The sequence below is a fragment of the Triticum aestivum genome, chromosome 2A (genome assembly GCF_018294505.1).
Source record: "Triticum aestivum cultivar Chinese Spring chromosome 2A, IWGSC CS RefSeq v2.1, whole genome shotgun sequence".
Taxonomy (NCBI): domain Eukaryota; kingdom Viridiplantae; phylum Streptophyta; class Magnoliopsida; order Poales; family Poaceae; genus Triticum; species Triticum aestivum.
The window spans coordinates 611692271-611756859 of record NC_057797.1 but is presented as its reverse complement, the minus strand read 5'-3'; the positions used below and the strand labels follow the sequence as shown (position 1 = coordinate 611756859).

Here is a 64589-nt window from a genome sequence, read left to right as displayed (position 1 = left end):
ATCCGGCCGGCCCTTGCTTCCCCGACCACTCCGACGCCATTTCCGGCGAACTGCTACAGTGCGACGCTGCCTCGGTTCGTGTGCCCGCCGAAACCCTAGATCTGGAGGGTAAAATTCCGTCTAAGTCCCTGATATTTTTAGTTCAAGTGCTCATGTTCGCGGCTCCGTAACTTTGCATCTGTAGCTCCGATTTATGCATATAGCATATCAAAATATTCATCTCAGAGAGTACATCATTTCGTTCCATTGCATCATTTTCGTTTGAGTTCATCTTGATGCCCGAAATGCTGTTAGAAGAGGGCTACTTGAGTTAATTGCCAGATCTGTTACTCCGTTTAGCACTTTTGTCTTTTTTGCCATGATTAATGTGTGCATGATATGCCCGTGAGTTCTACTTATGTTTTGTTAAGGGTTTTGTCATCTTTCCATAGGTGTAACCCATGTATTTTTAGGATGTGTGTGGTGACTTGTGCAAGCTTGCAAAGTGGTGCACTTGCTAATTCTGTTTTCAGGAACTTAGTAATATCACCAAGTCCTGGATCTATTTATCTCATGATGCCATATGTTCTTGTTGTTTCCTAGTGATCCGTGCCTCTTTTGAGGATGATCAGTAAGGAGTTTTGTTAATCTTGTAGTGCTCTACCATCCGTGTCTTTGTTTGCAATTATGGAGCACCCTAGCTTGAGTCAATCGAGCTCTACTTTTGCTACTTTGTGAATCTGAACAGATTGTCAACTTGTTTGCAATTTTGCCGGTGATGTTGTAGTTGATCCGTGCGTGCTATGCTATTGTTCTTGCCATGTCTAGCTTGCATTTTGTGCCTTCTTGATGAATGTATGCTTGTCTTGCCATGACTTGCACCGTAGTGAGTGCATCGAGCTTGTAAACATGCCTACTTGAGTTATATTTCAGCATGTGCCAGTTTTCACTAAGTATGAAAATTGATTATGTTTTTGTTATGTTCACGTGCTTGCAATTGTATTTTCTGATCCTTTTTGGCTCAAGGTTTCTAAGGGACTTTTGTTAAGCTCTTTGAGTATCTCCATGCCATGCTTTACGTTGCCATGTTCAGGTCTTGTAGCATGTAGTTTTGTTGCTCCGAAGAGGGCTACCTGATCTGAAATTCCAGACAAGTGTTAATTTCACTAAGTCTGAGATCTATTTGTCATTTGCATTTTTGCCATGCTTATTTGAACCTGTTAATGGATGAATTGGCCATAGCTCAGTGCTAGACTTTTGTTAAGCATCTTGTGTGCATCCCTGCCATGTATTTTGTTGTCATGTTTGGGTGCTGTAGCATGTTCATCTCATTGCATTTAGAGGCCTACTTGCTGTAAATCGCAGACCGGTGTCATTTTGAATCGCTTGCCATTTCCAAACCGTAACTCCGATTCCGGCGTTCTTTATATCGTTTTCAAGCGATTTCATCTCATCTTTCCAGTGGTACACTTGGAATTCCAAGTTGAGGCAAGGTTCATGCATTTCCTGTCATATCTTGCATTTTGCATCCCGCATCGCATCCCGCATACCATATCATCTTTGCATCATGTTGTTTGAGTTTGCACGTGGTTGATTGTATCCTTGTTGCTTGTTTGTCTTGTTTGGGTAGAGCTGGGAGACGAGTTCGCTAACGAGGAGCCCGTTGAGTTTGCTTTCGAGGATCCAGTCAACTCTGACAACTGTGCAGGCAAGATGATCATACCCTCGAAATCACTACTATCTTTGCTATGCTAGTTTGCTCGCTCTTTTGCTATGCCATTGCTATGATGCCTACCACTTGCTTGAAAGCCTCCCAAATTGCCATGTCAAACCTCTAACCCACCATTGTCCTAGCAAACCGTTGATTGGCTATGTTACCGCTTTGCTCAGCCCCCTCTTATAGCGTTGCTAGTTGCAGGTGAAGATTGGAGGCCGTTCCTTGTTGGAACATTTATTTATTTGTTGGGATATCATTATATTGCCTTGTTATCTTAATGCATCTATATACTTGGTAAAGGGTGGAAGGCTCAGCCTCTCGCCTAGTGTTTTGTTCCACTCTTGCCGCCCTAGTTTCCGTCATATCGGTGTTATGGTCCCGGATTTTGCGTTCCTTACGCGGTTGGGTTATAATGGGAACCCCTTGATAGTTCGCATTGATTAAAGCTTTTCCAGCAATGCCCAACCTTGGTTTTACCATTTGCCACCTAGCCTTTTCTTTCCCTTTGGTTCTGCAGACTCAAGGGTCATCTTTATTTTAACCCCCCCCCTCCCGGGCCAGTGCTCCTCTGAGTGTTGGTCCACCTGTCAGCTACCGGTGGCCACCAGGGGCAACTCTGGGCTGGCCTACCCCTACCTAGGACAATCTGAGTGTGCCCTGAGAAAGAGATATGTGCAGCTCCTATCGAGATTTGTCGGCACATTCGGGCGGTGTTGCTGGTCTTGTTTTAACCTGTCGAAGTGTCTTGAATTATCGAGATACCGAGTCTGATCGGAACGTCTTTGGAGGAGGTCTATTCCTTCGTTGACCGTGAGAGCTTGTCATGGGCTAAGTTGGGACTCCCCTACAGAGATTTGAACTTTCGAAAGCCGTGCCCATGGTTATGGGCAGATGGGAATTTGTTAATGTCCGGTTGTAGATAACTTGAACCTTAACTTAATTAAAATGAATCAACTGAGTGTGTTACCGTGATGGCCTCTTCTCGGCGGAGTCCGGGAAGTGGACACGGTGTTGGAGTAATGTTTGCGCAGGTTGCTCTCTAGTTTCTCGCTCGCGCTTTGCCTCCTCTTCTCGCTCTCTTTTGCGAATAAGTTAGCCACCATATTTGCTAGTCGCTTGCTGCAGCTCCACTCATATTTTACCTTGCCTTACATATAAGCTTAAATAGTCTTGATCGCGAGGGTGCGAGATTGCTGAGTCCCTGTGACTCACAGATTGCTATTACACCAGATGCAGGGCCTGATGATTTCGCTCCAGGAGACGCATATGAGCTCAAGTGGGAGTTCGACGAAGACTCTCAACGTTACTATGTTTCCTTTCCCGATGATCAGTAGTGGTGCCCAGTTGGGGGTGAACGGGACCGTTGTCGCATGTTGGGTTCTCTTTTATTTTGGCACCATAGTCGGGCCATGAGTGTTTGGATGATGTAATGTTATTTATGTACTTGATTGACGTGGCGAGTGTAAGTCAACTATGTTATCTCCCCTTTTATTATTATATTACATGGAATGTTTGTGAAGATTGCCTAACTTACGACATATGCCTTCAATGCGATTATGTCTCTAAGTCGTGTCTCGACACGTGGGAGCTATAGTCACACCGAGAGTGTTACACCGTCATGTCCCTAAGGCCATTGGAGACAAGGCGGACCGGCGGCGGAGCCAACGGGATACAGAGGAAACCTAGCCTTTTTTTTTCTCAGGGGACTAGGAGTAGATGTCTACCTTCTGTTGTTTGATCCTTTTGTATTTACACGAATCCAATGATCAAATCTGACAATTTTTCATGTTAAGTAATCAGACAACTATCGTTGTAGTGCATATCAACGGCATGCACTTTTTGTAATTATCTCAATATCTAATACTATACTGCATATCTCTTGGCTGAAAGAATTACAACCAGACATCACGGTATCCTTAGAACAGACTAAAATAAAATAAAAACCAATATTCTAAACTACTCCTAATGTCAAGAACAGTCTTATATTATCGGACGGAGAAGGTATCTTTTTTATACACCCGCAAAAACACTATCCCTTTGTCGTCGTGCCGCTGTTAGTTTCCGTGACAAAACACCGGGATGGACCCCCTCCGATCTTGGCCTTGCAGACAATCACCTTGTCCAAGCATCCGTTCACGAAACACCCGTCGCCCCTGGGACTCCTCACCGCCACGTCCACCACCACCTGGCCCCTCTCCAGCTCGCCGGCCAGCCGGTCCCGCAGGAAGCGGGGCAGGCGCACGTCCATGCCCCACGCCGTGGCGGCGACCTCGCACGCCCTAGTCTCTCGGCGCAGAACGACGGCACGCTGCCCCTGCCGAGCAGCACGTCCCCGTACGACGCGACCGCGAAGGAGTCCACGCCGACGCATGCCCGGAGGACCTTGTCGCGGGTGTTGTCGGCGCGCACGGTGATGCCGAACACCGGCCTGAGCGCCAGCCGGTCGCCATGGAGATCCCGGGCCGGGTCCAGGCCGTCGACGCTGGTGATGGCCACGGTGTACTCGGGGCTTCGTGACGACACAAATGGCCACAGAATAAGATATAGTATAGCTGCCGTGCAGCCGAGAAACAGCACCGCGACTCCGACAAACTTCATGAACGACGACCACGAGCAGATGCATTCGCCTTGGGCCATGGTGTCGAGGAACAATGGCGTGAATTTGGTCGATAATATGCGGTTTTGGTAATTCGTTGGGGAACTATAGTAGTACTGGAGAGGAGGGGCCTCTCTGTTTTGCGTTACCGACGGAAGGATCCGTGCTGTAGCCGGACACGGCTTCTGTGTGTCTGGATCGTGTCGCCGCGCGCCATCGCCCGGCGTTGGTCTCCAATTCGCGGGCGCTCCTCCACGAATCCTAATCGGAACGACCGAACGAACTGGTGGCACGTATTTTGTGCTACGGTCTCGGTTTCATCCATAGGCCATATGCTCCCTTGACTTCTGCACGTCTGAGTAACAACCACGTACGAATCCATGCAAACGTCGGAAAATGACCTGCAAAACAATTATGATGATGTGTCTATTAAATATAACGTTATTCCAGCAGTTATATATAGCCCAAAGTAATGTACATATTTTGACTTGAATATGTGCATCTGTCTTAGGCTCTACCCCGTTTAACCATGTCCCAAATAAACAAGATATGCTATTAGAAGGACATACATTAAACGACACATATATTGTGAGCCACAATAATTTGACTAGTGGGCGTTTGAGAAAAAGATGTTGGATTGATTCATCCTGATCATAAAAACAATTCCGTTTACTACCCTTCCATCTAAGCTTTGCCAAATTCTCCTTAGTGTAGATCAATTCCTTGTGCACAAATCACATAAAGATCTTTATCAAAGGTACCTTAATTTTCTAAATATAAAGCGATTTTGGGATTGAACCAGTGTTTATCAAATCTAGGTACATAGATTTAACTGAGGATACTCCTAACACCGATAGTTTCTAGTGCAGGGTATCTGCCACATAAGAAATGTCAATCTCCATCAACCTACGCACAAGATATAGCCGTCTATCCCACCTGTTCCCCCATTAGTACTCGTCCGAACTGAATATTTAAGGGAACAGAACCTGGTATTATACTTACGAAAGCGTCTTTATGTTGTACGATATTATAAAGAGTTGGATACTGGAGAGCTAACGACGTCTCCCCTAGCCCGGCATCTTCCCATAATCTAGTAATGTTTTCATTCCCTACTATGAATTTACTCATATTGATGAAGACACATTTGTCCTCATCGCCCCCTTCCAAAAAGGAGTCTTTAGTCTGCTCCGTGACTTGAGTTTATCAGCACATACATTATCAAAATGATTATTTGTTCAATGGCCATGTTCATGTAATGTATATTGTGGTAGAAAATCAGAAAATGCATTGGCATCTTCAAATCGATTACACAATCCGAACTCTTAAGCCCGCAACACAAGGTAATTGTTGGTACGGTGTGAATGAGAGAGGAGACCAAAGAGAGCAGAGCCATGATAGTATTTAATGCTATATATCTTTACGTAGAGTAACTCGAAACATATTATTTCTCAAAAAAAACTCGAAACATACTACCGTATCATATTTGTACATTATTAATTGTTGTGACCACCATGCAAAAAAAAAAAATTGTTGCGGACCGTAATGTGTAGACACCGGTATGACACTCGGACTAAAACTAAAACAAACACTTTTACTAAATTTCAGTCGTCTGTTTTGTAATTGGCTTCAGGTCGTTTTTGTGGCTGTCAGATATTGTACCTATCTCAGCGTTGCTTGCCTCTTCCTTCTATCTGTGTTTCTCATGCGTGCGTGCTGGCCTGTTGGGCTTCAGGTGTTTGGGGTTATGGGCTTTTATTGGGTTGCGGAGGAGTGCCGGCGGAGGAAGTCGCCGGCGGCGGCGTTCAACGGCGAGGGCTGGCGGCAGGTCATGGAGGGCGGCCAGCTGCCGGCGAGCAGCTCTGAGAAGAAGGAGGTAAGCTGCGGGGAGCACCGGGAGGAAGGAGAGAGTAGTAGGGAAAGGAGGACGGCGAAGCTTTTCCGTCGGGTCCGCCACCAGCAATTGCTCGTCGGAGAGGCCGGAATCAGTCGTCAACGTCGGTCGGGTGGAAGGTGCGGTGAGTTATTCCCCTCTCCCCCATGAGTTTTCTCGCTCAGCTTCACTTCATTTTCCTGCATCTGTCATCGCGCGCGTATCAGATGATTTTTGTATGGTGTCTGTTCTTAGCTCCCACACGAAATTCATGTGATAGCACAGCGGCCTTCCGATTGTTAGGTCACTGAGATTGCGGTGCTCGTGCCCTGGGTTGTGTGTTCAGCTTTTCTTAATTTCTCTTCAGATTTGTTGTAGATTGGGGGAACTCAAACTCAATAAATTTATGAGCCATTCTTGTATTTTCATTTCTCAGTCCTGTGTTTCAGTTCATCCAAGTGTACTTCCGTGTTTAGTTCATACAAGTGTAGTGTGTTTAGTTCATACTGCAGGAAATCAATCCATTCAAACCATGCATTTGATTGTGATCCAATAAAAATTTGTTGAGCTAGCTAGCTTAAAGAGCGAGTAATGAAAGGAACTAAGTACTGCTGTTCCCTAGCTATCTTCAGATAGCAATGAGCTTAATAGTTGCATAGACGTATATATGTAGTTTTGAGTCTGGATGTAGCGTGTGAAAACAACACATGCATCATTAGTAGCACTATGATTTCGAATGCAAGAACTTGGTAGGACATGCAGGAGGTATTAACTTTGTTGTCCTAAATCTTTAACCCCTTAGATAGTGCAGTATGTAGTTCCAGCCTGTGAATAATTGACAACAGAAAAATGTTCCAGTGGGAACTAGTAAGTAACCAAGCAGTATTCAATGTCTGTGGACTGAATGTGGTGCGTGAAGTTTGTGGGAGTTCAGGGGGGTTGTGTAGTTTATGTGTGAACTGGTAAGTAACCAAGAAGTAGCTTTACTTTTTTGTTGTTGTTTATGGAAGTACAGGGTGGTTGGGGACTGTATGAAGTTTTCATCAGCCATTTGTTTTTAGCAGTTTTCGCGTGCAGTGATAAGAATTTGAGTGTGTTCTTACTGCTGGGTAATTATTTTATTTCAGTTAGTGTGTCAGTTTTTCAGTTCCTTTTTGCTTTTTTGCAGTTTGTAGTATTTATTCTTCAGTAACTCAGAATCAGCACCTTAGTATTTATTTTAGTCTTTCAGTTATTAGTCTCAGCTTTTTAGTATGTTCAGTTTTAGTTGTTTTAGTAGATCACTTTCTCGGCTTTAACGCTGATTCACTTTTAGTCCTTTTAATAGTTCATTTTCTCAGTTTTAATGTATTTGTTTCAATCATTCATTCAGTTTTCAGTTTTTAGGCATCAATATTCCTAAGGATCAGTACCCTAAGTGTTTCAGTTGAGTTCTCTTCAGTTATTTGTTAAGTCTTCAGTTATTTGGTCTGTGTTTATTCTTTTTCAGTATTAATCTTCTTTATTTGAAGTTATTTCAGTCTCAGCCCTCACTATTAGTTATCGGTAATTAGTCTTTCAAATATGTTTTCAGATCAGTCATCAACCATTTTTTGTGTTAAGATCAGTCTCAGTCATTTATATTTTTATCAGTTGCTCATATTTCTTCATTTTCATCCTTCTATTCAGTCCTTCTTTCTTAGTCTCTTAGGCTCTTAGCTCCTTAAGTTTTTCAGATTGTCATTCATTTTCACTACAATAGGACCCCACCTATAGCAACGGATTTTTCCGTATCTAAAAGTCCATATATGCGTTGTTAGTGTCTTTACCAACGCTTTGGGATGCGTTGTCTTATCCAGTGTTGCTAGCGCATAATGCAACACTTACACTTCCGTTGGTAAAATGGACCGTTGCAAGAGTACAACACATAAAATCGACTATTACAACACTTTTATACATTGGTGGTTAATGTGCAAGAATCCAAATATCATTGCTTGAAAGAATTTGCAACGCTTCAGGTGTTCATGCATATATTTTTAATAATAATATGCAATTAATGCTCTAGATAATGGAAATAATTATCTATATCAGGTGAGGAAAAAAATAAAAGAATATACTCACAAGAGAAAGAAAACATACATATTGATAAAACGGTTGGATTACAATAGTGGATATGAAAGGGGTACATCATCCAAATGTGATGCATAATCTAAATATATTTTTGACAAAGAAACTTAAACCAAAAGCATTCATCAACATCCCTACAACTTAACAAAAACTTAACCTAGGAACAACATCCCTACAACTTAACTAAAACTGAAAGCATCCATCATCATCATCATGAACCAGAACATCATCATCATCATGAACCGGAACATCATCATCACATCATTGCAGTATACTTGTCACACCCATATAATCATCCATATATCTTTTGAATCTACAAGGAAAATAACAAAATGAACTGTTAACACACAATGCATTGACATGACGCGACTAATGATAGAGGCAGGATATTAGAGTGTAATCTTTGTTGTTTCTGCATTACCAAGAGTATTGTAGTAGAACAATAGGAAGAGTGAGAGAGTATACCTTCCATGGTATCATCTATGACTTGCTCCATAGCGCCCCCTTCCATCCAGTTGGTGCATGCAACTGCAAAACCAAGGGAAAAAGGTGCAACACAAGTGAAGCGTCATCAAGTTCCATCTATTATATTATTTAAACAAGAGACAAACAAGCAATCATGTTCATCCACACAAATTAAATTATCTTGATCATCAATTTTATATATTAACGATTAAGATTAAAAAGATGTAGTATTACGTACAAATAAAATGATGTAAAAACAGTTTAGCGTGTCACGTGCACATCTTTCATCCAAGTCTTATATGCCTTTTCTACTAAAAAAAGATATCTCCAAGACAATCACATGCAAACTCATACGTTGCTATTGCATAGTATGGGTGCCAACTATAAGGAATAAGGAAGAGTCCGACCACCACACAAAATATTAAAAAATCCATGTGGACTCATATATATTACTAAAATAAAATCAGCCGCATATGCCTTTTAAAAATATACGAGGTAATTGCCGTGCGTTGCAACAGGGGCATACGTATTTTGTATGCAATCTTCATGATTAACCTTTCATACCATCATGCACATGCTTTGCTATGGAACCACAATAAAGAAAGGTCGACAAAATAATTTGTCAAATGAGTACAAATTCAACTATCATTTCAGCTATCGCACATGTAATGTTTTCAAATTCAATATTTTTCAACTAACATTTGAACTACATTTGCAATAGCTATCCTTATATAAGAGCACTCCTTAAACAAACCAATTTTTTTTGAAATGTGCTTATCTGTTCAGGGCTAGCAAAGGCGAGCGTGCACTGAATCTTTCCCAGGAGAGACCATGCCCTGCAAGCTGCTGCCGTTCGGCACTTGCTACTGCAAATAATCCACACAGGCTCGATGGTACATGGAGCTACAAAGAGAAAGATAGGAGGTCAGAGGTGTTGCTAGCCTGCTCCGCACAAGCCTCCGCTCTACTCACATCCAGCAGCAGCCAATCTACTGCACAAGTGCAGATCCAGTGATGGCCATGCTCACCTCTACACGCTGCCGGTCTGTGATAGCTTGAACAATAGTAGCTTGAACAATAGTAAAATAAACTTATACAAGTTAACTCACCTCTTTATTCTAGTGTTGTCATTTTGATTCCGGTGAGTTTTGCAACCTTTGTCACTCCGTTAACATCCTTCTCCATGCACCTTTTTATCTTTGTAATTCAGAAACAAAACATGTATTTGCAAATTAGAATTCGAGCAAGGCAAAAAGTTAGCCAAATCATGTTTGAAGAAAACAAAGCCAATTGCATATGTTACCTTCCATAGTTGTTACTTTGACGACAATTCTGATTTCTCCTCCGAGTTCTACATACAGATACAAGACTGTTAGAGAAATGATAGAGAGCATCTTATCTCTGTTCTTGTTAGAATGGACATATTCAAGAAAAAAGACACAAAGAAGCCACTGAAACCAGGCTGCATGGGGCTCAACATACTTGCAAATCTAGCTCAATATCTATATTTTCTGGGTGGTCGTTCCTCTTTACTGAGCAATGAGGAACACTGGCCTGGCCCCTGGTGCGCATGCAACACTACTGGGAAAATCTTATTGTGATTACGCTAGCTAATATGCTCTGTCCTGGCCCCTGGTGCGCATGCAACACTGCTGGAGGGGAATCTAATGTGCATATGATGGATAAATTTCTGCCAAAATCCAACTTTAGAGGTAAATTATTGATTAACAGGAGTGGGCCAACTCACCTGAAGCCAGAGAAGAAGGAGAAAGCTACATGGTTGCTTCGTCCCGAGCAGCAGCAAGGTTGTCCAGTGGCCGTTACTCCCTGCACGTCTACAGGAGAAGAGAAGAGTAGAGGTTAAAAAAAGGGGGGAGAGATAGGACGGAGCAAGGGGAGAGGATGGGATGCACTCACCGGATGAAACGAGGACGACATGGCCAACGGCACCGGAGCCGACGCCCGAAACCCTAGGCATGGGGGGAGGGTTGCAGGTGGGCTTTGGTGGCCGCGAGCGCCGATCTAGGTGGATGGGAGGGCGCCACGGTGCGAGAGGACCTCGGGATGTGTTTCGCGGTGGCGGGATTGGCCGAACGTCGCCGGAAGCAGCCACCGCCGGTGGCGCAACGAGGAACCGTGTGAAGAGAGAAATTGGACGCGCGAGGGATGGGTGGGTGGGGGTGCGGCGGATCCGGTAGCCTCCGGGGTTGCGAGATGGAGATTGGAAGGAGAAGGGCCGGCGGCGAGGTTGGGCGGAGGAGGGTGACGAGACGGTTGGTGTCGGCTATTTGGGAGAGACCAGGGCAATCGGAGGCTCTGTTTCTCGCGTGTCTCTCTCTCCTTTCCTATGTTTATTTATTTCCATATATGTATATCAATCTGCAACGCATATGCTGCACCGTGTATATGCGTATCTATTATTAATTTTACAACAAATAGTCAAAATGTTGTACAATTTGTGTTGCTTTATAAGGGGTATCCTTGTAGTGTTTTCTGTCTTCTCTAGTTCTCTGTTTCATCAGTTGCTCTCATTTCTCTTTTTTCATCCTTTTATTCAGTCTCTCTTCCAGTCTCTTAAATTCTTAATTCCTTTGGTTTTTCAGTTTCTTTAATTTCGCAAGTTTCCCATTCATTTTTCTGTCTTCTCTGGTTCTCAGTATCATCGTTTGCTCTTATTTCTTCATTTTTCGCATCATTTTATTCGGTCTCACTTTCTTAGTCTCTTAGATTCTTAATTTCAATCTTTCTTCGTTTGTTCATATCCAGTCTCTCTTTACTTTTCTCAGTCTTATTCAGTCTGTCTTCAACTTCTTTTGCTAGTCTCTTATTTTGATCTTGCAGTCAGTACCCAAAGGCATAAATTATGTTCAAGTCCCTCCCCATTCACTTTGTTTTTGTTATTTTTCACTCTCTTCCTGCTTCGTCTTAGGCACATAGTATTTTCGCTGTCATGTGCAGCACCAAGTGACTCTTCATCTGTTTTATTTCTAAAATATGGGTAGAAATTTAATTAAGCTCTAGATGGGGAACATGGAGGTATGATTTATCTTCTAGTTGTGTTATTCAAGTATATTTTTTTTCGAGCATGGTGTTATATTTTCTTTTTTTGGCGAAGCAACCTGCACACACAAGCAAGAGGATGATCATAAAAATTCTTCTTCATCAAGAACCTTGTTATTATTGTGATCCTCGATAAAACCAAGCAATACACGGTGAAAAAACCAGATTTTTCTTCACTAATATGCATGAGTAACGTTGTGTATCATTCGCCCCGACGGGTCGCATTCTTTTCCGCTCTTGGATTGAGTTTTTCAGTAGTATATTATAACAAATCCTAAGGATCAGTACCCTGAGTGTTTCACTTGAGTTCTCTTTAGTTATTTGGTCAGTGTTCGTATGAGACATCAACGGATGGCCGCATCTACTTCAACCAGGGCTGGAAGGAGTTCCTCATTGGGACCGGTCTTGGGGTTGGCACAAATGTTCTAATCACCATGAAGACCAATGTGCTCAATGAACTAAGCATGATGGTTGCCCTTGACACCATCTAAGTACCAGTTGAGGTCAATAAGCGGAGTCATAGCAGTAATTGGGGTACTCAGCCTCTAAGTAGGTATCAACTATCGACCATATGTAATCGGCCTCGAGTCCTGAACTAGTTTGAACGTGTGTTGTTGATGTGTCGCAACTTTTATCATTCCCGCAAGTGAATATATGGGATAAGCATGTGTGGATGTGACGCCTATTATTCCTGGTGGAAGGAAAATCTTTGGTCAGAATACGATCGTAGTTTTTGTTAAAAATAGGTAGTATTGAGGATGGAATTTCTAGAAAAAATTTGTACAGAGTATATTACGACACACATATTATATTTTGTTGGGCTAGCTAACGTTGTGCATGCATGCATCAAGTTGAGTGGATACGTTGTAGTCACGTGCCTGCTCTTTCGAAAATCTCATGCGCGTTCACCACTTATATCTTGGAATCTGTATCTATGGATGAAATTATATCGTACCAAGGTGTATATAGTTCTGCTTGTGCCTTGGAATATGGATGTAGTTTTTATTTGGTATGTATGTTTACAAATAAGACTACGAGGAATTAACTAGAGTATATGTAGTGGATTGTATTTTGTAGCAGCAATACAATATGGAGTATATCATAAAAGAGAGTATTTTCTACAAAAAATAATAATAATAAAAGAGAGTATGATCATATATGCCGCCGGCGAGGATTAATTATTTGGTGACATTGTGAATCTTAATTTGTGTACACTCAAAGTGGGAGTATGTAGAATGACTAAATTTTAAAAAGAGTGATAGAATGGAGTAGTTTTACAACAAATTAATGCGTATGCAGTATGTTGTATTCTGTTTAGGAAATATGGAGTATCTCCACTTAAGAAAGTATGGAGTATGGAGTATGTTGTATTCTGTTAAGAAAGTATGGAGTATTTCCATTTTAGGAAGTATGGAGTATGCAGTATGTTGTATTCTCTTGAGCAAGTATGCAGTATGTAGTATGTTGTATTCAGTTAAGAAAGTATGGAGGATTTTCCTTCTAAGAAAGTATGAAGTATATGGTATTTGAAAAATCTACTCCCTCTGTTCCGAAATAGTTGTCGTTGAGGAACTTCTCCGACCAGGTGAAAACAGGAAAAAGTACCAAACTACCCTCAATTTAAAATTCTTGTCGCCGGGGATCTTCGTCTTCCTCCATCGCTCCTCCCCTCCGCCAGGCTCCATCCCACTGTTGCAGCTCAGGTGTCCGTCCGCGCCGGCCGCCTTCCTCCGCTCCAATCAAGAGACCAAACTCGTAGGCAGCTCCCTGGCCGTCCGCCACAGCCTCCGTCGCCAGATCCAGAGTAGGTGCATCAAAGCTTGACCTCGGATGTGGGGTGGGGTGCGAGTGGACGACGGGTGTGAGTGGAGGCGGAAGAAAGATGGCGGCGACGGGGAGAGATGGTGGCCTCCTGGCCGATGTGGTGGGTGGCCGGCGAGGTGGGTGAGGTAGTGGCCGGCGAGGTGGTCGAGGTGGTGGCAGAAGAGAGGCGAAGGGGAGAGAGGGCGACGAGAGCAAGAGTGAGTGGTCAGCGACGAGCGGCGCGAGGGTAAAATGGGAAAGTGCGTTAATTTCGTAACGTGGCTGAACTTGTACTGGAGTTGCCCAACGACAACTATTTCGAAACCGAGGGAGTAGTACATAATATAATTCATGGAGTGTATCATAAAATGGCTTCTAGTGAGAACAAAATAAATTGACAGCGGCTGCGTTACAAACTTGAGCCATTCTGGAAAAAAGAAATACATACATCCTTTATTTCAGAACGAGTATATTTATTATATACTTCTATAATTAATTTATCTGGTATAAAGTATACAAGATCTAGTACGTAGATTATGGATGCAAATGTGATGCCCGCCATCCATGCATGTGATCATGTATTGATTAAAACTGATCCAGCCGTGAGTTCTTGGCATCGCCATGTGCCGCCGTAAAACGTCGTCGTCCCGCCGTACTGGAGCAGCAACCCATCGATCGTTATGTACAGCCGTCCCATGCCGGTCCTTAACAACTTGGCCGTGCACCGCCGTACGTGGTAGTTTCCGATGAAATCAGTAGCATCTTCTACATCTTGGAACGCGGACGAGCACGATCATTCTGCCGTATAACATGTAATTAAAACACGTACGACTGGAGATTTAAAAATAATAATATCATAAAACAAGACACCAGTTAGCAATTAGTTACACATCTTGCCTGTCTAATCAATCAATACCTTCATTTGTAAAAAAATATAAATAAAAAATCAGTCAATACCTTAAACGTCCGCTTGCTCACATGCATTCTACCAATCCAACCGGCTGTGCTTGTGACCAAATATGGTAGTTTTCTCATTTTCTGCAACACCAAAGGGATAGAGAGAAAGGAAGATGTCAAGCTCATTAGTTGAACGAGCACCTTGCGGTACCGTGAGGCATTGTTGGCCGTAAAAAAGGGGAAATCAATTAGCAAGAAACATAGATGGAAAAGAATCGCCTAATTGAGTACCTCGCTCTCTAATTTCCGTCGATCCTAATCCAACTATTGCATCGGTAGTAGAGAAAGAGGGAGAGAGAGAAACAGAAGGAAGATTATTAATTTCTGTCCAGATCTGATTCGTTTGGAGGCACATCCTTATCCAATCGGTTATGTAAACAACGATGACCAAAAGAAGGGCCGGGAAAACCGGAAGAGAGGTAGGCTATCCAATGAAACAGGGCACCAACAATATGAGTTTTCCTCAGACCCGCAACCCATTAAGAAAATCAACGCCATCCCCTTGATGAGATCGGACGGGAGTAAACATGGAGGTAGTTACCCCATAGTAAGTAAACATGGAAAATTCAATTCATCCTACCACTTGATGGTAGTTACTCCACATATCTCATATACTACCATGTGGTAATATATATACTATTTTATTATTTTAAATATGTTTATATACAATATCTAAGATATTTCAAAGCAAGTTACATGAAAAAATTGCATATGAGTTCATAGTTTTTGTTATATTTATGAAATACGTACATATTTTGTACGTGAAAAAAAGCAAACTCAAAATATGATACATACTACCAAAAAATTAGTATATATACTACATAATTATTGATATATACTACATACTACACGTACATACTCTCCGTTTCGACAGATACTACATACAACATACACAACACAAGTGGTGGTAACTACCACTGCTTGTAGGAAACATTTGTCATATATATATATATATATATATATATATATATATATATATATATATATATATATATATATATATATATATATATATATATATATCTGTGTGTGTGTGTGTGTGTGTGCGCGCGCGCTTGTGCATAGTTTGTGGTTTTGTAGACCTACATAGTTTTTCATTTTATCTTTTTTGATTTATTGTTTTTTGTTTTTTGAGGGAAACAGTGGGACTCTGCTGCGCATTGTTGCTGATTTTTAGAATAATAATACAAATAGTATTTGTACAAAAAAGGGGAAAAACAAGCAGGTGGAACTAAAATACAACAATCTTCGTTTTTGTTAGTATCTTCTCACATATTTTTCTTCCTTTTTTGCTAAATGTTTGGTATGTCAATCTTTTTCTTTTTAGGTCAGTGCAGCAGGGAAGTGGATCTTTTGTTCATATTGATTCTTTTATTAACACATTTTTCGTTCCAATCTAAAGATATACATACATGTAGGTAGTACTATACAGATTATATCGGTGTTCATTTTCTTCAGATTTATGTTTTCATTCTGCAAACAATGGAGGCAACATGTATCTTCATTTTTGCACTATTTTTCCTTCCCTTTATAATTAAGTGTGTACTAGTGTATGTTGCTTCAGTTTTTTTGGAGGGTATGCTGCTTCAGTTTTACATGCAATTGTGCAGCATGAACATGTTCTATTTGGTTGGGTGTGGGGACAGAATTTTTCTTTTTTGAGGGAGGGTGTGGTGACAGCTAAGCCGATGAGAAGTAACGAACTGGGGGTGGTCAACTTTTATGTTGCTGGCTCAGGGAGGTGGGTAATTGTTTTCATTTCGGGCCATACAGGACGGGCTCAGAAGTCTGCAGTCTGCACTGAACCCAAGTGGAAATTCGACCTGAACAAGAACTAAAATCAAACGAATTTTCTCTCCATCATCTGAACGAACTGAAAACAAACAGGTACACGTGTTAACCAGACATTGGACAAAAATGTGACCTGAGCTAAAATGAAAATCAGACGTCTGATGATTAGGCACACCCAAAACAAATGTTTAAGTCAACATCAACGTGGTACATTGGGACCTCCTATGCGCCGCTCTTTGCGTCCGATTCGCACGCGCCGCACAGGTACAGCCCCAAGAATGGGCTGGCCCATCGTCGCGACGAAACAGCAAAATGATCACCTAAAATTATAACGCGGAGCGGGGGATCAATCCCTACATCTGGAGCTAGTATACTCTTGTCACTAACCAGACGAGCTAACTACCTCCTTCGGTCATATGTAACGCGGGTACTTTAAAAGATCATCTACTACATATCTAACACCCCCACCTAGAAACCTTAAACATTGGATATGTTCAAAAAATTTAAAAATTCAAAAATTGTTCGCGTTTGCTGAATGCTAGAAGAACAACTAAAAAACTTGAACAAAGTTTTGATAAAATGAACATTTTTTAAAATCCCGAACATTTTTTGAATTTAGAGAACAAAATTTTGTACACGAACGTTATGTTTGAGAGAAAAAGTTAAGTTCATATGAAATATGTGAACATTCTTTAAAACTCCCGAACAAAATTTGAAATATGTGAACAAATTTTTGAAATGGGAACATTTTACGAAACTCACGAACAAAAATTTCAAACACGAACATTTTCTGAAAAAATGCAAACAAAATTTGAAAAGGAACATTTACTGAAACTCACGAACAAAAATTGAAAAAACGAACATTTTTCTTAATTTGCGAACAAATTTTGCAAAGTTGTAAAATTGTGAAAAAAACATAAAAAAGAAAAAGAAAAGAGAAACAAAATTTGAAGATGAGAACATTTTTTAAAATTTGAATAATTTTTTGAAAGCATGAACATTTTTTCAAGTCAGGAACAAAAATTGAAAATGAGAACATTTTGTGAAGTTTTGAACATTTTTTTTGAAAGGATGAACAAAATTTGAAAATGAGAACATTTTGTGAAGTTTTGAACAATTTTTTGAAAGCATGAACAAAATTTGAAAAATGAGAACATTTTGTGAAGTTTTGAACAATTGTGAGCAACAAAAAAAAATTGAAAAAATAATAATATAACTTTGAAAAGAGAAAAACAAAAAACGAAAAAAAGAAAAAGAAACAGAAAACAGGAAAAAAAGAAACATAAAAAACGAAAAAAAGATAAAAAAGAAAACAGAAAAAGAAAAAAGAACATTAAAACGAAAAAGAAAAATAAGGGTAAAGGGGGAAATAGAAAAATCGGTTCGGAACCTTCTAGAAGGTTCCCAAAACCAGAAAAACCGGCTGGGAACTATCTAGAAGATTCCCAAAACCGAATTCGCTTTAACGTTTGAACGGGCCGGCCCATCCTAACGCGCTCGTCAATCTGCGTCCGATCGACTACTTGCCGCAAAGAGCGGCAAATAGGAAATTCCTGGTACATTTGCAACCGTCATCGAGCACGGAGAACCCCCTCGAATCTTGGCCTTCCATAAAAGCACCGTGTCGTAGCATGCCGCGATGTTGCATCCCGACGGCATCTTCACCGCCACGTCCACCGCCGCGTCGCCTCGCTTCAGCTCGCCGGCGAGCTGGTCCCGGAGGAAGCGCGGCACCGTCACGTTCTGCCCCCACGCCCTGGCCCGGCCCTCTCGCTCCCCCTTGGCCTCCACGCAGAACGAGGCCATAGAGCCCTTGCCGAGGAAGGCGTCCCCGTACGACACGGACGCCGCCGAGAGCAGCGGGACGCACGCCTGATCCGTGTCGCCGGAGTTGTTGACGTGCAGGGTGAGGTTGAAGACCGGGGAGAGGGTCGGCCGGTCGCCCGCGACGTCGGCGAGGTCCAGCCCGGCCACGCCGGTGATGGCCACCGAGTACCGGGGGTGCTGGCTGCAGCTGCGATCGTAATCATACCGTTCCCTGATGGTAAAGTAGGCCAACGTTACCACGCCGGCGATGAGCGCGAGGACCCACGCTGTAGAGAGCGCCAAGAGCACAGGGCGTGCGAGTGCGACGCGGCATCCTCCTCCGTCGCCGTTTTGCTCCGCCATGCTGGAAAAGAAGCGGATTTTCCTGATCGATCCTCGCGTGCTCTTTGATCAGGAAGGTAGTTCAGCGATATAGTCCCTCCTTTGAGACGCTTATTTTGGACGGAGGGAGTATAAAGGAGGGGATGAATCGATGCCGTTGCCCTGGCAAGTTCACCGACGGGGCGTGGTCGTCCGGGAATCCGAAAGCTGTTTTGCGGAGAGGATTCGTGGTCGTCCCGGATTCTTCTTCTTCTTCTTTTCCGAGGTTAGTCGTCCCGGATTCTGCAAGGCGTGCTAGCTCTGCCGCGTTAATCCGAGGAAGTATGTAGCGCCTCTTGGCTGACTGTCCCCTCGGCCAACAAGGGTGGCATGAGGTGCTCTCAACCATGACAAACCGTAAAGGGGTGACATCAGGCCCCGCCTGGCTATTCATTCTACTCGCATGTATATGCTATTAATATGATGTAGATGCGCATAATATATATGTACATGATCACACAACATCTACGTAGTGGAGAGGTAAAGCTTGCACATCGGCGAAGTGACGCTAGAGACATCTCGCTACTGATGAAAGATGGTCTCCCATTGAAAATTAATTTGCCAAATAATTGGTCTTAATAAGATATGGAGTGTTAAATCTAGGGTATGATCGTTAATGGGATGGAAGTACAACCACCGTCCTCTCTTTAAACCAATGGTTGATATTTAATGTAAGGATCTTGCTGATATGAGAAGCGACTTCCGACTACGGTTTCCCCTCCTCCCGTCCATGGCGCCGCTGGTTTGCCCGCCTCCGATGGCCTTTGGGTCGTTCTTGGTTGGTTCATCATCCCGGTTGGGGCTATGTGGCGGTGTTGGTGCCGTGTCAGCTGTGTTCTTAGACCCAACTACGCACGAGCCACGGTAGCTCCTCGGCCTAAACTCAAGCAGACAGAAGAACTACCTATCACTGGTTTTTCCCTTAGCTAGTGGTGGTATGCAGATCCTCGTCAGGAGCTACATCAACAAACTCTTCAAGATGGAGCCTAGGCTCGGTAGTGGCATGCAGATCTTTGTCAACGTGTGCATGGTCTTCAACCAAACTCGCCAAAGGCATAAGAAGCAAGACAGAACCATCTGACAACAAGCCCGGACGGCCAAGACCCGAGAACAGCTATGCCCGACAACAACAATTCAACCGCTGGCTCGCACTTTAGCAAGCGTCGACAGCAAGCTATCGCCCCCACGCGTGGCGTAGTTGTTCTGTGTACACAAAGCTTTAACGCCAGGCGATAGGAGGGCAAGCGTGCCAGTGGAGGGACAAGACGCGAGGGGTGAATCACCCCCACGCTCCGCCGCGTGGTGCACACCTGTATGGGGACGTGTCGCGTCCTACACAAGTGACACCATGGACGGTGGTGACAAGGCATGTATTTGTTCCCGGAAGCAAGGAGGCGAAGACACTTCATCAGGCATTTAATGCACATATCTACCTGGTTGGACCAGGGTAACTTCCTTAGTGGCGAAGCTATTGTGGTACCCCTTGAGCTATAAACCTAGCTACTACGGAAGGGATGAGGGAAAAAGGAAGAAGGGAGGAACAGTTAGGAACATAAGGTTGGACATTTGGTAGAACACTAGTAGGAGTATACTACTTTTCCCATTCTTGGAAAGACTTACAACTCGCCATCCACTAAAGAAATACACACACATAGCAGGAGCAGGGTATTACACAACCATGAGGCACGAACCTGGGTAAATCACCGTGTCATTTCGTGCATTTCTGTGGTGATAGATCCTCACCTTGCGCCCCACTCATGGATCAGCAAGGGACGTTCACAGTCCTTGGTGTCTTGCGTGTGTTCTGCACACGCGCGACGACACGCGGCGACGATGTCTCCTAGTAGGAACAATGTCTTAGACATCTGATCTCGTCCTGATGGTGTGTCTAGCGTCGTCAGAGAGCGTGTCATGGTGTGTCTCTATCTGAGCTCGTGAGATTCAGTTAGAGCAGGTCTTTGGTGGATTTGTTTGGATCCGGTCTTCGGTCATATGTCTATCAGGGTTGATCCTTCCTATCTGCGCTTCTCTTCATTGACGATGGTTGTTATTCTGTGTTGGTCCTGTGGGACCTTAGCACGACGAGTTTTCGACTATCTAATACAACATGGTTTGCCTGGTTGTTGTGAGGGAGTGATGATGGCGGTGCCGTACCTTCTGCTGGCTCGGGTGGTCCACAAGCACGATTTTCTCTCCTACTTCTGGTGTTACTGTATTGTCATGATAGATGATGAATATATTGGAATTTTCTTCGAAAAAAGACAACGAGTTCAATCTTAATAGTGCGCTATATTTCAAATAGTCATGCTTATTATCTAGAAGTGACTATTTTGCCAGTTGATTTAAAAATAGCTATTTCTCAACCAAAATTCATAACCGTCATAGGCATATCTTCTAATCATATTGTACTTGCATGGATCACAGTTTACCTTCAAAAAAGATCACAATTAGTAAATTAGATACTTCTTAGAGCCGATTATGAAAAGTGTTTTCCAGGGATGGAGAAATAGAAAATCATTATTTGTGAAGTATGATTGCATATATCACTATCAGGATTTGAGATTGCAAGAATGCTAACTCTTGGGCTATATGCCTATATCTATGGCTTTGGTTTAAGTAACTAGCTTGGGGGCGGTTGGTTAGTTATGTTGATCCAATTTGGTAGCAAAGCTTACTCCGTATCTGATTAGACTAATCTCGTTTTGAATAATTAAATATACTAGATGATGCTCGTGCGTTGCTGCGGGAGGGTGTTAAAACAATGTATAAATAAATGTAAAAGTTCTTTCAGTTTATACTATTTTTAAAATGTGACAAAATTATGTATAATCTTTGGAAGACTTGACTCCCAACTGCTCATGGATATTTTCATTAACCTTTGGGAGAGGATTCAGCTGGTCAACCTTTTCGAGGAACCGGACTCAATTTGATGGAAGTTGACCCCCAATAGCCAATACTCTACTGCGTCTGCCTATAATTTTCAGTTTTCGGCACGGGTCAAGGAGCCTTTGCTCAACTCAATCTGGCATATCAAAGCTGAGCCCAAAGTCAAGTTTTACCTGTGGCTTCTCTTCCGAAATAGAAACTAGACTGTTGGTCGCCTTGCAGCTACTAGGGGATGGCCCCATAATGAGAAGTGATTACAATGTGATCTTCGGAAAGAAACTGCGTACAACCAGTGGCGGAGACAGGTCCGCTCCCCCGCGTCGTCCGCTCCGGGCGACTCGGGGGCGAAAACCCTAGCCGCCCCAGGTCTCCCCCGCCTCCCCTCCTCCTCCCCCGCCGCCGCCGGCAGCCGCCCGCGCGGCAGTAGGCGGCGGCGGGGCTTCCCCGTGCACCCGCCTCGACGTGGAGACACCCCTTCCCCGCATCAGACGCCGCCGCACGCCCTGGATCGGCCCTGGATCGGGGCTGGCTCCTCTCTGGCGGCTGGTGGGCCGAGGATCGCCGGATCCGCCCGGATCTGGCCGGCGCGGCCCTGCTTCGTCGCCTGGCTTGGGTGCTCGCGGCGTGGTCTCCCTGGTGGCGGCGATGTGGGTCGTTCTCCGTGTCTTGATGGGATGTGCGCGGTGGGTGGATGCCGGGGCGGCGGCCTCGGACGGCGTGGACGGCGTGGCCTCTCGACGGGCGACGGCCGTGGGAGCTGGTGGTCCGTGACTTCGGCTGTGCGGGCGGCGAGGTCTCGGTGGACGACTACTACGGTGGGTCGGGGTGCCCCGTCACCCGGCGTGCCTGCTACGATGAAGTACGACGCCTTCTCCGGCTGCGGGCGCTCCCCTGGCCTGTCTTTGGCCGGGTGGTTGGGACGGGGGCGGGATCGGGGGAAACCCTTGGCCGTCGACGGAGGCCACGACAATGGCGGCGCCTTGTGGGCGTCGATTCCCTTCTTGGAGGCCTTGTCGAGGTCCTATCCCGTCTCTCACTGTGCTTTCCATTTGGGCGTAAGCTCTAGTTCCCCTTGCGGGCGACGGCGTCGTCCCTTCGTCGCGTTCCTTCTTGAAGGCGTCGCCTGGGGTCCCCGGAAGCACGGTGGGCGCTTCGTGGTGCGTGTGAGGTGTTTGGCGGCGGCAATGTGTGCGGAGATTTATCTATTCTACCGCTGATCTTCATCCTGTGGTAGCGCTCCATCTGCTTGGTGATGTTCTACCGTAGGTGGTGGTCGTCATTTGGCGTCATGGTGGCGTTGATGGCGGAGGGCCTGCCAAGGATGGCACCTCAATTTGCTTGGAGATGGTCCAGTGGAAGATGGTGGAGACGACACTTGTGAGTGCGTCAGACCGGTTTATACCCCAGACCCGGTATGTGGCTAGGCTGGGGATTCCGGCTTTCGATGTTAAGTTTAGGTGAGTGGTCTGGGTAGGGGCCCAGCTAGCACCCCTTCATCATATGGATAGGAGTAGCGGCATATGTTGCCTAGTTGGTGGATTCAGGCTTATTGTTGTAACACTTTGTAAGGTCCTCGGGAATAATCAATAAAGTGGCCGTATGCATCTTCCAGATGCAGAGGCCGGGGGTCATCCTCCTTTTCTAAAAAAAAAAAAAAAACCAGTGGCGGAGACAGGGGGTGCCAGCAGGGGCCTGGCCCCCCCTAACATCCAAAATTTGTTGATAATTTGCTTATGAACAGTGTAAAATTAGTCATTAGTTGTTGCTAAATGCCTCTCTTTCAATGGTTTGACCCTCCCCAATCTGATTCACCATCATTTGGCCCCCTCGATCGATTTTTTCTGGCTCCGCCACTGCGTACAACCCATCTCCATCTCACCTGCTCCTTCGCTTGATAGGTCTGGGACAAGTTCAAGGGCTTGGACGCCTGGGCGATTTAGGTTGCTGCCACCTGCCCGTCTGTTAAGGCTTGGTGGAAGAGGACTGTTTCATTGTCACAAGCTGCGGACTCAACCAGACATGTCACCCTCACCACTGTTGTCTACGTTTCTTGGAACTTATAGAAGGAACGGAATGAGCGCATTTTGAAGGAAAAAGGGCCTCACGGAAGACGGCAGCTGCACTGGCCAGAGACGAGAAGAGTTTTTGGGAGGCAAAACCTTACAGAGTTGTGTGTGGAGTTGTGTGTGTACATTTGGTCCTCTGTTACTCTCTTCAGAGTTGATGTACTGTGACAAGTGTTTCTAACTGAAATTAGTGTCAAGTTTAGTCAATTACCGCTTCCCAAAAAATATGTGTACTATATGGTCTCATATCAAAACAATGAACTTTTTAAATACGTTTAATCATAAATCTATAATGTAATTTTTATACTAGTAATAATTTCTTACTAGATGGTCAAACTTAGATAATTTTGAGTGGAAAAACTTTAAAATGAATTATGTTTCACATTAGGCCGCGCTTGGATGCGGTGTATTCTAATACGGATGTATATGTTCTACACGTGTATCTTACCGGCCATGAAAAGATTTTCAGCCCGAAACAAAATGACGAGCAGAGACATGTATTTTTTTATCGGTATCTTCGTGATATTAATATATTCTCTTTATCGAAAAAGAGACATGTATTCTTTACAATGGTATTTGAGACAGAAACGCCAAACAAGGCCTTAGTCTTTAAAATCAACCGTGGATTATCAAAACCATGATCCATCAATGTGTGTAGGGCATGATGTATTTGCTTGTCGTCAGAGGCGGAAGAGGACTGGGTTGTCAGAAAAGCATGGAAGGTAAAGCGCAGTCCATAGCCAAAGAACCTAACACCCTAGCAAACTCTCAGTCCTTTTAGATATGGTTTATGATTGATTTGATCCATTTGTATTCACATGGATGATGGATGATCAAACTGGATAACTTTCATGTCTAACAAGAAATAGTTATTTCCAAAATTGAAAAATAGTCAGACAGCTACCATTGTACAGTACGTATAGACGACATGCACTTACTGTGATCAACTCAATCCCTTCCCCTTTTATTCTAAAACTTGAACATAAAGGCGCGCGTTGCCGCGCCAGTTCATCCTAAGATGAAAAGGTAGAATCATCAAGATTAGCTGAGGAAAACTGCCATAACTCGATCAGTACATGAAAATTGTGAGAGCTGCAATATCTTCCTTCTTCTATGCCAAAGTAGGACGGCTTTGTATCATGCACATGGTATAAGATAAATAAACAATACGTAGCATCCTTGAGAAGGTCCAACTACACGTGGTCTTTTCACATCACTAGCAATAGTATAGAAGCAGTAATTCATGTGTAAATTACTAAGTAACAAAATTAATTAATGGCATATATCGGTGTCTGCGAGATGCAACAGAGCATCACCTTCACTGCCACATCGTCAAATTCCAGCATCCATGCAATGGTTGCTCCATCATGTATGATTGTATCATCTACACCAGCATCTGTAAGTCTGTATTGTGCATTCCAGTAAGGTTTTTCTTTCCAAAAAAATTGGGGTTTCAGAATCTGTCAAACATCATAATCCTGCTTATACCACAAAAAATGGCACTACAAGCAATGACATCTGGTTGCAAAATTAATCAGATTTTGCAGAAGTTTCACATGAAACCATTGGATTCTGGTATTAAATTAGTTGTGTATTATCTTCTGGATCTCTCGCATGATTTGTGAAGCTTGCACCAGGTTATCTGTAGTTTCTGAAAACAAAGTTATCATCAGTATGACAGACCATAAGACAACAATTAATCAAGAAAGTTTTGACGTTTGCTGATCTAATTGAGTAGTACGTTCTGAAGAATAAGTAGGTGACAGGAAACTTAGGTAGGGAGCTTGGACGTGTCATTGTTGATGGAGACAATGATGCGCCAGCCCATGATATCCTCCTCATCCTTGGAGTCCCCTGAACCGAACTCTTATATACTCTGTAGATGATACAAATGTTTTCCACATGTTAGTTTAGTGGAACAGGGTGATTGCCAAAAAAAAGGGGGGGGGGGGGGGGGGGAATCAGAACAGCGGTCCATGGCTTACTGTCGTTGGAGTCGTTGCAGAATTGCTGGTGCCTGAACCCGATGTTCTCAGTTCACACCAAGGAGCTCGGGCTGATCAGATTGACGTCACCGCCCGCGACAACTCCTTCACCGCTGCCACCACGGCATCACTCACTGGCTCGGACGACCCTGTAGACATTCAGTCATTCACTCACAATTCTTCACATTGCCAACATGTTTTACAAATTGGTAAAAAGGTCAAGCAACATAGTTTAAGAATTGGTAAGAAATCGGGAGAGGTAGAGGAATGTGTAGAGGTGATGTGTAATTTGGTGATCATGCTGGTCTCTCGGATTGGAAGCAGACTCCGCGAAGCCTCACTATGGACGGGGAGGGTGAGCTAGGAAAGCCAAATCCTTCAGCACCGTGAAGGTACGATTTTTGGCTCAGTTGTCAACGCTGCTTTCCACTATCACCAAGAAGTAACAAAACACCGGAGGTGGACAATGGAACTTTATAAGGATAATCACGCATCAGTTTCAGCCTTACTTGCGGAATTGACAGGAACGCACGCTACAACTGCAAGGGCATGGAGATGGAGGTGTATGCAGGAGGAGGACAGCCGGTGATGGACGCCGCCGTGGAGGTACGCAACAAGACCGGAGATTAAGAACAATAAAGAAGGGGCCTGCGGTGGAAGAATAAAGGCCAGTGAAGGGCACATACGCAGAGGCAGATGCGCAGAGGAAGCTCGCCGGCAGGACGGAGGAAGGCGGCGGCGCATCACGGGGAAGTAACGATGGCGCATCATGGACCGAGGACCCTAACGACGGTGGCATCATGGGGAGAAGGGATAGCGTACCTGGCCCATGCGAGTGTGCTTCGACTGCAAATGGGCCTTCCTGACCCGATTACGGACAGAAACGGGCGCTCGCTCTGCGGAGCAGCGGCCCGCGAAACGGCTTTCGCAGCGCGTGAACCACCCAAGGACGACTGAGCTGATCTACAACGTACGTTGGAAGGATCCGACAGCTGAGAGGCTCGAAACGCTGTGGAGGCTTGTAGGTGGCTACGTTATACTGTTTCTCAATTACGGACAGAAACGGGCACTCGCTCTGCGGAGCAGCGGCCCGCAAAACGGCTTTCGCGGCGCGTGAACCACCCAAGGACGACCGAGCTGATCTACAACGTACGTTGGAAGGACCCGATGGCTGAGAGGCTCGAAACGCTGTGGAGGCTCGTAGGTGGCTACGTTATACTGTTTCCTGACCCGATTACGGACAGAGACGGGCGCTCGCTCTGCGGAGCAGCGGCCCGCGAAACGGCTTTCGCGGCGCGTGAACCACCCAATGATGACCGAGCTGATATACAACGTACGTTGGAAGGATCCGACGGCTGAGAGGCTCGAAACGCTGTGGAGGCTCGTATGTGGCTATGTTATACTGTTTCTCAATGGCTCCTAATGCAGGATTCCCATTGTCACATCACCCTAACAAGAATAGTCATCAATCAAGGAACGATGCGTTTTGGGTGAACAGTAAAATCAAAGAATAGACATCAATCAAGGGACATGCATCAAAATTTGTTATATTTTCTACAGAACAAAAATATCTAAAACAATCATGAGACCATTTTTATGCTCTATATCATGGTAATTTATATGTTAGTTTTGCTTTAAAAAAATTTATATACATTGAAATTGGTTTGTTCCACATCATGGCAAATTTCTACTTTATATCACAGCAATCTGTTATGCTCTACAACATGACAACTTTTGAGTACATTTTTTTATATGCAAAAAAACACGTTGTATGGTATAGCAAAGATATTAATTTTCCATTTCATGAAAAATTATAATAGTCGTATTTTTCTGAGAGAAAAAATTATAATATATAGCATGGCATTTTTTTGCTCGAATCAAGAAGTGTAATTTGCACCTGGCCCGTGTCGCTTTGCTGCCAGGAGCGTGAGGCGCACTCATTGAATGAGGCTTGAAATAGTTTTTCTAGCAGCAAGGGTACCTAATGGTGAAGAATCCATCGTTGGTTCTGGCATTCAGATGCGTGCCTGCCTTGGGCGTGTAAAGTGGGAAAGATTCGTTTATGCAATGCATTTCTATATACTGCTAACACCTTCTGATAAATACCTTATATCTAGTAATGCATGCACACTCACAGTCCTCTTCACCCATAGAGAAACCAGCAATTATTTTTCTGTGACATATTAATTCAACTATATATTTTAAACAAAAAACTGATTATTGAAACATTTTATATATTGAATTCCTGACGATAAGATCTTGAAAAAAGACAAATCTTGACTATATTTCAAATTGAGCTTCGAAAAACTGATTTCACTCATTTAAGAAACGATTTCACTAATTTAATAAACAGAATTTACTCATTCCAAACAAATTATTTTACTAATTTAAAAATACAGATTTCATACATGTACAAAATGATTTTACTCATTTCAGAAAATTGCTTTCACTCATTTCAATACATATTTCACTGATTTCAAACCACTGATTTCACTCAGTTCAAAAAACTTATTCCACCAAATTCAGAAAACACATTACACTCATTTCAAACCACTGATTTCACTTATTCCACCAATAGTTATATCAAAAAATTAGTTGGACAACTACCGTTGTACTCCCTCCGCCCCAAAATGTTGTGGGTATTAAATCAAATATGCAAAATGGAGAGCGAGCTCCATGGAGTCCCTTTATTTGGAAATTTTGAAAATCACGTTTGAAAGTTTTAAAAAAATTCTAAAAAATCACACACGTTCATACTATGTATACTACATGTGTGTAAAATTTTAAGATTATATACATTAGAATGAGAGAAAACTAAGAAGACGAAATTGTGGTCTAAAAGCGGTGAGAAGTACTCCCTCCGTTCCATATTACTTGTTGCTGATTTAGTACTAAATCAGCGACGAGTAATATGGAACGGAGAGAGTATGTGCAGTATTCACTATAAAAATGCACGGATTTGTCTGTTTTGCGTAGCTTTGTATTTCATTGTGAGACTTTATACACATGTAGAATACATCCATATGCACACGTAAAAAATTGAGATTTTTCTAAAACTTTAAAACTTTGGGTTGGAAAATACTATGAATAGGGCGCTACTATGCGTCCACCGGCTGATGTTTAGATATTATCCGTCACCTCGACGGCTGTTGGATGTCCGAGCTAATAGCCATTCAATCTAGTGTCCGTGCCCCGCATGTCTACTCGTTATTTCCCGCAACAAACGCTCTGTTGCAGAAAATAATACACTCTTGCCCCAGCCCCGACAGAGCTGCGCCCCGCGCGACACCGCCGCCAACCCACCCATCAGATATCACACCATCGAGTGACTGAGCGTCGTCCCTCCCATTGCAACGGAGGTAATGTTGCAGAATTTTTTGAAACAAAGGTCATGTTGCAAAAACTTTTATAACAGAGGTCATGTTGTAAAAAATGCAACAACATACTTGTTGCATTATTTTTTGCAACAAGATCTCTGTTTCAGAAAAGCATCTACATCTCGCAGTCAGCTTGTAGATTTCTTTTTCTTTTTGCAACAAGGTCTTGTTATGGATTTTTTTTTGCAACAACGGTCTTTTTGCGGATTTTTTCCTACAACAAAGGTCATGTTGCACATTTGTTTTTTGCAAAAGAACTGATGTTGCAGAAGTAGACGGTGGCCTTGCCGTCGTCAATGGCGAGCAGAGATCGTCTTCTTCATCACCCGGTAGCAGTAAGAGCGGCCACGAGCTCCGCTAGATGCTAGCGAGGGAGGATCGACGCCGCCCATCCTTGCCTTCACGCCACCGCGGGCGAGCATCGAACCTTCGACCAGGTCGCCTCACTGCCATCGCCTCCTTTTGTTTTTCCGTATGTCCGCCTCTTGCCGTGGGAGTGCCGTGCGTCGCTGTCATCGCGGGTCCTCAGCCGTCGAACCTCGCCGAGTGGAGCCCCTGCCGCTCACAGATGTCCCTACCTCTTGCCCGCTCGCCATCCTCGCCAGATCCGGCGAGATCCGGCTGGAATCCTCGCCGGCATCGCCCTCCTAGCCGCACGAGTCTCCGCCCGCCACGAGATCTAGTCAGGTAGTTGCAAACTCTATTTTCTGAAACAGAGCATGAGTTGCAGAAACGTGGACACGAAGAGGTTGATCTCGACCGTCTGACCAAGAGTCAATCTGAGGGACACGAAGGCGGCGCCCGCACGCGATCGGTCAGCTGAAAGTAAGCTTTTCCCCTTTATAAACTGAGAAAGACAACAAATTAGCTCATAATAATGTGATGTAAAAACAACAATACATAGAGACTACAAATCATGATATTATCTAACCAAAATTCACATGTATGTGCCTTTATCTGACACTGCATATATGAACTTTTCTTTAGCATTGTTATTATTATAAGTTTAATTAAAAAATATGATTTTTGTCGAAGTTACAAATACCATGATCATATGATATTAGGTTCTCCCACTCCTCCCGTTCCTGCTCCTGTGCAGCGCCGCGCGCCACACCGAAGCGCCCCCATCCCCTTCCTCTGGTAACCAACGCCGTCTCCCCTACCGCCGCCGCCACCGGGGGCTCGCATGCAAAGCTTGTGCACCGCAGTGGTGGCGGCGGCGCTTCTCCTCGGCTAGATCTGGTCAAGAGGCGAGGTGGTCCACGCCGAACGGACATACGGCAGTGGCGCAGGGTGGCGGCGGCCAGTTTCGGCATGCAGGCAGTGGCATACGACGACGGGTCCAGCGGCGGCGACTTGGGCATCCAATTTGATCTCAGATGGGTTTCGGCAGGCAGCACAAGCTGTTGTCATGTACCATCCCTGTTCCGTCAACGGAATGCTGCCACTGGGCTCGACCTGCAACACGAGGACGTCAGGGGTTCTGGCCCTGGGCGTGGCAGTGGAGGCCACCTCCTTCGCGGGAGGTGGTCAGCCTGAGGCTGGGTTGTCGGATCTCAAGATCTGTCATCTAGTCCCAGCTGCGAGTTGGGAGACATAGTTGCCCAGTGAAAACCGAGCCAATGGCGGCGTTTTGCGTCACTACCTTGATGAAGGCATCGTCATGTAACTGTTGTCGACCCACTCATGTTGCTTCAGGAACTCTAGGATCTGGTCTTCCAGATCGGACAATGACGATATTGCAGTGTCGTTACTCTCTTGGGAGCATCATTTGTGGAGCAGCGCTGGAAGACAGAGGCAGAAGGTGGAGCGGCTTCGTCTTGCATAGAGCGTCGGTGAAACTGTCAAGTCATGTCTGGCCGAGATGTGCTACACCGAGTCATGCCTGGTTGGCAGGTGCTACGCATGACAGATCTTACAGTCTTCGCATCTGAACGGACGAGCGTAGGGCGGTGGCGTCGTTGGGCGCCGTGGTGGCATCGACGGATGTCCGGACTGGCAAGGATGATGCTGATCTCTCTCCTGAAGATGGTCCAATGGTCCAATGATGATGGCGGCTTCCAAAACGTGTGCATGTGGTGTGTGCTTTACGTTTGCTGCACGGATTGTTGTTTCTGATACATTGTGTTGATGGATCAGCAACGACACCGATTTTAGATATGGGGAGTGAGAGCACTCAATATTACCGAGTTTGTAGGTGTGAGTGGTGACTTCGGGTAGATTGATGTATGTTCTTGTCAGACTTTTGTTGAATAATTAATAAAGATAGCTGCATGCATCAATTGATGTAGAGGCCGAAGGCTTAACCTCCTTTTCAAAAAAAATGATACTAGGTTCCGCTTTGCTACTTGGAACTATTGTGAGATGGAAACACTGCAAAAAAACATGGCCATGGTAGTTTACTTAGAGGGGACATGTCTACATTTACGTAGCTTGTGGTGCCTACTCTTATGAACACCAAGAATGTGATAATTTGATTGGCATGGAGAATGACAAGGGAACAGGCACCCCGACCAATGCACGAACATCTCGACTTCAACAACAGTGACTCCGCCATGGATCAAAAGGTATATCGTTTCATGAATAATTTGTTGTTATACCTATATCTTGGTTTGATATTATGCTTCCTATATACATGTGGGCACGATTTCAAGTATCCAAGGATTACTACCTAGTGTCAATTAAAAGAATCTTGGGATTTTTAGTTGGAATTCCTAAGGGATGTTGTGTCCAGTTTTGTTGCCTATTCGGACCCAACTATGTTTTTTACGTCGAGGGGGGGAGGGAGGGGCTATGTCGGTGACATGATTGATACAAAGTCCTTATCCGGCACTTGGAAAGTCCTTGGACATCTTTAGTCTCTTCCCAGAAGGCACTCCATCTCCCTATATATAACCCACAAGTATAGGGGATCGCAACCGTTTTCGAGGATAGAGTATTCAACCCAAATTTATTGATTCGACACAAGGGGGGCCAAAGAATATTCTCAAGTATTAGCAGCTGAGTTGTTAATTCAACCACACCTGGAAACTTAATATCTGCAGCAAAGTATTTAGTAGCAAAGTAATATGATAGTAGTGATAACGGTAACAAAAGGTAACAGTAGTAAAAGCAATGTTTTTGGTATTTTGTAATGATGATAGCAATAGCAACGGAAAAGTAAATAAGCAAAGAACAATATATGGAAAGCTCATAGGCAATGGATTGGTGATAGAGAGTTATGTCAGATGCGGTTCATCATGTAACAGTCATAACCTAGGGTGACACAAAACTAGCTCCAGTTCATCAATGTAATGTAGGCATGTATTCCGAACATAGTCATACGTACTTATGAAAAAGAACTTGCATGACATCTTTTGTCCTACCCTCTCGTGGCAGCGGGGTCCTTACGAAAACTAAGGGATCTTAAGGCCTCCTTTTAATAGAGAACCGGAACAAAGCATTAACACATAGTGAATACATGAACTCCTCAAACTACGGTCATCACCGGAGTATCCCGATTATTGTGACTTCAGGGTTAACGGATCATAACACATAATAGGTGACTATAGACTTGCAAGATAGGATCAAGAACACTCATATATTGATGAAAACATAATAGGTTCAGATCTGAAATCATGGCACTCGGGCCCTAGTGACAAGCATTAAGCATAGCAAAGTCATAGCAACATCAATCTCAGAACATAGTGGACACTAGGGATCAAACCCTAACAAAACTAACTCGATTACATGATAGATCCCATCCAACCCATCACCGTCCAGCAAGCCTACGATGGAATTACTCACTCACGGCGGTGAGCATCATGAAATTGGTGATGGAGGATGGTTGATGATGACGATGGCGACGGATTCCCCTCTCCGGAGCCCCGAACGGACTCCAGATCAGCCCTCCCGAGAGGTTTTAGGGCTTGGCGGCGGCTCCATGTCGTAAAACGCGATGATTTGTTCTCCCTGATTTTTTTCTCATCGAAACTCAATATATGGAGTTGGAGTCGGAGATGCAACAGGGGGCCCACGAGGTAGGGGCGCGTCCCCCACCCTCGTGGCAAGGTGGTGGGCCCCCTGGCCTTCATCTTTTGCAGGTATTTTTCTTATTTTCTGAAAAGTGGCTCCGTGAAGTTTCAGGTCATTCCAAGAACGTTTGCTCCTGCACATAAATAACACCATGGTAATTCTGCTGAAAACAGCGTCAGTCCGGGTTAGTTCCATTCAAATCATGCAAGTTAGAGTCCAAAATAAGGGCAAAAGTGTTTGGAAAAGTAGATACGTTGGAGACGTATCAACTCCCCTAAGCTTAAACCATTGCTTGTCCTCAAGCAATTCAGTTGACAAACTGAAAGTGATAAAGAAAAACTTTTACAAACTCTGTTTGCTCTTGTTGTTGTAAATATGTAAAGCCAGCATTCAAGTTTTCAGCATAGATCTCCAATTTACTCATATCAATAGCATAATCAACTAGCGAGTCATAATAATAAATCTCGGATGACAACACTTTCTCAAAACAATCATAATATGATATAACAAGATGGTATCTCACTAGCCCTTTCTGAGACCATAAAACATAAATGCAGAGCACCTTTAAAGACCAAGGACTGACTAGACATTGTATTTCATGGTAAAAGAGATCCAGTCAAGTCATACTCAATGTAAACTAACAGTAATGAATGCAAATGACAGCGGTGCTCTCCAACTGGTGCCTTTTAATAAGAGGATAATGACTCAGCATAAAAGTAAATAGATAGGCCCTTCGCAGAGGGAAGCAGGGATTTGTAGAGGTGCCAGAACTCGGTTTTGAAATAGAGGTGAATAATATTTTGAGCGATATACTTTCATTGTCAACATGACAACCAAGAGATGGCGATATCTTCCATGCTACACACATTATAGGCGGTTCCCAAACAGAATGGTAAAGTTTATACTCCCCCTTCCACCAACAAGCATCAATCCATGGCTTGCTCGAAACAACGAGTGCCTCCAACTAACAAGAGTCTCAGGAGGAGTTTTGTTTGCAATTATTTTGATTTAGTTTGCATAAAGTATGGGATTGGGCATCCCGGTGACCAACCATTTATCTCATGAGTGAGGAGCGGAGTCCACTCCTCTTGAGAATAACCCGCCTAACATGGAAGATACAGACAGCCCTAGTTGATACATGAGCTATTCGAGCATACAAAACAGGATATTTATTTGAAGGTTTAAAATTTGTCACATACAAATTTACTTGGAACGACAGGTAGATACCGTATATAGGTAGGTATAGTGGACTCATGTGGAATAACTTTAGGGTTTAAGGAGTTTGGATGCACAAGCTGTATTCCCGCTTAGTATAGGTGAAGGCTAGTAAAAGACTGGGAAGCGACCAGCTAGAGAGCGACAACAGTCATGAACATGCATTAAAATTAATCAACACGGAATGCAAGCATGAGTAGGATATAATCCACCATGAACATAAATATCGTGAAGGCTATGTTGATTTTGTTTCAACTACATGCGTGAACATGCGCCAAGTCAAGTCACTTAAATCATTCAGGGTAGGATACCACCCTATCATACCACATCATAACCATTTTAATAGCATGTTGGCACGTCAAGTAAACCATTATAACTCATAGCTAATCAAGCATGGCACAAGAAACTATGATCTCTAGTTATCATTGCAAACATATTTATTCATAATAGGCTGAATCAGGAACGATAAACTAATCATATTTACAAAAACAAAAGAGGTCGAGTTCATACCAGCTTTTCTCATCTCAGCCAGTCCATCATATATCATCATAATTGTCTTTCACTTGCACGATTGAATAGTGTGAATAATAATAATAGTGCACGTGCATTGGACTAAGCTGGGATCTGCAAGCATTCAATAAACAGGAGAAGACAAGGCAATACGGGCTCTTTTGTCAAATCAACAATAATACATATAAGAGCCACTTCAACAATTTAATTATGGTCTTCTCCTATCGACCCCCAAAGAAAATAAAAGAAATAAAACTATTTACACGGGAAAGCTCCCAACAAGCAAAAGAAGAACATGAAATATTTTTGGGTTTTCTTTTTAATTACTACTACAAGCATGGAAAGTAAACTGATTAAAAGCTACAACTAATTTTTTTTATTTTCCTTAAGGTTTATTAAACAGACAAGAAAAAAGCATAAAAAGGAAATTAAACTAGCATGGATGATACAATGAAAAAGTATGAGCACCGACATCTAGCAATGAGTGTGTGAACATAAATGTAATGTCGATGGAAAATACGTACTCCCCCAAGCTTAGGCTTTTGTCATAAGTTGGTCTATGGCCACGGCTGGCCTGGCAGATATCCATAATAGTAGATGGGGTCATACTGCGATGCAGCGGCTATCGCTTGCTGAGTTGCAGCTTGGCGACGAGCGGCCTCCTCTCTCCTCTCGTACTCATTTGCCTCCTCTCTGGTAATAGTATATCCTCCTCTTGCCTGATAATCAAAGAAGGCAGGAGCAGGGGGAGTAATACGGACAGCACGGCATTTGTCAAAGATTAGTCGATACTGGAGAGGTGATTCGTTCCTCTCGACAAACTGGTGGTGAACCATAGCATTAAAATCTAGATAAGCGGGAGGTAATTCAATATCATCTTCGCGTATGGCTATACCAAGAAAATTAGCTATGTGTGTTGCATAAATTCCACCAAAGAAATCTCCATCATGTCTATTAAGATGCAACCTACGTGCAATAATGGCGTCCAAATTATATGATTTATCTCCTAACACAGCACTCCTAAGAATACTAAGATCGGGGACACACATGTGACATGCCTCATCTTTATCATTAATGCATCTACCTATGAAGAGAGCAAAATAATGTATAGCAGGAAAGTGAATGCTCCCGATGATAGCTTGTGTAATATCTCTAGATTCTCCCACAGTTATGCTAGCAAGAAAAACCCTAAATTCAGATTTTCGGGGATCCCTTATACTACCCCATTGTGGAAGTTTGCAAGCAGTGGTAAAATCCTCTAAGTCCATAGTGTAAGATTTATCATAAAGATCAAACAGGACAGTTGGAGAATTACGTGAAGTTGAAAATTCAAACCTCCTCACAAAGGTACTAGTGAGGTTGTGATACTGGCTGCACTTCTCTTCCTCGAAGCTCACAAGATCAGCGTTACGCAAATATGCGTTAAATTCTTCCTTAATTCCCGCTCGATCCATAAAGTTCTTAGAAGGTCATTCACAAGGACGCACTGGAGCGTCTCTTGGTGGCTCTTCATCAGCATCACACATTGCAAGTCTGGGTCCTTGCTTCCTTGAAGAACCACCTTGGAACATTTTCCTAAGCATATTTCTTCCTCTGAAAAATTCTGAAAAAAATTTAGTAACTCCAAAATAAAAGTAAACCAAACTCAATAATATTGATAGCAACTACTCCTACAAGTGCCTAGGGCCTATATCATGCATCAAAACTACTTTTGACCATATAAATTTGACATGCAAGCTCAAGAACAGGGTCACCTAAGCAGCAAAAATTTGCAATGAATAAAGCACTAGAACAAAAACTAATTGGACCAATGAAGGAGTCACATACCAAGGAACAATCTCCCCAAGCAGTTTTGTGAGAGGTGCTTTGAGCAAGGAGATCGAAAATGGCAGCAAAACGAGTTTGGACTCGGGTATGAGCTGGTTATTCGTGTTTGTGGGAGGAAGATGAAGTGTGTGGGTGCAGGAATAAGTGGAGGAGGGCCACCGTGGGCCCACGAGGCAAGGGGCGCGCCCTAGAGGGGTGGGCGCGCCCTCCACCCTTGTGGGCAGGTGGTTGACCCCCCTGGTGTGTTCTCAGTTCCATAAATCCTCAAATATTCTAGAAAAAATCATATTTAAATTTCAGGGCATTTGGAGAACTTTTATTTTCGAGGTATTTTTATATTGCACGATAATCAGATAACAGACAGAAAAATATTTATTTTTATTTTATTTAATATAAATAACAGAAAGTAAAAGTGGGGTACAGAGGGTTGTGCCTTCTAGTTTCATCCATCTCATGATCATCAAAAGGAATCCTCTAACAAGGTTGATCAAGTCTTGTTAAAGAACTCATTCCGAATAACATGGAACCGGAGAAATTTCGAATAACACTATGTTACCTCAACAGGGATATGCACATCCCCAATAATAAGAATATCATATTTCTTCTTGACAGTAGGAAGAGGAAATTCAAAACCTCCAAATATAATCGATGGAATTTTCCCAATAGAGTTGATACTATGAACTTGAGGTTGTTTCCTCGGAAAGTGTACCGTATGCTCATTACCATTAACATGAAAAGTGACATTGCCTTTAGTGCAATCAATAACAGCCCCTACAGTATTCAAAAAGGGTCTTCCAAAAATAATAGACATACTATCGTCCTTGGGAATATCAAGAATAACAAAGTCCATTAAAATAGTAACGTTTGCAACTACAACAGGCACATCCTCACAAATACCGACAAGTATAGCAGTTGATTTATCAGCCATTTGCAAAGATATTTCAGTAGGTGTCAACTTATTCAAATCAAGTCTACGATATAAAGAGAGAGGCATAACACTAACACCGGCTCCAAGATCACATAAAGCAGTTTTAACATAGTTTCTTTTAATGGAGCATGGTATAGTTGGTACACCGGGATCTCCAAGTTTCTTTGGTATTCCATCCTTAAAAGTATAATTAGCAAGCATGGTGGAAATTTCAGCTTCCGGTATCTTTCTTTTATTTGTAATAATATCTTTCATATACTTAGCATAAGGATTGGTTTTGAGCATATCAGTTAATCGCATACGCAAAAAGATATGTCTAATCATTTCAGCAAAGCACTCAAAATCCTCACCATCCTTTTTCTTGGATGGTTTGGGAGGAAAATGTTGGAAATATGCCCTAGAGGCAATAATAAAAGTATTATTATATTTCATTGTTCATGATAATTGTCTTTTATTCATGCTATAACTGTATTATCCGGAAATCGTAATACACGTGTGAATACATAGACCTCAATATGTCCCTAGTGAGCCTCTAGTTGACTAGCTCGTTGTGATCAACAGATAGTCATGATTTCCTGGCTATGGACATTGGATGTCGTTGATAACGGGATCACATCATTAGGAGAATGATGTGATGGACAAGACCCAATCCTAAGCATAGCACAAAGGTCGTTTAGTTCGTTTGCTAGAGCTTTGCCAATGTCAAGTATCTCTTCCTTAGACCATGAGATCGTGTAACTCCCGGATACCGTAGGAGTGCCTTGGGTGTATCAAACGTCACAACGTAACTGGGCGACTATAAAGGTGCATTACAGGTATCTCCGAAAGTAGCTGTTGGGTTGACACGGATCGAGACTGGGATTTGTCACTCCGTATGACGGAGAGGTATCTCTGGGCCCACTCGGTAATGCATCATCATAATGAGCTCAAGGTGACCAAAGTGTTGGCCACGAGATCATGCATTACGGTACGAGTAAAGTGACTTGCCGGTAACGAGACTGAACAAGGTATTGGGATACCGACGATCGAGTCTCGGGCAAGTAACGTACCGATTGACAAAGGGAATTTTATACAGGGTTTGATCGAATCCTCGACATCGTGGTTCATCCGATGACAACATCGAGAAGCATGTGGGAGCCAACATGGGTATCCAGATCCCGCTGTTGGTTATTGACCGGAGAACGTCTCGGTCATGTCTACATGTCTCCCGAACCCGTAGGGTCTACACACTTAAGGTTCGATGACGCTAGGGTTATAAAGGAAGTTTGTATGTGGTTACAGAATGTTGTTCGGAGTCCCGGATGAGATCCCGGACGTCACGAGGAGTTCCGGAATGGTCCGGAGGTAAAGATTTATATATGGGAAGTCCTATTTTGGCCACCGGAAAATGTTCGGGATTTTTCGGTATTGTACCGGGAAGGTTCTAGAAGGTTCCGGAGTGGGGCCCACCTGCATGGGGGGACCCACATGAACGTGAGTAGTGGGGGAAAGGCCCCACACCCCTGGTCAAGGCACACCAAGATCCCCCCTTAGAAGGAATAAGATCATATCCCGAAGGGATAAGATCAAGATCCCTAAAAAGGGGGGATAACAATCGGTGGGGAAGGAAATGATGGGATTTCTTTCCTCCCACCTTGGCCAACGCCCCAATGGACTTGGAGGGCAAGAAACCAGCCCCTCCATCCCTATATATAGTGGGGAGACGCATGGGAGCTTAATACAAGCCAAGGCGCAGCCCCTCCCCTCCCCAACACCTCTCCTCCTCCGTATATGCTTGGCGAAGCCCTGTCGGAGTACTGCTGCACCAACTACACCACGCCGTCGTGCTGCCGTTGGAGCAATCTTCCTCAACCTCTCCTTCCCCCTTGCTGGATCAAGAAGGAGGAGACGTCTCCCGTCCCGTACGTGTGTTGAACACGGAGGTGCTGTCCGTTCAGCACTTGGACATCGGTGATCCGAATCACGTTCGAGTACGACTCCATCATCACCATCCCCTTGGCTAGCTTCCGCTCGTAATCTACAAGTGGTATGTAGATGAAAACTCTCTCCCTTGACTCGTTGCTTAGATGAACTCATAGATGGATCTTGGTGAAACCGTAGGAAAAATTTTAATTTTCTGCAACGTTCCCCAACAGTGGCATCATGAGCTAGGTCTATGCGTAGTTCTCTTTGCACGAGTAGAACACAATTTTGTTGTGGGCGTGGATTTTGTCATCTTACTTGCCTCTACTAGTCTTTTCTTGCTTCGGCGGTATTGTGGGATGAAGCGGCCCGGACCAACCTTACACGTACGCTTACGTGAGACCGGTTCCACCGACTGACATGCACTAGTTGCATAAGGTGGCTGGCGGGTGTCTGTCTCTCCCACTTTAGTTGGAGCGGATTCGATGAAAAGGGCCCTTATGAAGGGTAAATAGAAGTTGACAAAATCACGTTGTGGTTATTCGTAGGTAAGAAAACGTTCTTGCTAGAACCCAATTGCAGCCACGTAAATGATGCAACAACAATTAGAGGACGTCTAACTTGTTTTTGCAGCGATTGATCATGTGATGTGATATGGCCAGAAGTTGTGATGAATGATGAATTGTGATGTATGAGATCATGTTCTTTGTAACAGGATTCACGACTTGCATGTCGATGAGTATGACAACTGGCAGGAGCCATAGGAGTTGTCTTTATTTTTTGTATGACCTGCGTGTCATTGAAGAACGCCATGTAACTCACTTTACTTTATTGCTAAACACGTTAGCCATAGAAGTAGAAGTAGTCGTTGGCGTGACAACTTCATGAAGACACGATGATGGAGATCATGATGATGGAGATCATGGTGTCAAGCCGGTGACAAGATGATCATGGAGCCCCAAAGATGAAGATCAATGGAGCTATATGATATTGGCCATATCATGTCACAACTATATAATTGCATGTGATGTTTATTATGTTTATGCATCTTGTTTACTTAGGACGACGGTAGTAAATAAGATGATCCCTTACAAAAATTTCAAGAAGTGTTCTCCCCTAACTGTGCACTGTTGCTACAGTTCGTCGCTTCTAAGCACCACGTGATGATCGGGTGTGATGGATTCTTACGTTCACATACAACGGGTGTAAGACAGTTTTACACAGCGGAAACACTTAGGGTTAACTTGACGAGCCTAGCATGTGCAGACATGGCCTCGGAACACGGAGACCGAAAGGTCGAACACGAGTCGTATGGAAGATACGATCAACATGAGAATGTTCACTGACGATGACTAGTCCGTCTCACGTGATGATCGGACATGGCCTAGTCGACTCGGATCGTGTAACACTTAGATGACTAAAGGGATGTCTAATCTGAGTGGGAGTTCATAATTTGATTAGAACTTAATTATCATGAACTTAGTCTAAAACCTTTGCCAATATGTCTTGTAGATCAAATGGCCAACGCTCATGTCAACATGAACTTCAAGGCGTTCCTAGAGAAAACCAAGCTGAAAGATGATGGCAGCAACTATACGGACTGGGTCCGGAACCTGAGGATCATCCTCATAGCTGCCAGGAAACAATATGTCCTAGAAGGACCGCTAGGTGACGCTCCCGTCCCCGAGAACCAAGACATTATGAATGCTTGGCAAACTCGCGCTGATGATTACTCCCTCGTTCAGTGCGGCATGCTTTACAGCTTAGAACCGGGGCTCCAAAAGCATTTTGAGCATCACGGAGCATATGAGATGTTCGAAGAGCTGAAACTAGTTTTCCAAGCTCATGCCCGGGTCGAGAGATATGATGTCTCCGACAAGTTCTATAGTTGTAAGATGGAGGAAAGCAGTTCTGTCAGTGAGCACATCCTGAAGATGTCTGGGTTGCACAACCGTATGACCCAGCTGAACATTAACCTCCCAGATGAGGCGGTCATTGACAGAATCCTCCAGTCGCTCCCACCAAGCTACAAGAGCTTTGTGATGAACTACAACATGCAGGGGATGGAAAAGACCATTCCTGAAGTGTTCTCGATGCTGAAGTCAGCAGAGGCTGAAATCAAGAAAGAACATCAAGCGTTGATGGTCAATAAGACCACTAAGTTCAAGAAGGGCAAGGGTAAGAAGAACTTCAAGAAGGACGGCAAGGAGGTTGCCGCGCCTGGTAAGCCAGTTACCGGGAAGAAGTCAAAGAATGTACCTAAGCCTGAGACTGAGTGCTTTTATTGCAAGGGGAAGGGTCACTGGAAGCGGAACTGCCCCAAATACTTAGCAGATAAGAAGGCCGGCAAAACCAAAGGTATATTTGATATACATGTAATTGATGTGTACCTTACCAGTACTCGTAGTAACTCCTGGGTATTTGATACCGGTGCCGTTGCTCATATTTGTAACTCACAGCAGGAGCTGCGGAATAAACGGAGACTGGCGAAGGACGAGGTGACGATGCGCGTCGGGAATGGTTCCAGAGTCGATGTGATCGCCGTCGGCACGCTGCCTCTACATTTACCTACGGGATTAGTTTTGAACCTTAATAATTGTTATTTAGTGCCAAGTTTGAGCATGAACATTGTATCTGGATCTCGTTTAATACGAGATGGCTACTCATTTAAGTCTGAGGATAATGGTTGTTCGATTTATATGAGAGATATGTTTTATGGTCATGCTCCGATGGTCAATGGTTTATTCTTAATGAATCTCGAGCGTAATATTACACATGTTCATAGTGTAGATGCCAAAAGATGTAAAGTTGATAACGATAGTCCCACATACTTGTGGCACTGCCGCCTTGGTCACATTGGTGTCAAGCGCATGAAGAAGCTCCATGCCGATGGACTTTTAGAGTCTCTTGATTATGAATCGTTTGACACGTGCGAACCATGCCTCATGGGCAAGATGACCAAGACTCCGTTCTCCGGAACAATGGAGCGAGCAACCAACTTATTGGAAATCATACATACCGATGTGTGCGGTCCAATGAGCGTTGAGGCTCGCGGAGGATATCGTTATGTTCTCACTCTCACTGATGACTTAAGTAGATATGGGTATGTCTACTTAATGAAACACAAGTCTGAGACCTTTGAAAATTTCAAGGAATTTCAGAATGAGGTGGAGAATCAACGTGACCGAAAGATAAAGTGCCTACGATCAGATCGTGGAGGAGAATATTTAAGTCACGAATTTGGCACACACTTAAGGAAATGTGGAATCGTTTCACAACTCACGCCGCCTGGAACACCTCAGCGAAACGGTGTGTCCGAACGTCGTAATCGCACTCTATTGGATATGGTGCGGTCTATGATGTCTCTTACTGATTTACCACTATCATTTTGGGGATACGCTCTAGAGACAGCTACATTCACTTTAAATAGGGCACCGTCTAAATCCGTTGAGACGACACCGTATGAATTATGGTTTGGGAAGAAACCTAAGCTGTCGTTTCTAAAAGTTTGGGGATGCGATGCTTATGTCAAGAAACTTCAACCTGAAAAGCTCGAACCCAAGTCGGAAAAATGCGTCTTCATAGGATACCCTAAGGAAACTGTCGGGTATACCTTCTACTTAAGATCCGAGGGCAAAATCTTTGTTGCCAAGAACGGATGCTTTCTGGAAAAAGAGTTTCTCTCGAAAGAAGTAAGTGGGAGGAAAGTAGAACTCGATGAAGTACTACCTCTCGAACGGGAAAGTGGTGCAGCTCAGGAAAATGTTCCTGTGATGCCCACACCAACTGAAGAGGAAACCAATGATGATGATCAAGGTACTTCGGATCAAGTTGCTACTGAACTTCGTAGGTCCACAAGGACACGTTCCGCACCAGAGTGGTACGGCAACCCCGTCCTGGAAATCATGTTGTTAGACAACGGTGAACCTTCGAACTATGAAGAAGCGATGGCGGGCCCAGATTCCAACAAATGGCTTGAAACCATGAAATCCGAGATAGAATCCATGTATGAAAACAAAGTATGGACTTTGACAGACTTGCCCGATGATCGGCGAGCGATAGAAAACAAATGGATCTTTAAGAAGAAGACAGACGCGGATGGTAATGTCACCATCTATAAAGCTCGACTTGTCGCTAAGGGTTATCGACAGGTTCAAGGGATTGACTACGACGAGACATTCTCTCCTGTAGCGAAGCTAAAGTCCGTCCGAATCATGTTAGCAATTGCCGCATACTATGATTATGAGATATGGCAGATGGACGTCAAAACAGCATTCCTTAACGGGCATCTTAAGGAAGAACTGTATATGATGCAGCCGGAAGGTTTTGTCGATCCTAAGAACGCTAACAAAGTATGCAAGCTCCAGCGATCCATTTATGGGCTGGTGCAAGCATCTCGGAGTTGGAATATTCGCTTTGATGAGATGATCAAAGCGTTTGGGTTTATGCAGACTTATGGAGAAGCCTGCGTTTACAAGAAAGTGAGTGGGAGCTCTCTAGCATTTCTCATATTATATGTAGATGACATACTCTTGATGGGAAATAATATAGAATTTCTGGACAGCATTAAGGCCTACTTGAATAAGTGTTTTTCAATGAAGGACCTTGGAGAAGCTGCTTACATATTAGGCATCAAGATCTATAGAGATAGATCGAGACGCCTCATAGGTCTTTCACAAAGCACATACCTTGATAAGATTTTGAAGAGGTTCAAAATGGATCAGTCCAAGAAGGGGTTCTTGCCTATGTTACAAGGTGTGAGATTGAGCTCGGCTCAGTCACCGACCACGGCAAAAGATAAAGAAGAGATGAGTGTCATCCCCTATGCTTCAGCCATAGGATCTATTATGTATGACATGCTGTGTACCAGACCTGATGTAAACCTTGCCGTGAGTTTGGTAGCTAGATACCAAAGTAATCCCGGCAAGGAACACTGGACAGCGGTCAAGAATATCCTGAAGTACCTGAAAAGGACAAAGGACATGTTTCTCGTTTATGGAGGAGACGAAGAGCTTGTCGTAAAGGGTTACGTCGACGCTAGCTTCGACTCAGATCCGGATGACTCTAAGTCACAAACCGGATACGTGTATATGTTGAATGGTGGAGCAGTAAGCTGGTGCAGCTGCAAGCAGAGCGTCGTGGCGGGATCTACGTGTGAAGCGGAGTACATGGCAGCCTCGGAGGCAGCGCATGAAGCGATTTGGGTGAAGGAGTTCATCACCGACCTAGGAGTCATACCCAATGCGTCGGGGCCAATCAAACTCTTCTGTGACAACACTGGAGCTATTGCCCTTGCCAAGGAGCCCAGGTTTCACAAGAAGACCAGGCACATCAAGCGTCGTTTCAACTCCATCCGTGAAAATGTTCAAGATGGAGACATAGAAATTTGCAAAGTACATACGGATCTGAATGTCGCAAATCCGTTGACTAAACCTCTCTCGCGAGCTAAACATGATCAACACCAGAACTCTATGGGTGTTCGATTCATCACAATGTAACTAGATTGGTGACTCTAGTGCAAGTGGGAGACTGTTGGAAATATGCCCTAGAGGCAATAATAAAAGTATTATTATATTTCATTGTTCATGATAATTGTCTTTTATTCATGCTATAACTGTATTATCCGGAAATCGTAATACACGTGTGAATACATAGACCTCAATATGTCCCTAGTGAGCCTCTAGTTGACTAGCTCGTTGTGATCAACAGATAGTCATGATTTCCTGGCTATGGACATTGGATGTCGTTGATAACGGGATCACATCATTAGGAGAATGATGTGATGGACAAGACCCAATCCTAAGCATAGCACAAAGGTCGTTTAGTTCGTTTGCTAGAGCTTTGCCAATGTCAAGTATCTCTTCCTTAGACCATGAGATCGTGTAACTCCCGGATACCGTAGGAGTGCCTTGGGTGTATCAAACGTCACAACGTAACTGGGTGACTATAAAGGTGCATTACAGGTATCTCCGAAAGTAGTTGTTGGGTTGACACGGATCGAGACTGGGATTTGTCACTCCGTATGACGGAGAGGTATCTCTGGGCCCACTCGGTAATGCATCATCATAATGAGCTCAAGGTGACCAAAGTGTTGGCCACGAGATCATGCATTACGGTACGAGTAAAGTGACTTGCCGGTAACGAGACTGAACAAGGTATTGGGATACCGACGATCGAGTCTCGGGCAAGTAACGTACCGATTGACAAAGGGAATTTTATACAGGGTTTGATCGAATCCTCGACATCGTGGTTCATCCGATGACAACATCGAGAAGCATGTGGGAGCCAACATGGGTATCCAGATCCCGCTGTTGGTTATTGACCGGAGAACGTCTCGGTCATGTCTACATGTCTCCCGAACCCGTAGGGTCTACACACTTAAGGTTCGATGACGCTAGGGTTATAAAGGAAGTTTGTATGTGGTTACAGAATGTTGTTCGGAGTCCCGGATGAGATCTCGGACGTCACGAGGAGTTCCGAAATGGTCCGGAGGTAAAGATTTATATATGGGAAGTCCTATTTTGGCCACCGGAAAATGTTCGGGATTTTTCGGTATTGTACCGGGAAGGTTCTAGAAGGTTCCGGAGTGGGGCCCACCTGCATGGGGGGACCCACATGAACGTGAGTAGTGGGGGAAAGGCCCCACACCCCTGGTCAAGGCGCACCAAGATCCCCCCTTAGAAGGAATAAGATCATATCCCGAAGGGATAAGATCAAGATCCCTAAAAAGGGGGGATAACAATCGGTGGGGAAGGAAATGATGGGATTTCTTTCCTCCCACCTTGGCCAACGCCCCAATGGACTTGGAGGGCAAGAAACCAGCCCCTCCACCCCTATATATAGTGGGGAGACGCATGGGAGCTTAATACAAGCCAAGGCGCAGCCCCTCCCCTCCCCAACACCTCTCCTCCTCCGTATATGCTTGGCGAAGCCCTGTCGGAGTACTGCTGCACCAACTACACCACGCCGTCGTGCTGCCGTTGGAGCAATCTTCCTCAACCTCTCCTTCCCCCTTGCTGGATCAAGAAGGAGGAGACGTCTCCCGTCCCGTACGTGTGTTGAACACGGAGGTGCTGTCCGTTCAGCACTTGGACATCGGTGATCCGAATCACGTTCGAGTACGACTCCATCATCACCATCCCCTTGGCTAGCTTCCGCTCGTAATCTACAAGTGGTATGTAGATGAAAACTCTCTCCCTTGACTCGTTGCTTAGATGAACTCATAGATGGATCTTGGTGAAACCGTAGGAAAAATTTTAATTTTCTGCAACGTTCCCCAACAGAAAAGGCATGGGTTTCTGAACCCAAGGTTCTCTTTCTTTACCATGTTTCCTAGCAACAAAGTCTTTCTTATCATAATGTTGATTCTTTGATTGTGGGTTATCAAGATCAACAGCAGGTTCAATTTCTATATCATTATCATTACTAGGTTGAGCATCATCATGAACATTATTATTAACATTATTACTGGTTTCAGGTTCATTACCAGATTGAGTTTCAGCATCATAAATAGAAATATCATTTGGATTCTCAGGTGTTTCAACAATAGGATCACTAGAAGCATGCAAAGTCCTATCATTTTTCTTTTTCTTCTTTTTAGAAGAACTAGGTACATCTATGTTATTTCTCTGAGAATATTGCTCAATTCTCTTAGGGTGGCCTTCAGGATACAAAGGTTCCTGAGTCATTCTACCAGTTCTAGTAGCCACTCTAACAACATTATCATTATTCTTATTGTTCAATTCATTGAGCAAATTATTTTGAGCTTAAAGTACTTGTTCTACTTGAGTGGTAACCATAGAAGCATGTTTACTAATAAGTTTAAGTTCACCTTTAACATTAGCCATATAATCACCCAAGTGTTCAAGCATATTTAAATTGTTTTTCAATTCTCTACCAAAATAAGCATTAAAATCTTCTTGCTTAGCCATAAATTTATCAAACTCATCTAAGCATGGGCTAGCAAATTTAGTAAATGGGATTTCAGCTTTATCATATCTATAGAGAGAATTTACCTTTACTACCTGTGTCGGGTTATCAACACCATGAGTTTCTTCAATAGGTAATGGATTAAGATTATATGTTTCTTCAACAGGCGGTAGATTAAGACCATATATTTCTTAAATAGGAGGTAAATTCTTAACATCTTCAGCTTTAATACCTTTTTCTTTCATAGATTTCTATGCCTCTTGCATATCTTCAGGACTGAGAAATAGAATACCCCTCTTCTTCGGAGTTGGTTTAGGAATAGGCTCAGGAATTGGCTCCGGAGGTGTCCAATTATTTTCATTTGTCAACATATTATTCAATAGAATTTCAGCTTCATCCGGTGTCCTTTCCCTGAAAACAGAACCAGCACAACTATCCAAGTAATCTCTAGAGGCATCGGTTAGTCCATAATAAAAGATATCAAGTATTTCATTTTTCTTAAGAGGATAATCAGGCAAAGTATTAAGGGCCAGTTCTTTTGCTAGCTTTTTTGGGCTTCCAAAATAAGTTGCCCCCTACCCAGCTTATTCTAGAAGCCCAACCAAAATTTTGTTTTTAAAAGCCTACTAGTCAAGTCTTAACTACTAGGCTTCTAAAAAATAAGTTTGGTTGAGCTTCTAGAATAAGCTAGGTAGGGGGTAGCTTATTGCAGCTTATTCTGGAAGCCACCAAAAGAACTGGCCGTAAGTAATTGAAGAAGCCTCCCCCAAGCTTGTGGGAGACTCTCTTCTTCAATTTGCACAAAATTATATATATTCCTTAAAGCAGCTTGTTTCTTATGAGCAGGGAAATATTTAGCAGAGAAGTAATAAATCATATCCTGGGGACTACGCACACAACCAGGATCAAGAGAATTAAACCATGTCTTAGCATCACCCTTTAATGAGAACGGAAATATTTTAAGGATGTAAAAGTAGCGAGTTCTCTCATCTTTAGTAAACAGGGTGGCTATACCATTCAACTTAGTAAGATGTGCCACAACAGTTTCAGATTCATAGCCATGAAAAGGATCAGATTCAACCAAAGTAATTATATCAGGATCAACATAGAACTCATAATCCTTATCAGTAACACAGATAGGTGAAGTAGCAAAAGCAGGGTCAAGTTTCATTCTAGCACTTAGAGATTGCTTACTCCATTTAGCTAATAACCTTTTTAGTTCAGTTCTATTTTGGCAAGCTAAAATAGCTAAAGAAGCTTCTTGATCAAAGACATAACCCTTAGGAATAACAAGTGATTCTTCATCATCACTTTCATCAGTATCATCAGATTCAATATTTTCAATTTCTCTAGCCCTAGCAAGTTGTTCATCAAGAAAATCACTAAGTGGCATAGTAGTATCAGGCATAGAGGTAGCTTCATCATAAGTATCATGCATAGTAGAAGTGGCATCATCAATAACGTGCGACATATCAGAACGAATAGCAGAAGCAGGTGTAGGTGTCGCAAACTTACTCATAACAGAACGTGAATCAAGTGCAGAGCTAGATGGCAGTTCCTTACCTCCCCTCGTAGTTGAGGGATAGATCTTGGTTTTTGGATCTCTCAAGTTCTTCATAATGATAAGCAGATATATATCCCAAGTGACTCAAAGAATAGAGCTATGCTCCCCGGCAACAGCGCCAGAAAATAGTCTTGATAACCCACAAGTATAGGGGATCGCAACAGTTTTCGAGGGTAGAGTATTCAAATTTATTGATTCGACACAAGGGGAGCTAAAGAATATTCTCAAATATTAGCAGCTGAGTTGTCAATTCAACCACACCTGGAAACTTAATATCTGCAGCAAAGTATTTAGTAGCAAAGTAATATGATAGTAGTGATAACGGTAATAAAAGGTAACAGTAGTAAAAGCAATGTTTTTGGTATTTTGTAATGATGATAGCAATAGCAACGGAAAAGTAAATAAGCGAAGAACAATATATGGAAAGCTCGTAGGCAATGGATCGGTGATAGAGAATTATGCCGGATGCGGTTCATCATGTAACAGTCAGAACCTAGGGTGACATAGAACTAGCTCCAGTTCATCAATGTAATGTAGGCATGTATTCCGAATATAGTCATACGTACTTATGGAAAAGAACTTGCATGACATCTTTTGTCCTACCCTCCCGTGGCAGCGGGGTCCTTACGGAAACTAAGGGATATTAAGGCCTCCTTTTAATAGAGAACCGGAACAAAGCATTAACACATAGTGAATACATGAACTCCTCAAACTACGGTCATCACCGGAGTATCCCGATTATTGTCACTTCGGGGTTAACGGATCATAACACATAATAGGTGACTATAGACTTGCAAGATAGGATCAAGAACACTCATATATTGATGAAAACATAATAGGTTCAGATCTGAAATCATGGCACTCGGGCCCTAGTGACAAGCATTAAGCATAGCAAAGTCATAGCAACATCAATCTCAGAACATAGTGGACACTAGGGATCAAACCCTAACAAAACTAACTCGATTACATGATAGATCTCATCCAACCCATCACCGTCCAGCAAGCCTACGATGGAATTACTCACGCACGGCGGTGAGCATCATGAAATTGGTGATGGAGGATGGTTGATGATGACGATGGCGACGGATTCCCCTCTCTGGAGCCCCGAACGGACTCCATATCAGCCCTCCCGAGAGGTTTTAGGGCTTGGCGGCGGCTCCGTATCGTAAAACGCGATGATTTCTTCTCCCTGATTTTTTTCTCATCGAAACTCAATATATGAAGGTGGAGTTAGAGTCGGAGACGCAACAGGGGGGCCACGAGGTGGGGGGCACGCCCCCCACCCTCGTGGCAAGGTGGTGGGTCCCCTGGCCTTCATCTTTTGCAGGTATTTTTCTTATTTTCTGAAAAGTGGCTCCGTGAAGTTTCAGGTCATTCCGAGAACGTTTGCTCCTGCACATAAATAACACCATGGTAATTCTGCTGAAAATAGCGTTAGTCTGGGTTAGTTTCATTCAAATCATGCAAGTTAGAGTCCAAAACAAGGGCAAAAGTGTTTGGAAAAGTAGATATGTTGGAGACGTATCACTATACAACAACGAAGTCGAGTACATTTCAGCCACTTATTATTGTGCTCAACTATATGGATGAGGAAAAGTCATGGAGACTATGGTTCATCTCTTAACAACATTACATTCCAAGGTGATGGTGAGTGCGATCAAAATAGCCCACAATCCTGAACTAAATGCATTGTCATCCATCGCCACTTCATTTGAGACCATCTAACCATGTAAATGAAGTTGACATTACCCTCGGTAATTATGGGAAGGATACACACTTGATGACACTTTACAAAGTCCCTTGACGAGATGTTTGTCAACAATTTAAGGAGCGAATTATCTTGCATGCTTCTAATGTACAATGAAATTCTTCTACATGTGCATGTGACTAAACATACTTAGCGGGAAAACCTTTTGTATTCTTGTTTGGAACATCCGAGCACAAAACCTCTAGACATGGACATATTGCAAATCTATTTCGTTATCTGATCTTTGAAGACACTGAACAAATTTCACCTCGAGCCATCGACTACTCTGAAACAACTTGAAACCTCTACTGAGCTTTCGTCAATTGTTCTCTCTCTGTCTCTCTCTCTCTCCCTCCCTCCCTCCCTCTCTTCCTCTCTGCCAAACCATCGCGTACTACTCCTCCAACAATCACCCTCAACCTTCTGGACGACCTCCAGTCAGTTCTTCCCATTGTCGCCACCAATCTTCCTTGTTGTTGTGGTGCCCCCACGGACCTATGCAAACATGGACACCCCCATCGGGTCCTTATTATGATTGCTTGCGAGGGAACTCGCCATAAAATGACAAGCCCCCCCCCCACCCCCCACGCGGTTATTTTGTATTTTATCCTCAATTGTGGATAAAATTGATTAGGTAGATCTTGGTTTTTTTGTAGTATATTTTGGACCCCTCCGAGCATGCATCGATCGGTGCCTTCGAATGGATCATCGCATTACTAGGCGCACCTCGAATCCTCCAAGGCAGAACTGCTTAGATGCATTGAAGGAGCTACTGGCTGGTTCCCGTGTGGCTCGGCACCTCCGAATGACTACATTTAGGTCCTCTAATCTTAGAATTAAAATTTTCCGTATTAACTCCAAATAAAAAATCACTATTTTCAAAGTCCAAGTGCCCTTATCAATCTATTCTTATCTATCCAATTCACAGGGTTAACATCTTAGAGGAAGTTTATCGATGTAAGTGAACTACAAGTCTATGATTTTCTTGGTTTTCATTCCACGGTGTTTTGTCTATATTTAATTTGCACATAAGGGGAAAACTGTCAAGATGTTCCAAAATATCCACATCATGCTCAAATGCTCAAATATTGAAAAATATTCAAGTCGGTACACAAACATGTGAGGTCAACACGAGGACTTAAAGGATTGAGTTAAACGGATTAGGAGGGGATGTGTGTGTGTGGAGGGGATGTTTCTGTGCAAAAATTCCACTCCAAATTTTAGTGGGTCAAGTTCTAGTCTTCACTAGTTTAGTCCTACGAACATCTACATATGAGTCTACAAAGAGCATGATTGTGAAAGGTAAACCTGCAGGCAAGTAGGAGTGAAGTTTAGGGAGGAAGCAAACATGATGTGGCCCAATGACGCTTTCCCGGGGTTTGGAATTTGGTCTATCCTACTCCTTGTTGGTGGAGGCTCAAATACAAAATCCTATGACCATTATGGTCCTGACAACGTCGCCCAAAAAGGTCCCACAAAGTGCATGCCCACCTATTCCACCATGAATCTATACCACAAAGGTCAAAGGAGTGGCTCAAGATTGATCTTGCATGAAGAAGATGATCATCGGTCATTTCCAAACTTCTTGATTCCTACACAACAGCTTGAAGGCTCTCATGTAACTTCTAGCCGTCTAGGACACACCTCCAAGAGTAACAAGGGAAGCAAAGTCACTTGTATGAACCTCTCAAAAGATCTTCAATCAAACTCTCTCAAAAACGCATAGATCTCTCGCTCACAAAAATAGGCTTGAAGCAAAGAGAGATGAACTCAAATGAAGAGGTTCAAGACGGTGAGGAGATTGGACCTCAAACTGAGGAGCCGCTCTCATGATCTCACAATGTCTCGCACGAAGTGTTCAACTTTGTCTCAAATCGACTCGCCCACTCAAGGGGAGAGGGAGCCTATTGATGGCAGATCGTCCGTCACTGGATTTTTTTTCTCCTTCTTACTAAGATATAGTGTTAAATCTAGGGGACAACCACCCTCCCGACTATAAACCAATGGTTCGTTTATAATGTATGGAAATTTGCTAATATATTTATTCATAACCATACGGAATTTTGCTAATTATTTCTTAACCAAAATTCATAACCATCCAACAAAGATCTTCTAATAATTTTGTACCTGCACAAATAACAATTAATAAATTAGATAGGTCTTACCGGTATTTTAAAAAGGCGACTAACTATCATTTGAGAAATAGAAGACCATTATTTTTCTGCTTGCAAGAATGCTAACTCTTGGGCTATATGTTTTTGGCTTCGGTTTAAACTTGTGGATCAATGTGGTGAGTTATCTTACTCTAACTTCGTAGCAAAGTTTACTCCATATCTGATTAGACTGATTTTTGTTTGCATAATTAAATATATTTAATTAATATCAATTGCACAACTCACAATTGATCGAAGTAAGTTACAATCAGGCATGTGTTCCTAACTAAAATTAGAGTCACAAGTTTTCGTCTCCTTCCCAAAATATAAGTATATTTCTACATGACATAATCTCCAACATGGTTATTTTACTGTTAAAAAATATAAACATAGTGTCTCATATAAAAATAACGCATTTTAAAAATATGCTTGATGATAAATCAAATAATATAACTTCGATATTTTGGATGCTAGTAATACTTAGTTTCTGGATGGTCAAACTTAGATAATTTGGAGTGGTTATTATTTTTCAATAAATTATGTTTCAGATTAGTCTATAAAAATAATAGAGCGCCTACCATCACAACCATGGAGTGTCAAATACCGATCCATCAATACGTGTAGGACATGGTATTTTTACTTGCCGCCGGACACTAAAATTGACCACCGAAAAAGCGTGGGAGGCAAAGAGTGGTCGAAGACAAAGGACCTAGCACTCGAGCAAACTCTCATTTGATTTACAGATGGTTAGTTTACTGTTGATATTAATTGACATCTGAAATCATATAAGGATATTTTTCATGAATTTGTACTTATCAAATTGGATGAGTTTTTATGTCGAACTAGAAATAGTTATATCAAAAAATTAGTTGGACAACTACCGTTGTACTCCCTCCGTCCCAAAATGTTGTGGGTATTAAATCAAATACGCAAAATGGAGGGCGAGCTCCATGGAGTCCCTTTATTTGAAAATTTTGAAAATCACGTTTGAAAGTTTTAAAAAAATCTAAAAAAATCACACACGTTCATACTATGTATACTACATGTGTGTAAAATTTTAAGATTATATACATTATAATGAGAGAAAACTAAGAAGATGAAACTGTGGTCTAAAAGCGGTGAGAAGTACTAAATCAGCGACGAGTAACATGGAACGGAGGGAGTATGTGCACTATTCACTATAAAAATGCACGGATTTGTCTTTTTTGTGTAGCTTTCACGATAATGTATTTCATTGTCAGACTTTATACACATGTAGAATACATCCATATGAACACGTAAAAAATTGAGATTTTTTTAAAACTTTAAAACTTTGATGAGTGGGGCATTTCAGAGGACGAGCTCCATGGAGCTCTTTTTAAAAAAATCACATTTTGAAATTAAAAAAAAAACTGAAAAACAATCATACGGGTTCATAGGGATGTATTTTACATGCCTGTAAAGTCTGAAGATGAAATACATTATTGTTTGGTGTATTTTTAATAGTGAACAGTGTGTATATTGTTCATCATTTTCAAAATCATGATTTTGTCTTTCTTGTGTAGCTCTCACCATAATGTATATCATCTTGAAAATTTACACACGTGTCGTGTGTGATTTTTTTTAGAATATTTTGAAACTTCAAAATATGATTTAATAATAATAATAATATTATTATTATTATGTTTTCAGATAAAAAAGAGCTCCATGGAGCTCGTCCTCCATTTAGCATATTTGGACTTTGATCAAGTTTATAAATATATTTATCAACACCTATAATATCAAATCAATACCATTAGATTCATCCAGAATATTAATACAATATATATTTTGTATTATGGATATATATAATTTTCCTATACCAAATCAATACCATTAGATTCATCATGAAATATATCTCATATAGTATATGTTTTGTATTATTTTTTCTATAAACTTGATCAAATTTGTGATATTTGGTTTTCACGAAAAGTGATGAACGCATTATGTGACGGAGGGAATGTATGCATTTATTGTAGTATAATATACTCTTTTTTGCGGGTAGTAATCCAGATCCACTATAAAACACAGTTCTTGATTGCAAATACAAAAATCAGATCAACTGTTAAACACAGTTCTTGATAGAGAATACAAAATTTGGATCCACTATAAAAGATGGTGCTTGATTGAAAACAAAAACCCCTTCATGCTATCCTAAGCAAAAATAAAATAAACCGCAAAAAAACGCTCGAAACCATCCGTTTGCGCCCGTGCCGCTGATAGCCTCTCTCTACATAGAAAAACACGGAGAAGAACCGCCCTGGATCCTGGCCTTGCAGACAAGCACCGCGTCCAAGCATCCGTTTATGTAGCACCCCACGGGAGTCCGCACCGCCACGTCCACCACCGCCTGGCCGCTCTCTATCTCGCCGGCCAGCCGGTCCCGGAGGAACTGAGGCACCTGCACGTTCAAGCCCCACGCCTCGGCCGCCACCTCTCCCACCCCTGACGTGTGCACGCAGAGCTCCGGCACGGCGCCCTTGGCGAGCAGCGCGTCCCCGTAGGACACCACCACGGAGGAGCCGGCGCCGCCGATGCGCTTCTTGAAGACCTTGTTGCGGGTGCTGTCGACGCGCACGGTGATGCCGAACACCGGGCTGAGCGCCTGCCGGTCGCCGTGGAGATCCAGGGCCGGGTCCAGGCCGCCCACGCTGGTGATGGTCGCCTCGTACGTCGTGTCAGCTGGCCTCTCGGCGTACCACGCAAGAGGAGCAAAAATACCTATCATGATAACTATCGCTGTCACGCCTATCGTCCAACTCGTGCACTTGCTTTCTTGGCCTTGGGCCATGGTGTCGAGGAACGATGACGGGAGGTCGATCGGATATGCGGTGTTTGGGTAAGTAGTTGGGGAGCACTTGGGAGGTGGTGCCTTCGTTTTGCGTTGCGTTGCGGCCTTTTTGTGCAGAAAATTAAATCATCATTTTGGCTGCAGCATTATGCTCATGGCACTGGGCTGCTCATCGCAGTTCAGTTATTGGATTGAGACGTATCCATTGACAAAAGACCTGGTGATTTGATACCTGCTGGAGAATGGAGCGCTTGTCGGATTGTTTGCCCCATCCTGGCAACCTCTGCAACCCTTGATACGGACGAGCTGCAGCTGCTGCCGACAGAGGTTCGCTCGTGGAACTTGGATGACATCCAAGAGAGCTTCTCTTCTGCAGAAACCAAGAGCTGTTAAATATGGATACTTATTTGCAGCAGTGCTGATAACGAACAAATACAAAGAGCCAGAAAATAACTACAGGTTTAGATGGTTTCAGCGTCTCTTATTTGGATAATGGCTGCTGTTGTACTGTATCTACAGAACTTGATGATCTGCTGGCACCCACTATGAAGTCTTCCGCGGTTCACAACCTCACGCAAAATCTTCAGAATACGCTTCTCTTGCTCTTTGTAAGTGTCTGGCAATTTCTGCTTGGCGACTGAGAGAATTGCAGTAACTGTGGTTAAACTGTTTTCTTTTGAGCACACTTGTTCATCATGTTGTTTCTGAATTGCTTCCGTGTCATGGTTTGTGGAACAAAGGCAACTCTCTGATCGATCTAATTTTCTGTTGTGTTCTCCTGAACACCTGAATACGAAATAGTTGTGAGATTCAGAGAACATATACACCCTGATAAGATATATGCATGTTTCGCCATTAAATCCTTCAATGAAATATACCACTGGCAATAAAAGTTCTGTACGTGTGAGTTCTCAGCCAAAACAGAAGCAAACATCGAAGGCTTCTTCTAAGCAACTTGCAATCACTTGGTACTAACTGAGAAGATTTGCACCTGGTGTCAGATAGTGAGTTCTACTTTTAAGGTATGTGCAAATTTTCTTTAGGTGGAGTAACAAAGCATTCCCTTGAACTGAATGTGACAAGGTCTCTCTATTCTATGCTGTACTTCCTAATAGTTTGATGGCAAATCAACTTACCAGAAGAATGTGAGCTAGCAAACAGAAAACCATTTAGCATAACGAATCACATATTAGGATCATAGCTATGATTATTCTTCTGCAGAGAAAAACAATACCTACAAATGTTCCGGCAGCTTGCCTTAATACTAGAACCAATACTTTACAGAGCTCATCGACATTCTCTATCTGGATAATATCAGCTAAAAGTGGCCTCGGGGAAGATAAGAAATATATGTCAGACAGCACAATTAAATAAGTTCAGATGAGAAATTGGCTATAATCATGGGCAAAATGTCGTCTATAAGTAACTCCTTGCGGCGCTAATTTGACAGTACTTTGAGTGCCTTCTATAGGAACAGGGGTGAGGAAAGACGAAGTCACCTGACATGGGAAAAGACAAAAGTATATGTTAATAACCAGAATTTCAACATTTATTTAGCTTTTATTTTAACTGAACGATATGTTATAGCATTTGAGCTACTAACCATACATATTCAGTCAGCTATCCATAAGACACCACACATGTTTGGCTGCTATAGTCTATATACCTTAAATTATTTCTAAGTCCACATAACGAAAGCAGAAGGCATGAAAATTATGAAAGCCTTTCCGGAAAATTATAAAAGGGGTCCTGTAAAAGAATTACTTGTGAACAATCATTTTTACTGATGACCTGATCTCTGCCTAATGGAGCCACTGAGAGATTGGAGAGCTTTTCTACTGCATGAGAAAGAGCCAACATTATAGCAGGATTCTGCATATCATGTGAATAGACAAGGTGCCACTGGGTGATAAGGCCTATTGCTTTCATATCTTCACTGCTCTCATAGTTCTTGCAATCCGTACATTTGCAGTTCTCTGAACAGAGAACATTAGATTGAAAGCACTCACGGTATTTCTTCAGGCACTCAGATCTCTTGCAGTGGCACCCCTTCGTGTGCTTAACCACAACAGGGCCTTCTGCCACTTTAAACTGGGATGTAATGAGAATGGATTTCCTACATGACATGAGAAGGCAAACATATTGGTATACAACTCAGAATTTGGCTTGTTTGTCATACGACTATTGCTAACCTTAAGCCCTCAACTCATGGTATGGGTTCAAGAATCGGCACTGCTAGCAGAACACCATGCTCAAAATTCTCGATTTTAAGCAATGTACCCAAAAGGGAGTCAGGTAATGGCAATCCATGACTCCATGTATCAGTTGCTAACATTGGAAGACAAGTTCTAGATGACAAAAAGGGGATTTGACCTCTCTATCATTGTTGATGCCCAAATCTCACCGATCTATTGCACATAAAAATATAAAGATGTGACACTTTAGTCTAATGATATATGAGTCTTGACCTCAGAACATTATTTGCGCCGTATTTACGGGCCACTTCATTGTGTTTAAATTTTGGATACCGACAAGGAAACAGGCAAAACAAGACATAGATAGCCAAGCCCTTCAGCAACTAGAAGAAAACACAAGTGATTCTTGCGAAATATACATTGTGCTCTACCTCGCCATTCTGGGCTGCATGTGGAGGGATATTCCCAATTTTGGACATAAAGGCCACAGGATTCCTTTCCATCACAGTATTGATAGCATCCTATCTTGCAGCCTCATGACTAACATTACTAGAACAGTTTTTGCAGTTGCAATCACTGCAGTATCTACCTGATGCAAAACACTCACAATACCTAGAAATGCATTCAATCAAAAGACCAATCAGTAGAATTTTATGATAAAGAATACAATTCAAGTCGTTGCCTAGCTATTAAAAATAGTAAGGGCCTTCAACTGACTTGAGAGAATGTAAGGAGTTCATCAGTAATGCAAGTGCTCAGATAGAAAGCAAAATCTCATTACTGTTGTAGATATTAGAACATTTTAATAGCTTGGTCAAATATAAAGTTTGACTTAGGACAAAACTAGAACTTCAATCAATTCAAATGGAGGGAGCATTTGCTTTCGTTATAACTTTGGCACTATTTTAGATTGTTTTTTTTTAATTCAGTTAAAAATTATCCTGACAGTGCAAGACACAAAGGAACAACAACAGCAATCTAGAATTATTTGTTCTATTTATTTCCGTATTTTCTATTATAAGTGCTCTAAAGATGTAGCCTGGGAAGGAAACTAACCACAAAGCATAGAACACGAACTCTAGAACTCTAGCATCAAATTATGAAAGAAAATACTACCAAGAAATACCAACTATATCTGGTTTCATTTGGAGGTTCATTATACATTATTTTGCCTGTTTGCATTGTGCCCAGCGACTGGTCAGCAGCACTTGGCACATAGCAATACAAGCATATGCACATGCTATGCACGTACAATCACAATGAGATTTTTCACAGGTAGTAATATACGTAAATAAGCACTAACCTTTAAGGGCTGGAAAATGACTTGAGGGATAAAATATTTACCTTAAAGACAAATTCAATAGCAACAAGATCCTTATGATGCATATTGTTTTAACAAATTATAAGGGAGCCTACATTCAAGTTCTTGCACTTGCAGTATTTCCTCCTTGGATATGAGTATTTCATATCCTGCAGATAGGAAAAAATTCAACAATTAACAAAAATAATTTCCAGACAAAGGCTTTCCCTACTCTCAATAGAAGGGGGAAAACCTAGACATTATTTCTCAATTAGAGCATCTCTAGTGGCCTAGTGTATCCCATAGTCTAAGCCAGATATAGACCACCAGAGGCCAAAAAACGTCTCCAGCGGCTGGTGTATGGCGTGGTCTAAATTTTAGACATCCATCAGACTAGCTACACATCGTCTATATTTGGACTACCGAGCGAGGATGTCCAAACGAGAGATGCTCCTCGTGAGCTCTCTTCCGTGCCAATCCGGAGCTGTTGGAGACGAGAAGGACACCCGCGCCACGTCCAAAATGTAGCCGTTGGGAATATAGACTATCAAATTTAGACAATCCACTGAAAAACTGAGGTTGTCTAAAATGAAATTTTTTTACACCATTGTGTATGTGAAGATATAGACTACCAAATTTAGACAAGCCACTAGAGATGCTCTTAACTTTGAGACACAGAATACCAGCTGTACAATCACAATGTCCAAGTAGGTAGAGTAGTTATCGGTTTCAATTTCTTCAACCAAGTTGCAGGAAAACCCAAATTAAAACTTTTATTTTATAGGAGCACAATTTCTAGTAAAAAATCATGTATCCTTCCACTTAGATCAAAAGGAATTTTTCCAATAGAACTATGGAACCCCCGAGTGGTTGCGGTTGTACCTATACTGCAGGAATAAGAAAAACTCGCTATTCACTCGGTTTATTTTCCATAATAACTTATGTAGGAGAGATGGCTAAGCAGTTCAAGGCATAGCATTGGAACTGCTATGTAGACTTTTGTTTACACATCCCATCTCACTATATGCCTTACTCTAAATAAACATTGCCATTGCCAAATTACCTAGCAGGGAGAGAGCTCACACTCACACGCCTACAGAGGTTGCAGCCTTGCAGGCATTGGCAGTAGTGCTGGCACCTGGGGGGTACATGTTGCAATGGAAGCACTTGTACCCCTGATAGTGGCAGCTCCGCAACTTGTAATGCCTCCAGCAATGACAATTAGCATTATTAGGACAGTTTTTGCAGTTGCAATCATTGCACTCGCAATACCTAAAATGCATTCAATCGAAGGACCAACCAGTAGAATTTTATGATAAAAAAACAATCTAAGTCGTTGCCTAACAATAACAGCACTGGTGTAACATAGACCAACAGTCACAGATACAAGTAGCTCCTAAAACACCAACATTCATAGATGAAAATCCATGAACCACCAGTCACAGATACAAGTAGCTAAAACAAGCATAACATCATTTTTGCTTACAAACAATCGTTAAGCAAATGGAGGTTGATTTAACGACTGTGAACATAGGCAAGATGAGCACATCCTTGAAACATAATTTGCCTTCATTTCCTAAATTCTCTTCGATCTTGGGGTGCCAGATAAAACCTAATGAAGGCAAAATAAGCAGATCCTTGAAACACAATCATGCCTTCATTTCCTCATCCTCTTCAATCTTGGGTGCCAAATAAAACCTAATGTAGCCCATCTCGCCAATCTTGTACTCAACAACCACTGGCAGTTCAGATGAGAGGCTGATGGTGACTTGGTCTGACAGTGGGCTTGCCTTAGTGAAGGAGTTCATGTACCTCAGAGCAAAGGTAAGTGAAACCGGCTCTTGCATTTCTATAATGGTAGATTCCTCAGGCTGCATTGATACAAACATTCATTAGCTACCATACTGATACATGTCCCTGAAATGGTACTCCAATATGAAAACCAAGGCTCAAACTGAAATAATATTTGCAAGTGTAAACTATAGGTGAGATTAATACTCCACATGGCTTAAGCTGAATACAGGTCTTTTTTTGTTCACTGACCACCTCAACCACAATTTTAAAATGGTACTCCAATATTTTACACTTGCAACTATCACTTCAGTTGCCAGGTTCGCCAGCTCAGAGTACAGGGGCCATCAAAATCACTTTGTATAGTAAATAGCATGTTACAAAAATATGTAGCTGCAGTCCTTGTAGATCTGTTGGACTCAACCTTCAGTAGACAAAGCTATGTACAACTAACAACACTTTTTGAAGTGAAAAACTATGTAATAATGTAAACAAACTAAACATTTCAAAGCATCATTTTAAGCCATGTAAAGGAATAAAACAGCAGGACTGGGTAGTGTGCATCTATGAAGACATGCTGGGCAATTTTATCATAAATAAACTACACCAGCAACAATAACTACCAAATCGTCCAAATATAATAACTGAGTGATTAGTAAACAATCTGGTTGAGAATTGGGTGCAGCTGACTATTTATGTTGCTACAATTAAGGTATTGACAAACTACAATCATCCCTGCAATCGGGATTCCTGACTCTCATTATGCAATACACCACAAAACCACAATATAAATGCATGAAAGGGGAACAGATCTATACAAACTAGTGGAGGAACAATGCAGGATACCTTGTCAACGGTCTTGTTCTGCCTGCAAACAATGTTTGCGGTTCCAATATCTCCAGCAGTGGAGAACTTGACACCCTCCTTGGTGACAGAAATAATAACTGCAGCGCACAGAAACCGCGTCAGCCATGAGACATGTAAGAAACAGAGATGACTAGTGCAGCAGACCACAATAATACAGGAAATGGGGGATTCCGCATACCAGTGTCGCCGATGCTGCTAAGATCCTTGCAGATCCTGGAGAACTCCGAGGAGGGCATGCGAACGATGGCCTGGTACTCAGAGTCTGGGATCCCGAGGTGCTCGCTGTCGATGTCCATGAGCTTCATCTCGAAGTCGGCAATCTTATCCTGGTCTGTTGACCCACCCAAACCACGGTTACCATCGACACCCACGGATAAGGAAGAGGACCGACAGGAAGAGATGTGCAGAGGGGTGCTTACTGGGTGACTCGAACATGAAGGTGACGGTGTCGGAGCCGTCGTCGGCCTTGATGGTGATGATGTCGTCGTTGCCCGCGCAGCGGAGCATCTTGGCCATGTTGCCGAGGTTCATGCCCATGGAGAGGTTGCGGTCGCAGCGGTAGTGCTCGAATCCCTCGGAGCGGAGGAGCAGGGCGACGAGCGCGACGTGGGAGGAGTCCATGGCCTGCAGCGAGAAGCCCGTCCCGGAGCAGTCGAAGTTGGCGTCCGTCACCAGCTCCTTGATCGCCTCCAGCACCTTCTTCAGCAGGCTCCCCTGCACCAGCCTCAGCTCCAACATCTTCGCGGGCGGGCGGGGGCCGGCGGCGGCGGGGCGCGAAGGGGGCGGGGGTGGATCGAGAAACCCTCGGGAGTGCGGCGGACGGCGACGGCGGCGGCGGCGGCGGCGGGGTGTGAGGGAGGGGTGGATCGAGAAACCCTAGGATTTGGGAGAGGCGGGAGTGCGCGGTGGAGAGGGGAATGGGCGGGGGGTTAATAGGGGGGAACGTTCGGGGGATGCGGAGCGGAAAGAATGGGAGGGAACGCGAAATATTTTCCCGCTCGCGCTCCCTTCCCCTGGAAGATTGGCCTGCGAGTGGGTCCGAGATGCTGCGGCCCCACATGTCGGTGAAGGGGAGGATCGGTTTGGGAAAGGGCGGGTGTTCTGGGGCCGCGCGGGAGACGGAGCTCGCTTTCCCGCCATCTCTCTCGCTCGCCGCGTGGGAGCTCCTTTTTTTTTTTGAGGGCCGAAACCGATTTTACAGGGCGAAGCCCATTGATACTCATCGCTAGCCTGTTCTCTCCGCTCGCTCGCTCTTCGCCCCTGGCCTGTTCGCCCGTTTGGCTAAAAAAAAGATCTGTTTGCTCGATTTTCTTTCTTCTGGACTGGTCTTTGTTTCAAGATAAAAACTACATTTTCACAGATTTGAAAAGTTAAATAGACTTGAAAAAGTTCTTGAATTTTAAAAAGGTTCACGGATTTCATGGCGTACATGGATTTGAAAAAAGCTCGCAAGATTTGGAAAAGGTTCACAAATTTCAGAAAAGTTCATCGATTTGAAAAAAGTCCAACGATTATGAAAGAAAGTTCATCAAATTTGAAAAAAGTTCACGAAATTTGAGAAAAGTTCATTGAATTTTAAATAAGTTCATCGAATTTGAAAAAAAGTTCATCAATTTTGAAGAAAAAACTCATCAATTTAAAAAAAATCATAAATTTTGAAAATAAGTTCACTTGAATGTTAGCCAAAACTTGGAAAAAAATATTGCGGTTTTGAGAAAAGTCCACGTGTTTAAGGAGAAAGAAAAAGGAAAAGGAAACAGAAAACAAAAACAAAAAAACGAGTAAAAACCGGCCAAAGAAAACAGGGAAAAAACAGAGTCCAATCTTTATTGTTACTACAAGTTCACGCAGCACGGAACGAATAAAAGAAATAGGTAATCACAAGACGTGAGGTGTCCCAGCTGGTTATCGCAGTTAGAATCGAACCTGGAGTTTCAGGGATAAAATCCCACAGACACTTGTTTTTTGAAGTTTTGAAGAAACGGAAGAGAAAGCGTAAACGGGCCAAGCCCATGCCGGAGGAGGGTATGCGCAGGTTTGTAGAATAGCCTTTAATGGGCGCTGAGAGCACCAGATAGGAAATGTTGCCTTCCCTTCCCTCCTCGGCTTGGGGTTTGGAATTTGGACTTTCGATTTCGTTTATACTACATTGTTTGAAATTTCTGAGCATCTCAAAATGGAAGGAGATGCATGTAAATTGTTGTAACAAAGTGTCGTGCAGTTTGTGTGCCCTGAAAAATTGAAGAAGTGTATCAATCGCATAATCTGCAACACTCGACACATTTTAAGTAAGTAAGGCATCTCCAACGCGGACCCTCGACCACCCTGCATCCATCCGGGTCGTAGATGTGGGGCTTTGCGGGAGTCGGGACTGCCACCACACACGACTCTGACATCCCCGATCCACTTTTCTCCCACTCCGCCCCTGCTCCCCCTGCTTTGGATCCGCACCTTTCTCATCCGCCACAATCGTTGTACCTCTTCGGCTGTCGCCCGGGCATCATAGGACATCAGTGGCCCCTAGCAACGTGTACGCGCTCCTTGTCCTACATGGTCGTCCACCTAGATTCCCTCTGCAACCAGGTACCCTCCGCCCCCTACGGACGAAGTTTTAGGGGACAAGGCTGGATGGTCGGCTCCCTCAACACTGCGTGCGGACAAACACCGTGTCCGTTTTGAGGTTTAGCGTTGAAGATGCCCTAAACTGCATTCCAACTTGGAATGTTTTTTTGCCTAGCATAACTTTGGTTAAACAATTTACAAGCGGAACTTGAGTGGAAAGCACGTAGATGGTGTTACGACTCATGGGTGCCTCACACTGTTGGTTGTCGGGCCTCCCCAAGGCCCCCTGGGTCGGTTTTTGTCTTGTGTCATCATATCAGTCCATGGGCTCTGTAGAAGGAAGACTCTGGAGGTCTAGTCGTCCAAGACAAGAAAATCAGAAGCTCATGACTTGTAAGACACGCATGGCAGTGTAGCACTTTTGTTAATAG

At 43.2% G+C, this 64589-nt stretch overlaps 1 protein-coding gene and 2 long non-coding RNA genes across 3 annotated transcripts; all 3 read right to left on the bottom strand.

Annotated features, from left to right (window-relative positions):
• Positions 1–8266: 8266 nt before the first annotated feature.
• On the bottom strand, positions 8267–11057 carry LOC123185696 (uncharacterized). The gene is made up of 6 exons (XR_006493466.1): positions 10651–11057; positions 10481–10568; positions 10037–10084; positions 9843–9930; positions 8734–9636; positions 8267–8581 (listed from the first exon to the last, which is right to left on the bottom strand). It is a non-coding gene; the product is annotated as an uncharacterized lncRNA (long non-coding RNA).
• A 3044-nt stretch (positions 11058–14101) lies between these two features.
• On the bottom strand, positions 14102–14959 carry LOC123185695 (uncharacterized). The gene is made up of 3 exons (XR_006493465.1): positions 14785–14959; positions 14554–14634; positions 14102–14394 (listed from the first exon to the last, which is right to left on the bottom strand). It is a non-coding gene; the product is annotated as an uncharacterized lncRNA (long non-coding RNA).
• Positions 14960–60251: 45292 nt separating this feature from the next.
• On the bottom strand, positions 60252–62506 carry LOC123189740 (proliferating cell nuclear antigen). The gene is made up of 4 exons (XM_044602219.1): positions 62016–62506; positions 61775–61927; positions 61576–61673; positions 60252–60809 (listed from the first exon to the last, which is right to left on the bottom strand). Exons 1-4 carry the CDS (start codon positions 62332–62334, stop codon positions 60588–60590), a joined length of 792 nt encoding a protein of 263 aa, XP_044458154.1. The 5' UTR covers positions 62335–62506; the 3' UTR covers positions 60252–60587.
• Positions 62507–64589: the final 2083 nt, after the last annotated feature.

What these genes read in the sequence shown, in the direction of transcription:
- LOC123189740 (XM_044602219.1), bottom strand. Translation starts at nt 62,334, where the DNA reads ATGTTGGAGCTGAGGCTGGTGCAGGGGAGCCTGCTGAAGAAGGTGCTG. An exon ending in CTTCATGTTCGAGTCACCCA is followed by an intron (nt 61,928 to 62,015) that starts GTAAGCACCCCT and finishes GTGGGTCAACAG; the next exon opens with ACCAGGATAAGATTGCCGAC. An exon ending in TAGCAGCATCGGCGACACTG is followed by an intron (nt 61,674 to 61,774) that starts GTATGCGGAATC and finishes TGTGCGCTGCAG; the next exon opens with TTATTATTTCTGTCACCAAG.